General features: G+C 35.3%; 1 protein-coding gene across 12 annotated transcripts; it reads right to left on the reverse strand.

The window, feature by feature from the left end:
* Positions 1–26,051: 26,051 nt before the first annotated feature.
* Positions 26,052–59,007, reverse strand: LOC108917843 (heterogeneous nuclear ribonucleoprotein R). Of its 12 annotated transcripts, none has more exons than XM_018724618.2 (11): positions 58,665–59,007; positions 50,703–51,131; positions 47,146–47,387; positions 43,454–43,589; positions 42,847–43,202; positions 42,233–42,378; positions 41,729–41,832; positions 40,147–40,295; positions 36,286–36,342; positions 34,501–34,663; positions 26,052–27,571 (listed from the first exon to the last, which is right to left on the reverse strand). In XM_018724618.2, exons 2-11 carry the CDS (start codon positions 51,127–51,129, stop codon positions 27,408–27,410), a joined length of 1,944 nt encoding a protein of 647 aa, XP_018580134.1. In that variant the 5' UTR covers positions 51,130–51,131; positions 58,665–59,007; the 3' UTR covers positions 26,052–27,407. The 12 variants fall into 12 exon arrangements, 10 of the variants coding, with proteins under 10 accessions (XP_018580134.1, XP_018580131.1, XP_018580133.1 ...); XM_018724615.2 differs by lacking the exon at positions 43,454–43,589 and adding an exon at positions 43,700–43,835 and having other exon boundaries at positions 58,665–59,001; XM_018724617.1 differs by lacking the exons at positions 43,454–43,589; positions 58,665–59,007 and adding exons at positions 43,700–43,835; positions 58,114–58,237.
* Between the last annotated feature and the right edge of the window lie 9,906 nt (positions 59,008–68,913).

Here is a 68,913-nt window from a genome sequence, read left to right on the forward strand (position 1 = left end):
ACGTTACAAATAAAGTACTTGAGGTGTTTTATGACAACAACCAGAGGCCCGATAACGAATCCACGGTCAACAGAATAGCAGTGTACTCACGACTTCAATACTCAAGTAGAACTGCCTTCAGTACATCTCTCTGTACTTCTCTTCACTCGTCAGGTCAAAATTATTCTTAAATGAACCAATCAAATTCGTTACATCCTAGGGATTCCCTTATAAAGTAATTTTAAGGTAAATGCTATCTATCCTTTGACCGCGGCTACGTTGAGTGACCCGTAAGTCCCTCCAAACCCAAGCTTGCCATCATAAAACTCGGGAATAACATAACCCGCTTAATTCACAAATAACTATTTCTAAGTTTTATGGTCTAGGTACAATTTATAAAATGGTATTCCCTGAGTAAAGAATTCTGGAATTTTCAAAGTCTGAAAGACTTGGCCTGTGAGAAAGACATCTCCGACATATATAAAACATCTACACCAAAACAGATCCCGCCTGGTCTAGTAAAAGTTCTTTGCAAGAAGAGCAGTGTATGCTTTGTAACATGTACTCTTTGTCGATTAGTTGACGTCCTCGAACGGTGTGCGGAGGTTCTGGCCCCACAATCTTCTCTTCAACATCTTTTTTCCTGCTTTTGCTATTTTCTGTTCTAATTCTCAGGCACTCATTCTTTCTTTTGGTCACAAATTTTTCTTTCTACCGACTCTGTTAGGTATTCATCCGACATTTTAGAGGTTAAAGCAATCAGCTGTGTGAGCGATCATATAGCATAATGTATACCAATATACGTACAAGGACTACCAACATACAAATAAAAAACTCAGTTTCTGTTGCTATTCATGAAAATCGTCCATCTACCGATTTACGGCGCAACACCGCTCACGCTCCGGCCTGGAGGCGAGGTCGCCGCGGCAGAAGCGACAGCATTTTCGGCACAAAATCGCTGTTTATCCCCGCATTTAAATTTAGATTGGCGCGGGCTGATTTGCAGCCCGAGGCCCACACCCGACCAGCCACATTAGCTTGCACGAGGCACCAACAACGATACAGGGGGGGGGGCTAAACCGCGACGGCCGCTATGAATTCCGATAGGAATTTGTCTTTATTAGTTCACTTCGACCTAATTCTCCGGATCCGGTCCGATATAAATCCCTTTTTTTATGATATGTCCGGGGATATATATCACCGACCCCACCCCACACAAAAATATACTGACTGGTCTAGTTTTATTATTATTATAGTCGGGAAGGACGCACTTCTTTAAAAAAAACAACCTCGCTGTGACCCACAACAATATTTTTAATAAACCTTACACATTTGGCCAGTTTCTAACAGTTACTTACCAGCGTTTAGATAGCTATAAAGCAACTAACGATCACATAAAATATATAACGACATTAACAATTAATTATAGTTAGTATATAATGTTCAGTTTACGAGTATATAACAGTTTTATCATTACAACCAAATCAGCTACAGCGGCGACATCCCTATTCAGCGCAATGTATTCACCCCATAGCATTTTTTAATGGGCTTGCCCCCAATATGTCCAGATCTATATTTTGCACGACGGCTTGAGTGCATTTTACTGTTTATACTGAATCGCTTGTCAATAAGTTTTCAAATTCGCTTTACGATGTATCATATATTGGAGGTTGATGGAAATTTATCATTTTCAGTAAATAAATGCAAAGTGCAAAATTTTATTATCCTCTTTAAAATTACATTTTACACCAAACGGATTTCGCTGCTAATGTAATTTCTTAAGTTTGATTTCATTAATAATGTCGCAAATTCTTAAAGAAAGCTAAAATATCACATTGAACAAAGACCAACTATGCCAGGAAATATAGAGTTGGACGCGACATTTTGTTTCGGCAAGCTGAATTTATCACTATAGATGCTAAATATTATGTACAATAACATTGTCATAAAAATGGGGGGAAGATTGTTTACAGGGTGGTTAATTGTATAATTTTTACTTAATTTCACGTTTTTCGCTTATAACTTTTTCCGTTCGTTTCCACGAGAAAACAGTAAAGTACTTTTTTTCGCCTTCAAAAGACCAACAAAACTAGCCATCGAGTGTCAAAAAATATTGATTACATCAAAAGTTATAAACTGAAGGAGTTTATTTATTACTTTTGATTGAAACATTTATAAACTGCGTTATTATTACCTGAACGTTTTGGCATCGCAAATCTATCATAATTTTTTAAATTTCAAATTTGCAACCTGGAATTTTTTTTATTTTTTAGCCTTAATTACAAAATGAAATATACGACGCACAAGCGTGATATAGTTATTTATATATTGTCACATATTCGGAAAACTTATGAAAAGAGCTTTAAGTTAAAAAAAAACGATAAGATTCGTAGAAAAACAACGAAGTTACAGACTGTCAAATATATTATCTATTTTCAAGAGAAATTTCACTTATTTAACGGCAGTACTATGAATATTATCGTCATTTTTTTCGGATTCGCTGTCGTTCGCTTCCCCCTCGCTCTCGCCGCGCCACGGCTCGCCGAAAAATCAAGCGACCCACTGACTTTTGACAATATTTCTTATGCACTACTTCCATAAATAAAATATTTTTACCTGTTAAAATACTAGGGTTGCTGGTTATGACAGTATTTTTTTTTGCCGCTACCAACCTAATTTGTTTAATAATAGGCCGTCAACTTTGACAGTCTGTAACTCTGTTGTTTTTCAACGAATCTTGACGATTTTGTTTAACTTAAAGCTCTTTTCATAAGCTTTCCGAATATGTAATAATATATAACTATATCACGCTCGTGCGTCGCATATTTCATTTTGCAACTAAGGCTAAAAAATAAAAAAAATTCCAGGTTGCAAATTTGAAATGAAAAAAAAATGATAGATTTCAATGTATTATTATGAAATCTATCATGAAAAAAATCAGTGCGATTGTGGAAGGTCCTCGGGATCGTCCAGACTAATAATTAGTTAATTTGTTTATAAGGCCATAACTTGTAAACTATTCAACTTACCGATTCCAGATTTCGTGTGACTTATTAGATAGTGATAAGGAATGAGAAGATGCGATGCCAAAACGTTCTAGTAATAATAACGCAGTTTATAAATGTTTAATTCAAAAGTCATAAATAAACTTCTTCTGTTTATAACTTTAGATCTAATCAATATTTTTTGACGCTCGAGGGCTAGTTTTGTAGGTCTTTTGAAGACGAAAAAATAATATTACTGTTTTCTCGTGGAAAAGAACGGAAAAGTTGTAAGCGAAAAACATGAATTTACGTAAAAATTATACAATTAACCACCCAGTAAACAATATTCACCCGCATCTTTATGACTGTGGAAACTAATATGTTAGATATTGTACATAATATTTAGCATCTATAGTAATAAATTCAGCTTACCGAAACAAAAAGTCGTGAAATGGTCATTATGCATTCATTAATGTAATAATATACAGAGTGTATCATTTGAAATTGTTGAATAAATTCAACTTCAACGTCACAATATTGACCACACGTTTTTAAACACTCTGTATATATTTTTTTAAATTTGACATAAACTGGTTGAATTCCATTGCTTTTAAATTAACCACGCCAAATTTCATTAATAAATAAAGCAAAATGTCGGAGTTATTCCCTTTTCAAAAATGATTTAGATACTTCAATTTTTTTCGAAAATTGATAATAACTTGAAAACTGTCACATTTTGGCCCATAGTAGGTACCTTATATGAAAATAGTCTAGAATTTGCCATAGAATTAAAAAATGCATAAATATACAGAGTGTTCTATTTGAAATAACAGAGTTGATGATGACTTCCGGTATAACCAGAAGTGCGTGGAAGTTGACACTATTTTCATTTAATAGATCTTTTTGATAAACCCCTATACACAAATTTTCAGATTTCAATTCTGACTACTTTTTGAGATAATCCTACTGCAACACCCTGTAGAACATACAAACAGTTTAATTTTTATATAAAAAAAAAGTGGACTTACCATATCGTCAGAGTCGGGGGCAAGGGCGGGAGGTAAACGATAGGCCCAGACCTCCGAATTCACCTGCAAAACGTTCAATATTAGGTTTGATGCATATTTAATTAATAACCTCTATCTTATTGGCGTAAGATAGAGGTCAGGAAAATAAGCAACTTTTATTAAGCAAACGATGGTCGAGAAAATTAATTAAATCAACCATAAATGTAAGGCGACTCTGTGCATCTTGTGCACGTGCTCGGTCAGAATGCTCGCACTCGCTACATGCGTGCAGCGCTTGTCTAATTGGCTGACCTTCCGCGTGACTTCCACAATCGAGCAAATCTGATGGTAGATCAGTATGTCTTGTGTTCAAAGGGAGTTCAAAGGTTACGGGGTACCGAGAATGTCCACGTGACATATGTGGGTCGTGGACGGGAAAGGCCGTAACACGTTTTCGACAACGAAGAAAACATAATAAACCTCGTTGAGGAGAACCCGAGGCGCAGTACTCGCGACATCGGCCGAGAAGTGGATGTATCTAACAGTACGGTGTGATGACAATGATTTTCAACCCCGTGTGGAATTTTGCCAGTGATTTCGACGTCAAATAGCACCAAGATCCTGATTTTACAAAGTGCTTTTTAAGGATGAATGTTGTTTTACTAGAGACGCCATACTAAATTTTCACAACGGTTCTCAGTGTGGCGTTTTGGTGATAGATGACTGGGTACGATAGTGGTACCTGCAGGTTTATATTCGCACCACGGCGCGCGGCAACTTTGATATCAAAGGTGGTACAGCTGGCTGCCGCACCAGGGATGGATTTAAATTTGTTTAAACCTTCATGTGATTTTTTTTTTCAATTTAAAACGTTGTAAAATGTTTCCTGCCCTCTATCACTCTTTTGAAGGAACGCACTTAGTTCATAAACACCCTGTATATCGCCCCTCCTAACCCACAAAAAAATTGTGGGGAATATGGTCGCGTAGAAAGTCTAAAGTTTCATGAACTTTAGGAGAATATGTTTTTTTGTTTTTACGAATGTGTATTTTTATTATTTAACTTAACTATTACAGAATTTTCTGTTTTAAAGGAAGACAAATAAAAATTCCCGGACGCTTGTTTGCCCGGTTCGGGGCCTCCGTTTTCTGGAATTCGGCGGATGTCGCCTACAACTCGGGCACAAATATAATTTGTATTGACTCCTTCCGAGGCAATATAGGAACTTTTACAAGTCGACGTAAATTATATCGACTGAGGATGTCGCGCTTAATAAAAATATTTCCGGTGCCGCATCAAGATCTCCGCGCCCTTTCCGCCAGCGATGGACGGGACGTTTTTCCAGGTCCTCCCCGGTTCCGACACTATCTGATGGCGTTACGTTTGACTGTTTGTTATCGCTTAACAATGACCGATTTATGTAAAAATTTATTACGAGTTGATTGCCGCAGACGTCGAGATATTGGCGATATTTGCTTCTTGTAACTTTCCTTCGTCTAATGTCTCTGATCGAAGCTTCGATAAAATTTTTGTTTTAAATTTTTAAGGATAAATAATTTATAATTACACTAAAACTTCCTATAAGTAAATTTTTGAGAATGCTAAAGCCGTTAGTCCACTGTCTTATAGAGATTAGCGTTATAAAAAAAGGTATCTTAAAAACAAAGAGGCGTAGGTGATTTCTTTAAAAAAAGAGTTCACCGTAAAAATAAGCTTTATTTAACGCAAAAAGAGGGAATTCCCGAGCGGCTTTTACCTGACCATGGGATAATTTATTAATAACGCTGTTTTACACATCCTACTTTGCTAGTGATTTAAATTTTTTTAAATTATTCTTTTTCAATACGTTTCTTTGGTACAATTAGTTGCAAAAAAACGAACAAAATTAAGTAACAAATACTTGGAGCAACAATTTCAAGATCAATCGAATCGACTTTTGGCTCACATGTTGGTCAATAGATTGACTGTATTTTCCATAAATTTTATAAACAACCATCGCTTTTTGCAATAATAATGCGCAAATTTCGAAAACTGAATTTTACCGCGTTCGACCTTTATTTTACAGTTAACAAATTGTCGAAATATGACTTGTAGGTAATTTAGTTGCCTACTCCTACAACATAAAATAAGTAATTTTTCGATAGGTGGTCTAGATTTTCATGAGCTACCAACCAACGCTTCCAAATATTACTAGAAAATAATTTGGAATCCACTAATTTTACGTTCATTGTGTATATTAGCATTAATTTCTGTTTTTTACAATTGTGTTTTTTTTTTAGAAAAGAAATACTAAAATACCATTGGCGTACTTAACTCGAATGATTGACATTTTTACTGTTACTAATTGTTTGTACATAAGTTTCAACTTTAAAATCAAAATTCTTAATAAGTATTGGGTGGAATTATCAAATTTAAAGTCTGTTGTAAATAGACGTAAGAGCTTTCAAAAGAAATATTACTCAACCCCCAATGCCATTTAAATATTTTGGGGTGATGCTTACCCTTGCTTGGGGGTGAAAGTGGCGGAGTCAAAAATACCAGCAAAGAATGTCCCCCTTTAATCTAAAATCGACGGGTCTGAGCGTTTTTCTACAATCTTGACGCAGTTCCTGAAAATGGCTCCGTTTCGTTTTCATTTGGCCACCCTGTATATTCCGTCAAACTGTGAATTTATTAGTAAGTTTCTGGTTAATAAAAGTTTTTTGCATTTATGAATAAGACAAATAAAAACCCATATAAAGATACATATAGAATAGGCTGCCTATTCTAGTCAACCTGCCTCCTATTAATAATAATTCTCAAAGTTTCTGAACACCCTGTATACACTGCGTGTCGAGTGTACCTACTGATGTAATATTCTAGGTTAGTAAAAGGAATAACTACTCTCACGAGCGTCTAGCTTTTTTCCAGCATGTGGTGTAGTTAATAAACCTACGGAGTAGTGGAACAGCTGCTTGATGGTAACTGCGGAGACGGCGATGGGGCAGATCAATAGGCGCGCTGCTGCTGGCGGCGAGCACCGCCCCTCGCGATGTCCTTCTCGACGGCGGCGGCGGCGACGACGGCAAAGTCTTCGTCCCGATACGAGTCGCTACTTAGCTCTAAATCGACGTCGGCTAAGCGAACGCTTTGAGAAAGAAAGGGGGTTTATTTTGCAAGCGTCAAAAACGGTCATAAGAAGTTTAAAATTTTTTTATAACGATCCCGAAAAGCGAAAACTAACAGATCGACTTTTGGGAAATTGCGAGGGCTCACAAAAAAGTACATATTTAATGCATAAAATTGCCTGCAGAGGGCGCCCCGTTCGCGACGGCCAAAAATGATTATTACATTATTTTTCACATCCTGACAAAATCTCTCACTAGAAATTTTGAGACATGTCTGACTAAAACTTTATTTTTTCCCAATTTTTTCGGATAGCATGGATTTTCCTGAAAATTTGCATACAAGTTCATCTGACCCCCCACTTCAAAAGTTATATTGTCTAGATGTGTCCTTTTTTCTATTTGGGGGTGAAAACTACCCTTGTACGAAGAAAATGCGAAAATCGCAGATTTATGTATTTTAAAGATTCAATTCATGTTCAAATATGTTGGATAAAGTTCATTTCACGTTTTTTAATATAATATATGAAATTTAATTGCTTTTCAACCCTTAAAAATCCTTAAAAACTAACCTTAAAAATAGTTTTTAACAGTTTAAAATATTCTTTTGGTGCATTCACAATGTATTGCATTTCTTTTGTTATTCATTAGAAAGCTTACGACTCATTACAAAGTTGCAACCCTTAGAAACCATCCCTTATAATAAAATAAACTATTATTGAAAGCTTGAGATGTTTTAATGGTATGCATATGTTGAATTATAAACTTTTTATTGGTTTTCAAATGATCTATGATATATTGCAACTTTTCAGCCACCCAAAAAACCCTNGCCGCGCGCGACGCACATAATATTTCCGGTGACAGCGGCGCTAGAGGCTAAAGAAATTAGCGTTGTTAAGTTGGTAGAACGGTATTTTTGTATGATTGGAATTTTGTTTAATATTCCTCTTCTCAAGTTTGATTATTAACTGTTTCATAAAAGAATTAAGATAAAGTGTTTGTTTATTTTTTTTAAAGAAGTTTAAGATTTGTTTTTTTTCTTATAGAAGTTTTTAATTTTTAAGTCTAAATGTTTATCAAAATATGTGTAGACAAAGACTGATCAAAACAATACTTAATTAGATTACCTACATACATACATACATAATATATATAAACATAGTATTATTTGTTTTCTAATGTCTAAAGAAAGGTGATTAATTAACACCAAATATAAATGTTGATTATAGAAAGATATAATTGTTTTAAGTTTTGTAATTAAAAAGAAAAGAAATGAATACTTTTTTGTTTAATTTACGTAATATTGTTTTCACATTCTGTATTTTTCTTTCACGTTTATATTCGCAAAATATTCAAAGATATTTGCGAATGCGAATGCGAATATCATAAATCAAACGAATATTCGCGAATGCGAATGCGAATGCGGATATTCGTTACATCACTAGTATGTATATTATTAAAAAACTTACTCAAATAAATTCACAAGTGCTCCAAAATACACAAAGATGATTGTAATTTACCCGCACCGAAAATTTTAACGAAAAAATGCGATTAATTTTTGTACCATAACTTTTGTAATTTTAAAGTTACAAATTTACTAAAAAAACCATATTGTAGGGAATTTAAAGCACTTTAAGTTCTGTAATTTGCAGGCAGTTTTGAGCCCTTCGTTTTTTAGATTTGTAAGCTAAAAGGGCTCAGGAAAGGGAGTCTTAGAGCTTAGTTTTGAGCTTCTAACGGTCATAACTTAATCAAATTTTGTCCTACAAAAATAAAAAAAAAACAAATTGTTCAGTAAGAAAAAACCTACAATTTCTTATTCTATAATTTTTTTTATAACTTTGTTAGTTTTTGAAATATTTTGACAAAAGGCGATTTTTTTAAAAATTAAAAAATTTTATTTAAAAATAAATGATTTTTTTTTTAATTTAGGCTTCTAAAATCGTTCAAATTCCCAGAATCTACTGTTAATACATAAATAAAGTAAATTGCAGAAGGAATACGTTTAATTTTTTATTCCCGTCAAGTTTTTTTCTCAAAAATCAAGACAATCATTTTATTTTGAATGTAACTTCATTAGTTTTCATGCTAACGGCTTCTACCATTCAATATAAAGATCTTTTCAAGAACTTTAATAGGTATTATATAAGTTTTCCTCGAAAAACCTTTAATTTTTCCGCTACAGGACGTTGAACGTTTCGATTGTAGCTATCTTCGAAATTGACTTCAACTTCTGGGAGTCATAACTCGGGTTCTATACCACCTACAAAAATAAAAAAATCTTTTTGCTATCTAATTACCTTCATTTTTGCTTATGATAATTTTTTTGATAACAGTTGTAATTTTTGAGATATTCGCGAAAAATGTCTCAAAAACATGCATTTTGTGTGCTAAAAACGAACGTGTTTAGGCGCAAATAACTCAAAAAGTATTGACTGTACAAAAAATTCTTATAGAACATCTTTTGCTCGATCGTGAGGTTATTTTTAATAAAAAAATTCCCACCCTCCAGAAGGGGTGGCATCCACCCCTACGGTAAAAGCACACATCGCCACTATATAACTTCTGCTTCTTGGGCTATTCCCTAGCTACAATTCAAATTTCACGTCAATCCGTTCCATCCGAAAAAATTGGTAGCCAAAATGCTTCAGAGACTGGACTAAAAGGAAAAACCATTTCTTATTTTTCTGGTATTGATATCATTTTCGCTCTTTCATTTAAAAACACCCTGTATGTTTTTAAATATTTGCAAGCCCTATACCACCTGTTAAATCGGTTTCCTAACCAAGACACTGGAGTCGGCTGTAAAACGAAGGGTGCAATTTTTCAAAGACTGCATCGCCTTCTTTCCCCATAACTCACCCCCGCCCCCGTATCCCCTCTTAATTTTTATCACCCAAACTGCTCCGGCATCCAACCGCGTACAAATTACTAAAAGCTAATTATGCTTCATTACTTGAAGCAAATAGCAGACAATGGATCGGGTTCCAAGGGAGTAAATTAAGAAGCTGATGTAACGAGATAAGCAAGGGGGTGCCGCCGCCGTCTGCCCGTTTTTTCGCGGTTTTAATTTCTTCGAGGGAATATATTAGATTCATTTTTTAATTTATAATTAGTCCGACGGCTTTCGCATAATGGGAGACGAACGCCACCGAGGAGCTTAGGGGAACGCCAATTAGGCTTGAAAACAAAGAGCAAATTTTCAAACTATAAAAACGTATTTATAGTACAGGGTGTCTCAATATTATCTTTGGGATTTCACAGAATCGTCTAATGACGTCATCAATTATATTCTTTCCAGAAATATACTCATTCCTGTTAAAAAGATCTCATTTTAATAAACTTTTATTAGAGAAATTTTTCTGTCTCAAGAGTCTCAAAAGAAATACCACCTAAACAACACATTAGCGGTGGGAGGATCAAGTAGTCGTTGGAAAATAATTGAATGTTCGTTGTTTAAAGTGCATAAATGTCACAAAGTACTTGTCGTTACTCAATATGAACGTCAAATGTATAACTTTTGTGTTTACAAAATGTTTTCTCATTCAGAAAAAGTTGATATGTTGCTAATTTACGGCGAGTCACAAAAAATTCAAGAAGAGTTGTAGAGTTATATCGAGAAAGGTATCCAAAGCACCTCATTCCTGATCATAGAACCTTTACAAGATTGGAGACGACCTTGCGACGAAATGAGGATACATTTTCTGTTCGGAAAAATCAAATAATTGACCGAAGGGTAAGAAACAATGTTAATACGGCTAGACTGTTACAGTATTTCGAACAAAATCCAGGAAATTCTTTACGGCAGGCTAGCCGGGAATTGAATTTGAATAAATCAACCGTACAGCGAATTTTAAAGACCAATGGTATCATGATCACAAAATTCACAATTTCATTCACAAAATCGAGCTCGATAACGTCGTGTCAGATTTATCATATCTTTAGTAGTTTTTGAAATACCCTGATTTCCCATCGAAAATGGACCAGCCTGTACAGTCAAAAAACTGTAAATTGCAGTTGTATAAAAGTGTACCAATATAAGGGCTCAATAAAGAAAAAACACCTTGGATATTTGATATTTGAATCAATGTCATTTGTTTTGGAATAGTTGACGATCAATTAACTTAAAACACTTCTTTTAAACGCAAATATCTCGGTTAATCAAAAGGTATTAAAGCTTCCTTTTTAAATCAACGACTCATATAAAGGTTTGGAATAATGAAATTCAAAACTTACTACATCAGGACAACACCAAGGTGGGTAACCAAGAATCAGAAAATCGAAACGATTTGTACCTATTGGCGGTGCACTGTCGCTATTAATTAATCCCCTTGTTCTAAATAAAACACGCCGAGCATCTCCAGAGAGTTCTGCTTCTAGGACGGCTCCAGCCGATACGAGAAGCACACTTTGATTTTAGTTCTTAATGACTTCGAGTTGTAGCGCGCTAGTAACTTTAAGGACTTGTTTGAGGTTCGTATACTCAACGCGAACTACTGCTTTGCTCGAAATCTAAGTTACATATGTTTGCTGTTGACAATTTTATTCCATATACGTCTACCTCTCTCCGCTCGCAGGGACTAATCGTACTGAAAATGAGATTTAGCTTGCAACATTAACTCGCATATAATCCTCCGGGGCTCCAAAAACGAACATTACGTCTGTTTGTTGTCTGTCGCCGAGCAAGATATTATATATTCCGATAGTTCCCTACACCGCCAGCTACTGATGTAGTACATATTTGTATAACGCTGTAGTTGGCGTGTTTTTCAGCAGCGTTTCTAGCTCGTGGCTTTGAAATTAATCCCGTGCAGTTATAAGACGTACCAGTGGTGTAGTGACAGTAGCGGTGGTATTATTAAAAATATGTCGACACATCAAAAAATCCTTCCAAAGCTTTATAAATAGGCTTAGTACAGCCCGGATTTTAACAGGACCGTAATCAGATTACGAATGATAATATTAATATGTTTATAGAAAATATGTCGCAACATGGTACTATTACCAAAGAGCAAGGCTAAGTAGAGGATAAAATACCTATGTAAATTTAAATGACACCACTTACCCGATAAACCCTAGTTTTGAGACAGCTGTGAAGGCCACCGACCCCCGCGCCGACTCTGTTAGACTCTGCACGTGCACTAAGCATAGTTATAAACCACATAACACTAATTTTTTACTTTAATATTGTCTACAAATCATATAGTAAAAGTAGGTGTAACCACAAGAGAGCATCTCAGGGCCCAAATTTATAAAATCCAAATCGAAGTAGTCTCTGAAATATGTCTAATGGGTTGTCACCGTAAGACAGCCTGAGTATATTAAGTTTGACCCAACTATTTTAAATGCTGATATTCAATTAAGTGAGACTAACTAAGGTCTGCGATAAATAAAACAGCTTAGGTACTAATTTTAAATTTACCGCTCAATTATATTACAAGAAAAGAGCCACCATATGAGTAACATATGAGTAAATAAATAAGAGGATTTTATTGGATAGGGCGGACGAAGCATGCATTCACTGAGGCCATCTCGCGATGGTGCAGCAAAACATTGTCCTTTATAGAAATTGTTAAACAGAAATCTGCAACCACAAATCGAATATGTAGGCTTTTTCGCGAGTAAATATTGGTGAATATCTGACTTAATAGGTACTATTTTTATCTTAGTTGTCATATGGTAGTGTAGTATATTACATAGTACTGATGAGAACCAATTAGTTCGGAACAAATGTATCTAACCATAATTTTTGTCAAGTAACTGTGCAATGCGTTTTACATAAAGGCAGATAAATCATTATTTCAAATTCTTTAAAATTTGCAATTTTTATTGGTTTCTTTTAAAAAATAATAATTACAAGTCTCCTCGATGTATATTTTTTACTTAAATATTTTCGAATTCGTAACAGAATAAATTTGTATATTTGTCACACATTTAAATATCACTGCTTTAACTTTTTCATTTAACCAAGTGATAATTAAAGTGTTTCATAAGTAATGGGCCATGGAACAGCTGTTAATGTACTTATGAAATACTTTTTATTCTTAGTGTATTTTGTTACATTTAAATTTACCGCCATCATGGTGCAGCGACATCTATTAGATAGTAGAATTAGAGGTTACTCTAATTGTTGGAGTTTCCTTAATTATTTTATGGTCTGTGGTTTCCGAGTGTGTCGTTTGTTGCACCAGCTACAGATGGCGGTACTCTGCTGCTGCCGACAGAAGACAGAATAAAACCCTCTTAATTAGTTACTCATATAGTTAACTCCAAACGAACAATTATTATTTGTTTTCTCTGTGAGTGTGACTAAAGTTCAATTTTATTTTTTTTAGATAACTACAGAAACAATTGTACATATTTATTCCTATTCAGAACTGCATTGGTACTGGGTAGTATGTCACTTGTGGCGAACTTTTAACATTTGTACTGCATAATACCGTTCCGTACGGTCGTTCGCTGTGAGTTATGGATCCGGTCCGGTCCGAGTTTTTTTGCACAAACTGACCCTACCCCATATATGGGTTATCTAAATCCCCAGTGACGCTCAAAAACACAAAAATACCAACAATATTTCCTCGTCCGGGGTTTTAGAGGAACGAAAAAGAATTGATATAAATTGTAGCTACTAACAAAAAAAACTTCAAGATAAAATAGGATTTGCCTGACAAATGACTTAAGCCGAATGTTCGGAGAAGTATATTTATCATCAGGTTGTACAGTTTTATTTTAGAACGCTTTGTTTAAAAGGAGCCAGACCGTTTAGGCGTTTAGGCGATTTCACGACTTCTGCGGGTAAGTGTGGGCATATTTTACCGGAATTCGACGAACTGGGGGCATATTTTCTGAAGTGTCATCGTAAAGTACATTCATAGAATCGAGAGAATAGATTCCTTGCGTCGACCTAAGTTCAATTTTAATTTTTCATTATTGCGGAAATGAATATCAAAGAAAACACTTATCTTCAACTGTCAAAGAATAAGAATGACGTAAGTTTTCACGAAAATTACATCTGTCGACATGGAAAAAATACTTCTGAGACAGTTTCACTAAACGTAAGGGACACACAATGCTAACTAAGGCTTCCGCCAAATCACTGACCTAATATCCATTTCCATAGGATCAATCAATGAATCAATTAAATGACGTTAGACTAAATAATACCGTCTGCCCAAGATAAAGATGGGATAGCTTTAGGATCTAAGAAACGGTAAGAGATACGGGGTGGCTCAAATTAGGAAAAAGTTGTGTTTAGTTGCAGAGATATCCGGAAAAATCCGAAATCTTGCAAAATCGTTTTATTTCTTTCTGAATTTATTTGAAAACGAATTTTAAAATAAATTGCAAATTAGAAAAAAAATTGTGTTTTTTTATACCTAACAATATAGATACCAATTAAAATGTTTTAAAATTCCGGGTAGTTCCGGAGAAAAACGAAATTTTGTAAAATCGTTTTATTTTTTTTCTGGCTTTATTTGAAAACGAATTTTAAAATAAATTGCACATTTACATTACCACTTTTTTCGCTCTATCCAATGGCGTCAACATTTTTTCAATCCGTTTCGTCTTCGAAGGGCCATCATCAGGCTCATTTTTTTAAATACCTCGCTGCTATTTTTAGGACAAAATCTAAAGTCATTTTTAAATCTGAATTAGAGCATATTACTACAATTGTAATTGCTTAAAAAGTTTTTAGCTTGTTTTAGCTGTTATTTAAAATTTTTCCTGAGTACGGCTCTGAAAGCTTTCAAAATATCTGTTGGAGGAAGTCATAACAGTACAAAATATCCAACATTTTTTTTTACTACTATGTATTAGCAATACCAATTAGAAATAATACAACATTTCATAAATTCGTATTATTTTTTTATTAGGTACAACTTTTTTAAATTATTGATTAAAAAAAAATGTTGAACATTTTGTGCTGTATTGACTTTTATACTATTATGTCTTCCTCCAATAGATATTTTGAAAGCGTTCAGAGTCGTACTCAGGAAAAATTTGAAAATAAAACAAGCTAAAAATCTCTAAACGATTACAATAGTAATATCATCTAATTCAGATTAAAAATGACTTTAGATTTTGTCATAAAAATAGCAGCGACGTATTTAAAAAACTGAACCTGATGATGGCCCCTCGAAGCCGAAACGTCGGATTGCAAAAATGTTGACGCCATTGGATAGAGCGAAAAAAGTGTCAATTTAATTATGCAATTATTTTAAAATTCATTTTCAAATAAAGCCAGAAAAAAAAATAAAACGACTGCAAAATTTCGGGTTTTCGGATTTCGCGTCAACAGTAGACTTTGCAGTTAATACTTTGTATTGCTGAAATTTCAAATCATTCAGAGATAATTTATCTTTTGTACATTTTTAATTCGACTTAGATGTTTATAGCAATACTGTACAAAAATAAAGTTTTGGGTCAAACAATGAGACACAGTTTTTTTGTATTTTTCTCCGTAGAATTGAATGGTGTAATCAGTTTTTGAATTATTTTTTTAATTGAAACAAATTATCAACAATTACTGAAAAATTTATTTTTGCAAGCCATTTTTTATTTTTTTGCATTTTTGAGCATGTTTTTGAACTGTGATTACTTACAGATTTTTTTATTTCACCAAAAAATATGTCAAAACGAAAAAAATGATCACCGGCAGAACTCTGCACGATGATTTTCGTAAGCTGAATTTTTCATTTAAAAAAGTGTTTCAGACCGGAAAAATTGAATATCTCGGAAACTTCTAGATTTTTTTATTTTTTTTTTTCTGCATAAAATTATGGTTATTTAAGACACAGAAAGGTATACTTTCGCCAAGTTTCGTCAAAATTAAGTTATTTTTGCGGAAATGAGAAACAAAAAACGAAAAATCAGAAAAAACCTGTTTTTCGCATTTTTCTCGGAAATTTTGAGATTATCGTAAAAAGTGACCTCTATAAAAGTTGTAGATTTTTGCATGATCTGTAACTTTTACAGTGAATACTTTTCTGTATGACGTCAACTTTCGCCAGAAACCCAAAGATACAATTTTTCACAACTTTTCAACCCCCCAAATCAACCCTCCGCCACCCCTGCTCAGGCATTTATTTTTTTTGCGTTTATTATAAGCCCCTTTACCATTTCCACTTCTAAAAGTCCAGGTAACATTTTTTTTCTTCAAGTGTAATTTGGTTGGATTAAAATCGATCTAGTAAAAATACTGAAAAATTCTTCATGGCAATATGTACATGTAATGTACAAAAATCATATTATTTACTTACCTCTGAATTTAACTATCACCAGATTTTACATTTAGGTACTTAAAGTACCTACTATAAATTGTGCTACTACGCAACAAATTAATCTAAACATGTGGTCGGCTAACAGCACCTTTAATATCACGTGATTAGTATAATGTTGATACAAAACCAGTAAATAACTCTAATATTTCCAAATTACAGGAAAACTAGATTCTTAATCCTCGATCAATTTCACTTAAGGAAAACATACTCGGTTACAAAACTCATTTCAAGCGATAACTAAACTACTGTCATTCTAATATCACCTATAATTTAGACTAGACCGACCGCCAAGAAGAATATTGACCGTCTGCTCATTAAACCAGTGGCGGCTCGTGACATTGAGAATAGGTGAAGCATATTTATTGATTGATAAAAAAAAAGCGCCGCAAAATTTTCAAATTTTCAAGGTCAAACGGCTTTAAATGAATCTGGAAATTTTAGTTGCATTTGCAATATTACCGAAAAACTGACGTTGGCGAGAAGGATTTTCATTTAGATTTTATAAAAAATAGAAATATTAGTTCGGCTCGTGGACTTAATGATAGGTACATATACAGATGTTAAGCGGGATTGTTAAATCCCTCCTTATCCCACACGCCCGATTTTACACTCGCAATTAAACACGGCATACAAAAAAGTTTTTTTAAATAAACACATCCACACAATCACTTACACTCCGAATACCATTCAATCCGAAACTTCCGAACATACACTTTGTCTTTTGACCTCCCCCTTTTTTCCACATGAGAGAAGGTACAGGTCTTTCGCAATTTAAAAAATCTTTTTTGTCCTCAATTTTCGGTCTGGAAAATAGCATTTCCAATAAAATACATACAGGATAGTGCATAGGAAACATTTCTACAAATTATTGATATAAAACAAATATTAATAAAGAACCATTATAACCGTGCACTGGGCAACGTATCGTATAAACTCTATAAACTGTTTACACACGATAGACAGGCGATGCCCGATGAAGATGAGAATGCTGCTTCAACTTTTGCATCACTCGTTCTCGCAGGCCGTAGTTTACACACACATGCGTTGGCTGCCTCGTTGCCATGACAACCGCCGTACGGAGAGCCACGGAGAGAAGCAGAAACCTACCAATTTAAATATGAGTCACTTGCGTAGTATACGTTGTATGGTACGAGGCTGATGTTCGCGCTCAACGAAGCCAATGATTTTTTAGAAGGCGTTCACCGTGGAATTATTCTGTTTATTTCTGCGTATAAGACAAACAAACACAATACATTTTCAATATAGAATTGTACCTAAATTATAAGATTTATATAAAATTTAAAATAATTTTAAATTGCACAAACAAACGGAAATTTTAGGTGAAGCGGTGCGTCACTTGCGTCACCCGACGAGCCGCCACTGCATTAAACGGCTATCTTCAATTTAAATAATAGGTGTTACACTTAAGGGACGTATTAAATAACCTTGGACGACAAATTACCCACATCTATCAACGGTGGGATATATTTCATTAGCCCATCTGAATTAAAGTGGAGCATTAGAAGAATGATCAGAGGAAGGGTCTCCATTAGAAGCGAATGGATTCCTCATTTTCGGGAGTGGGTTCGATTTTGTACCGATTTCAGGATTTATCGTTGCCCGAGGTCGCACCTAATGATTGCAGCTTGACATTTGTGCGCGAAGTCCGCGGCGACCCAAGAAATTTCAAAGATAATACAAGCATGTATAAATCCACTAAAGTAGATAACTTATTGCACTTTGATTGAGGCCTACTTAGTAATGGTTAAAAATAATTTACCTGTGGCGTAAAAACTGCATAACAGTAGCTAGATACTTTTTTAGCGCGTAGTAATCATAGTTGACACGCAGGCGTGAGAGCTCCGATCATGTTATCTCGTTTTTGTTTGTAATTTTTTAAATACGATGAAAATTTTCTACCAAACCAATCGGTTTATTATTAGCTCTGGAAGCTCCGTACAACCAAATCGAGGAAATGTGCGAAGCACACTTAATAAAGGCGGTCCAATCGATGGGAGATTTTAATTGACGGACGGATTTAATTTTAATTGCAACTTTAATCCCGAAATTTAATTTAGTAAGTTTAATCTCGGCATTTTTGCGGCGATCCAGCCGGATTTGGACATGTCGGGAGGCCGGAATACCGAATCCAATTTGCGGGTGTATACTCGAATTAAAATTCCCATCCTTTTGTTCTTTTACAGACAACGCCAACTCGAGGTATTACCAAATGTCACGAGAAGGTTTCTAAGAAAATTTTACTTACGCGTTATCAAAAAGTTTTCAGTCTAAATTGGAACCGCGAGGTCTAAGAATTGTACAGGGCGTTACAAATTAGTAGGTCAACCCGTTAACCACATATTCTTTGGAATAAAATAGGAGCCCCATTTTCAAAATACAGGGTGTCAAAATTAAAATTTAAAAAATGATTATTATTGATAACTCCGGTGATTGTAGAGATATTTATTTGTAATTTAACACATGTTTTGATCTTAAATCGGTTCACTTTTTGTGTAATTTTGGTTAAAAATATCAAAGCGGGAACGGAGGGGAGGGCGGTTACAGTACCTATGGACCCCCCAGTTTTTTAAGTACGCCTATGCTTTCCGAACATTTTTTTTAAATAAAGCGGCGTTTTATTCTAATTTATTCACTCTTGTAAGATTTTGATTTGGGGTCTTGTTTTCGAGATATTGTTACTTTTTTGGATACACGACATCGATATAGTCGAAGTTAGACTTTATTTTTTGAGGCTACTTAAAAGATTTGAATTTATATCTTTGTTACAATATTCAATTTTTTACATATTTCTGTGAAATGGAGGAAAATTTTAAAACTTTGATCTTTACCATTTTTCCTAAACAGGAAGGTAAAAATGATGACGAAGAACATATTTTTGAAAAAAAAAACAAATATACAATAAAACATACACATCCACAAGGGAAGAAATATAATTCAAAGGAATTTGTAACATTTTTCAATTGACTCCGGATGATAGTATCTTGATTATATAGTGAAATACGCATTGAGAGAAATGTAATAATATACAGTGTGGATGAAAAATATGGAAAATATTCTGCAACAAGGAAGTTTCATGAAATTCATTGGATGGAATAATTATTAATGATAGGCATTTGAAAATACGCTAATTGTTTTTTTTTAATCGGGAGACATCGATTTAAAAAAAATCATCAAAATCGGCCCTCTAGAAGTGAAAAATTTTTAAGAACGTCGCGGTTTTGAGCCCGCCGATTCAATTTCGAGCAGGCCGAAGTGGTCGCGCTCTCTGCCTTCCCCCACCACAACCACCCGTACGATTTTCTTGAATTTCTCGCTAACATAAATAACTTTAAACGCGTTTTAAAGTAGATTGCCAATGAAGAAAAGTATTGCAAACTTAGACCTGGTAAGTACTCAGAATACCAAAGATATTTTTCGAAAAATTAGGCCGGATGTCCCAATACATTTAGTGTAAATGACGGTTAACTTTCATCGGCTATAACTACGTAAGTAATTGACCAATCGATATGTTTTTTCTAAAGAAGCGTCTACCCAATAACTTTTAAAACCTGCTTTAAAAAATTTGATTTCATTAAATATTCACAAAGTTATTCTAATTGTTTATAAGTACAAAAATTCGACCAATGTTTAAATAAGCGCCAGAGCTCTCCTAATTGACGGATTCGAATTTTTCAAAAAGCGTTTGAAAGCTTGAGAGCCCTTCTATATGTGATTAAATTTTCAAGTATCTAAGGGCCTTGGTTTTTGCTGTACAAAATTTTGAAAATTTGCAATATTTTTTTCAAAATCTGGATTTCAAAATTATTATGTAAAATCTATGGAACCGATTTTGATGAAATTTGGTATGATGATTCTACATAACATGAAGTTTTCTTGAGCGAAGTATGAAGGTCCTATACCCAATTTAAAGACCTCAAAAAATTCCCTAAAAAGCAATGTTTTTAACCCCATTTTTGTCGATTTTTTTTATTTTTACAATACTAATCATGATTCGATTTGTAACAAGTCATATTTTGTAAAAAATTTAATTACAAACATCTTTTTTTCCTCTTCCATTTTCGCCTAAAATCAACTCTTGAAAAGATACATAATTAAATAGGAAGAAAAATTACATTTTTCGAATTTTTTTAACATATTGTGCCACCAAAAATTAAGCCCACGTTTTTTTTTGTGCGCATAGAAAAATTTTCATTTCTAGTGATATTTGAAAGCCAAAGAGCCAAAAATCTCCGTGGATATACAATTCACCAAAATATGGACTTTTTAAACAGATACCGCCTGCGTCTGTCTCGGACTATATAACAAGCCACAAAAAACATGAGAAACACATTAATTTTCGAAAACTTGTAATATACAGATTTTTATTCCGTTCGTTCCTTTGGTTTTTTGGGGTGACCGATCGGGCGAAGCTGTTTCCCCCGCGACGATGTTCCGATCTCATGTTTTCCAATAAAAGTTGAATATAGTCCGTCTGGCAGTGCGAGCACAAATTGACTTAGAGCACAGCTTGAAAACAATGACATTAACTTTTATTGGAAAAGAACACATAATTCCTTTCATTCCCCGATGACATGCCCTTTCACTCGGTCGTTACGCCCACTGTTAACAGCAAACGCTGTGTACAAAACAAAAAACACGGGCATCCGAACGTTCCACGACGAAATTTAATGGACTGCCAGAGTATCACTCGTGGTGTTCGCAGAAGAAAGGGAATGACCGGCGGGGAAAAACGGAAAATTGATTAGGGTGGCGAAAAAACCACCTCCGAGCGACACATGCTGAGATGATCCTAAATCTTTCGACATATATGTCCCTTTTATTAGATAAGGGGTAAAAAGAAGGGTTTCGGTGGTTTAAAACCACGCCCCTCATATGTTGTGTTAACAAAAAGCGAGCCGGGACCTCTCGGGTGAAAAAAATAAAATTTTATCCTACACGCAAGAAGCGAGGCCAGGAGTAGGACTTTGCGTAAAAAGAGACTTAGTTCAACGTTAATTTTTACGTGTACTGGAACGGTAGGTTGCTTGAGACGGTTGTAAACCACGCCCCTTATAAATAAATCTGATAAGATCTCTGTACGGCAAAGAAAATTTATGTAAACATTAAGATCGATATGCGGGTAATACGGCAAAGACCCACACAGCCGGGCAGTTAAAAAATAGCGAGAATTCATTAGGGCTTTGCGAGGTGCGTGCGGATCTGCGGGGATCTCGGTTGGGAAAATCAGAAGTGGGATAAATAAGCACAGAGAGACGGGCCGGAGCCGTCCCCGGGCGAAGGATCTTTAAGAGGACGTACCCTTGGAGAGCAGATAGAGCGAGAACCTTGCGAGGCCTTGCGGCAGCCATCTTATCCCCTGGACACTGGAATCCGCTCGACGATCGGCCACTGGTCTGGAACTGTTTTGGTCTAGTCACTAAGAAAGGTGCACACATCACTCTAGCGAGGGCACACGGTCGCAGTTGGCGTCAGGAGATTCGACGGGCTTTCGTCCGCCCCGCCCCTATACGAAACATCGCTTAGCGGCCGCCACCAGCTCTTGCCGAACATGCAGCCGACCTTACGCGCGCCGCCGGAATGGGAGCGGCCGTCGTTGCCAGGTCAGGGTGGCGTCGGCGCACCGCCACCGGGCCAAGGGAGTGCGCAGTCCTGCGCCCCCCGAGCGCCGCGATTTCGAATGTGGCGGGGCCGTTTTGGAGGGAACGCCGCCGCCACCGTTTTAACCACGAAGAGTAGTTTGAACAAAGGTAACGACAACTGACGATATTTTGGAATTTGAATACATAACCACCCATGTCTAGAAATGTTAGAGTGTGAACTATTATTACCGCTGTGAGAAGTTAAGCTGGATTGCTATGCGCAGAAATCCGATCTAACTTAGCCTAATATCGTGATTAGTAAGTGAACGAGATAACCTAGAAATAATAATAATCATAAATCTGCATAATAAAAATAAGCCGTTGATAATGGATATGGATTCACCCGAAGAAAATATAATAATTAATCTGAAATTGAACAGACGTCAAAAGTCAAAATTTAAAATGGAGTAGATGTGTGTTTTGTTTAACCTAAAGTTAGTTCAAATCACGGTCACTTCTAGTTTGGTCAATTTGACCAAACTCAACTAACCAAGTGGTAAAACAAATAGAGCTAATAACAACAGATATAACCTAAACGCGTGCGTAATTTCTTCATCTAATGATAATGTATGTAGAAAATCATGTGCCATAAGCATATGTCAGAAAGAACCAAATTTTATATCACTATTACCTACATAAAAAGTTTAGTTTAACTTTTATTCTTACATGTTTTTCTATATCTCGAAAAAATAACAGAACATATGAGCTGAGCTGACATTATAATAAACAGAAAATATAGTACTAACGTTAGTACTATATTTTCTATGATAATAAAGCACCCGGTACATACACATAGGCACAAAATATATGATATACGAGACACATAGGTATGTAAGAAGGAAAAACGATGTACCTATTTTTTTTTTTTTTTTGTAGTTAGAGACAAACAGATACTATTTTTCAAGCCTTCGCGAAATAGTCCTAATAAAACATACTTTACATAATTTCAAAAACTTACCATCCACATCCACCAGCTAGAATTGTGGTTTGTCTTCAACTTTGCCAAGAAACTAAAAGTTCTACACATGGAAAATCGGGCGAAAATATTAATCATCGTTTTAGTAACTAGGTACCCAAAAGCTGTATATGCATGAATAGTAAATATTTTAAATTCAGTTTTAATTTTACAAAAGTCCTCACTAAATAACGCAACGACACAACTACGGACACTAGCTATAGCTAACCTCTACCCACTGGGGCGTCTATCGTTAGTCATTTTTTCGGTGTCGTCAAAGCCTTCCGTATTTTTCCAACTTGGAAGTTTTTGTGAAATAATACGCTAATTAAATATTTCACTTAGGGATTAATTAATAGAATTTTGTATAAGGAAGTTATAGCAAAAGAAATGTCTCTTTTTAAACAGCAGAGAGCAGAGGTCTTCAATAAATTTTGAAATTCTTTAAACGTTTCAGAGCCACAACCAAAACACAAAACACTAAAACAGTCAGTTGAAATGTGGAAGTGTCTGTGGTGCCACTGATTCACAAACAAAAATATAATTATTATAGTTGTGAATTTACTGAAATTAATTGTTAAAGATAATAACGTACAAAAATATATGCAGTTTTTAAGGAATTTATTTTTTAATTATATGAATGCAATATGTGAAAATGTAAAAGTAGTATATTTAGAGAACGGCAAAAAATGGAAAACAAAATTAAGTGTTCTATGGTAGGATCATATTCGATGCAAAGTAATAAATCATTGGCCGTCAAGAGATCCAGTGCAGTACGGTTTTAAGGGGTTTAGAAATTGAATAATTTATGCATTATGAAAAGATGAAGGGAATCAGTTCACGTTTGGCACCCCTGTTCTTTAAAAAAAACATTTATTCTCATAAACTACTTATTTTAAATGTAATTTATTATAAATCCAATTTGTTTTTTAAATTCCACATATGTACTACATTTTACCTCTGTACGTGTCACTGTTGTACTTGTTTTTTCGAGGCGGTCTCTGATTTACGACCAAGCTTGACAGGTTAGTATTTGACGTATAACCAACCACTTCCTACACTCGATGCATCTGGGCGACTACAGCTACTAGCAGAACACAGTACGTTTGAAGGGGTATCTCAAAGTTTACATTCAATTTGATTTTAAATTTAAACTAGTTCATCTTACGCATCCTAAAAATCATGACACGATTTTCCTTTGATAAAAGACCGGCAATTTTTTGCTCCACTTTTCATTTGAATACGATTCTACTACGAATAGTTATTGATATTTCGGTTTTTTCGAAAAGACCATCGTATCCAATTTAGACCAAGACCTCAGAAAAAATATTCCTGTAACGTTTTCACAAAATTTGTTTTATATTTAGTTAAAAATAAGAAAAAAAGCAATATTTTACAGAAATCATTGTTGGGGTTTAATATTATGGCATCTTGGAAAATATTTACTTTTCCAAATACGTAAATTATCAGTTTTTGCATTTATTGTTCTGTAATCGAGAAATTTTATTACACAGGATGGTCCTTAATTACTTGCCAGATAATAAAAAAGGTTAAATCATCAATTGTAAGAAAAAAAGGTTTCTATGAAGCAGTGACGACTCAGAAAATGACAGTGGTTATATTTTTACGAGGCCCATATCATTTTTCAGAAAATTTCCATATCGAAAAAGACTGAACAAAATTTGTGATAAAAAATTAAGGTGGCCGACTCAAGATCTAAAAAAGTATGCAAGTTTTTGCAACATTTTTTTTCATAATCAACTACAAATACGTATTTCCTAATTTTTTCACAAAATTTTTTTTAAAGAATGTTAATATCAAAAACATCTAATTGTATCTGCCGGTTGGTTATTAAAAAAAATATTTTGCAAAGATATGTGCAACATTTTCCGGTATCTTAAGATCGGCCACCCTTATTTTAATTCTTCATTTAACAAATTTCATATTAAATTTTTTATATCACTAAAGTTGTATTGTGGACCTAAAAATCATACCCTAAGAAACGATAAGGATCTCAAATTTAGTACACTATCGTAATCCCTAGCCCTAGAGAACCACATTTCTAACCCATCAAATAATTTTTTACATCATAAATATTATAATAACGGCTTTGTTGAGGAAAAAGTTCTAACTATTCATTTTTTTAAGTTTTGAAGGCAAATTTTTAAATTTTCATTAAAAAACCGAACTTTTATATTTAACGGAGAAGGCTCTAAAAGTAAGAATTTCTCTATAATTCGTGTTTGCAAATTCTGAAATGGCAGACATGCATTTTGTTTACGGATTTGACGACAGTAATGCAGCCGAAATACGTTGAATTTAACAGCGAAGATATCCCCGAGTTTCATCTTCTGCAAAAACTATTTCAAACCTCCGTTAGCTGCTCCAAGAGTAACTTTTGTGAAACGTACCGATGATATTAGAAGACCTAAAAAAAGTATTTTTTCATATAAAAAGTGCAAGCGTTATTGCCAGATATTTTCCTCAGCGTTTAAATTTTTGTCAGTGGGTACTTCACAGCTGACGATACTTTCTAAATAGCACTCATTTTAATTTTTTAACAAGTTTCCTTTAAAACGTGAAAAAATCAGTGGTGTATCATTTAACACCTAGTAACTGGGATGTCTAGATCATAGGAACTTTTTTCTTAAAATTAACGATAACTCGCCTCCTTTATTTGAATATACTCGATAACCACCCTGTACATGGATTTTATCTTTTATGTGGAAATTAAATTCAAACCATACATAACGCCTTAAAAGTGCAAAGTTAAAAATGAGAAAAAAAATGTAATTACTATTTTAGAAAGGAGCCTCTACTTACCTCATAATGTTTCTGTTCAAGCCCTATTTTACAGAAACGTACGATTCCCGAGGGAATTTTTTCTCCGACAGTCGGATGTGTACATCAGAAGTGGGATTTTGGCTGCGACGAGAGGAGGTGCGAGAAAATAAAGTTTTCAAGCCCAATTTTACAGAAACGTACGATTCCAGAGGTAATTTTCTCTCCGATAGTCGGATGTGTGCATCAGAAGTGGGATTTTGGGTGCGACGAGAGGAGGTGCGAGAAAATAAAGAACGATTTTGTAAAATCGTAATACACATACAACTGTTTATTGAGACATATAAATCATCAGTCCTCTCATTATTAATCGATAGATGATATACATAACAATAAGTGCGAAGCCCGATGGCCTCGGATCGATTTACCAATAAAATACAATACAGTATGAATTGCAAAAAACGCATCTCATATTGTTTGACAGTAGTATGGTTGTGTTGTAGTAAAATTGCAGATGTGTGTTACTATTAGGCGTATAGTTCTAGACAGTACATTGGATGAATATTAGCTACCTCACACTAAAAAGATTACTTAAAAAAAAACAACTTTGTTACAGTGTACGGAGAGGGGACAAAATGCCAGGGAAGCGAAAGCAAATAACGGACGTATAAAACCAAAACAGTTACAGGATAATACAAACAAAAATCAATCGGTTACCATTAAATCATCTAAAATTGCAAATCAATGAATGTTTTAGCTGTAATCTCTCGTGTTCTGCTCGGAGACTGAAACATTGCGTCTGCGTTTTTATATCGGATCAAAACTTTTTCTTTTGCTCGTTCGTGACGTACTCGCGGGTGCCGGAAAACAGAAGTATGTATGCTTGAACTTCCTAAATTACTGCTAAAATACAATCATCACAATGCAAAAATGCATTACCAAGAATAAAATATATAATTATATTATACATATAATAAAATTCACTCTGTTCATGAGCAACTGTCTCGGCTGTACTGCATGAACCGAGTGTTGAGTCCCTCCATGCCCGGCGCGGCTGTCGTACGTCCGCCGCTGGGAGGTTCGACCGCCGCGCTCCACAGTGCCAAACCCATGCTTATCAGTGTGTGTACAACAGTTCCTCCTTTCCAGACTATTACAAGTGAAATAAACAACGGCAAAAAATAAATGATGCAGTGATGTGACACCTGGGATATCGGGTTGCTTGATATTAAGTAATAAAAACATAATATTAATAGGGGCGCGGGCCGAGGGCGGCTCGGCTCCCGCCTTCAAAAAAAAAAAGACTATCAACGAACAGGCGGCGTCCCGAGATGTGTTGTCGCCAGAACTTGGAGACGCTGAGCCCAAATAACATCATTAAAACATAACTTAATCAATTTAATTGGCAAATTTATAAAACAAACGTACAGTTAAAAAATTTTGAATAATCCAACTTAACAAGTTACAAATAGACAAAAAAAAAAAACGAATGCAGAATAGGTAATACGTGTATTGGGGACACCATCGGCTGTTGGGTTCCACTATGTTGAGGGCGCCAGGCGCACAACTAGCAGGCACATGAGGGTGCGCCCACCCTTTGCCCTGACGCAGGGCCACTCACACTCAGTCCCACCGTGGGCTTCACAGTTCGTTCACTTAGCTCCAGGACTGGTACGAATCCTGGTACCATGCCTGCTGCTCTCCGTTTATATCTGCCCCCAGCGGCTGCTGTGGAAGGGGCTGGCTCCCCCAGTTGCTTTGAAACCTGCGCTTAGAATCCCCCTGGTTCTGGTGACCCCCGTCAAACTTCCGTTTACCTGCTAAAAAACCACAACGTCAGAAAAACGCCGTGCATCACCTTCGATTCAGTCGCTACGCTAATTCTACACAAGCATACATGTCTACCCTACTCGAAAGTGTAAGAGATCTTCTATGAAGCAAGATTTGGAAAGTACAGTAAAATTTTGAAAGTATTGATAACGGGAAAAAGATTTAACGCCCAGTTCCTTACAGTTCCGCCAGTTAAGTATAATAAAAACATTTATTTGAAAATCGACTCCTTACAAGTTTTTTCAAAAGGGTTGCTTGAAATACTAATATACAGGGTGTTGCGCTTAAATATGATACAAGCTTGTAGCTTCTTTGTTTTTTGACCGATTTCAAATTTTTTTTTTTTAGGATGTAGGTTAAAAAAACACTATCTAACTGTAATGCTGATGTTTTTATTAATGCAATTCACCGCCAACTAGGTAACGTTTTTTTTTCCTTGAGAAGTTGATATGATATGATATTTAGTCACATTACTTTATAACCTTTTTTTATTTATAAAGGGTGATCCCAAATAAAGTGCACAAAATGTAGGAGATGATAGCTGTCTTTGGCACAATAGTATTGGCGCTAAGATCGTTAAAAAAAATAAGTGAATGAATTAAGAACATATTTACAATATTCCAATAAGGCTTAAATACTGAAGAAACTGGGTTTTAAGTCTATTATATTTTAATCTAGATCCGATCTCTAATTTAATTTTGTTATTATACAGCAGGAGTGCGACAAACTTTTAGTGTTGATTTTCATTAGAAAAAAAATAAAAAATAAGAAAAACATTTTCGTTAAATAACTTCTAAAAGGTATACAACGCTTCAAAAGTTGAAACAGTTCTTGATCAATTATTAGAACAGCCTTAGGAAATTAGCATTTGACCTCGACGAAGCTTAACTTTTGCCCTGACGTTCTTTGAGGGCAAGTCACAACATGGCTACCCAAGATATTGAAGGTCAGTTTTTTTGCAAATATCTCGCGTTCTATACATGTGAAAATTGTAGATAATTTAATTATCTACAAGATTGGTCTCTTGCATTTTTTCCCTAAACCTCGCCCTTTTCGAGATATTCAAGGTCAAAGTTTCAAAAACAAGGACTTTCCCGAAAATCTGGCGCCCAATAAATTAGACAGCGATTAAGTTGAAACTTTGACCTTGAATATCTCGAAATGGGCGAGATTTTGGGAAAAAATGCAAGAGACCAATCATGGAGATAATTAAATTATCTACAACATTCACCTTAGGGATATCCGTTGCAATATATTTGCAAAAAACTTTGATCTTCAATATCTTGGGTAGCCATGTTGCGATTTTTGTGATTTCTGCAGATTTGGGTTTGGGACACCTCAAAAACGTGTGCAAAAATTCAGTTTGGAGGAAATTTTGTCGTGGTTTTTCCCATTTTTTCGTCAAATTTCCTTGGGCTATGAAAGGATTTAAAATCTACTAAGTGGATATACAATCTATACTAATCATCAACAGCAAATCATAGGAAAATGTCAATTATTTTGCTCCAATTAAAATATAATTTTGAAAAGGTTCAATCTACCCATCTAAATTTGAAATCTAATCGATCAGAAACTGTGCTTCAATTATTGAACGATTGTAAAACTCTTATAAACGGTTTTTAGGACAAAAATATTGCTTTTTTTTAACGAACCCTGAAAATTTGTCGCGTCTTGACTACCGCACATTCTATGTCTTAGACTTAACAATACTTAGGTACTCTCACTTTGTTACAAAATTTAAGATTTGTGTAGGATATTTCTCAGATATTCCCCAAAACTAAGTTTTGAAAAAAATTTTTTAACGAAACTAACAAATCATTAACAAAATATCCTACACATTTCTCAATAAAGCATTTTACATTGATACATTGGGAAATGGAAAGGAGGAAAGCAAATAAAATACATAGTTCGCGATTTTGCAACTTCTCTGTGGACCTCAACAAATTTAACAAATATTTTTTGTATTAATATGTAAGTGTGTCAATTAATCTTTAAGTAAACCTCATTTTTATATGGAGAAATATATCGCCTGGAGTTATTTATTTGTGACATAGTTTTCATATTTTTCTTTATTTTTTGCGTAAGGTTTTACCTATCCAAAAAACCTCACAGTGAAAAAAGCAGACAAATACAAAAATATATTAACAAAAAACACATCACTTTGTATCGCCACTTTAAAAAGTTGTTGACGTTTCGAAAATCTGCCTGTTTTCGTCTATTGAACTTTTTTTGACATTTCGTTTTAGTTTTTAATTTTTAAACTGTCAAATCGACTAAAACGAAAAATCCAAAAAAGTTCTCAAGACGAAAAGAGAGATTTTCGAAACGTTAACAACTTTTAAAGTGAGCGGTACAGAGATATGTTTTTGTATAGTCGTTAAGATTTCAGTTTGAACCGCATAAAAATATTTAACTCAAACTCTACGGAATCCATAGGCGTTCAGAAAAATTTTGCCCTGTCTCGTCTAGATATACTATATTCCGAGCTATATTCCTATTTAGCTGTTCAACTGTTGCGTATAAAAACAACCGTTTTAGTCGAGTAAATGTGACATATGTATTTATCTTAAAACAAAATATTCTACTTTTCCAAAAATTGTTGAGCGCCAATCAAAAATTTCGCACTTTCGAGTTTCGCGGCCCCTCTAAGCAAAAGCTAGCGGTCCCGGCCTAATCCGCAGCTGTGCAATTCGAACCGAAAACGGCACCGGGGACTATACGTCACGAATTTAAATCCACTTCATCATAATTTAATTATCGAGCGAGGTACGCGCTGCAAGGAGAAGAAGCGGGTCCGCATAATAACCAAAGACCAAGGGGCCGGTGCCAGTTTCCATGTGATCCGAATAATCCGTGCGATTTTTTGCACGGAACCAGGTCACGGGATTCAGGTCTCACGAGCGGTTGCAAAAACGCACACAAAGGACGAAAACGGCGCATCCGTCATACTTTCATTATTTGTTTTCCTCGCCGGTCCCACGATACATAATACGAATCGGGATGGCGAGCGAAGGGGTCAAAGACTATAAAGTGCTACAGGACATAAGAGGGGGAATCTGGTTAAAGGAATACGCTACACAGGTTAGACTAGTTCCGCGCGGTGCGAAAAAATTCGGCGACGTCGGATGACGTCGCCGCGCAATGACGTCTCTGCGTGCGTATTCCGTCGACCACGTGGTGGAGGGCCAGCGGGCAGCGTTGCCAGTGCAGGCGATTCATCCGAATTGGGGATCACAAACGGTACGTTTGCGAAAGGTCCATTAAATGAAACAGCAGTTGGCGTTAATTTTAAACAAGCTTCGCGGTGGACTCTTCTTTTTAGGCGATACGGGAAAGAAAAAACTGCAAAATGACAGAGACGAAAGAAATTTAAGCATACGCCTTAAAGCTCGTGTCAAACTGTCAAATCTCTGTCAAAATTTGATCAAAACAATTTGATATTAAAATGTACTTCCATTATCATCAAATTATTTGACGATTTGGTCAAATTACTAGAATATGAAGTAGTTCGCCTCAATATGTTAAATAAAATGGATGACCTTGAACGTAAAAATACAGTGTGTCCCCGGATGGGGTACCGCACTCTTGCAAACCTTTTTATTCTGATTTTTCGAGAAAAAGGTAATTCTTGATAAAAAAATTTCCTTTTTATTTGCAAAATGTGATTACTGTTCTGACTAAACCCAGTATTTAAGCATTTCTTGAGTTCTCGAACAACTTTGTTAAGTACAGTTTTTAAGGAAAACAAAAATTAAAGGCACTTGGCTTAGGAAAATTTCACGTTTTGAAATTTTTTGTACGCCCTCTACGTTCTATTACATATTTGCCCATGGCTTCCCAAGATAAGCAAAATTTTGTATCAAGATTAACTTTTTCACGAAAAATCAACAATAAAAAGAGTTTACAAGGATGCGGGGACCCCACTGCATATAAAAAAATATTTGTTTTAACGGATTTCGACACTTTAAACTACAAAGAAAAGTTTGCGTTTCGGGAACGAAAAAATGGATGAGAAACACTGGCAACGCCGCCGTCGGATGGGAAAGAGAAACGGTATTGGACCTACATAATGCATTTGCAACGATAACGCCTTTCGCATACACGCAAACTTCGGGCTTTAAAACATCTGAATGGGAAAAGAGGACAGTGTGTGTGAGCGGGAAACGTTCTGCTGAAACTTCGCAGTAACTCTTACGCTACTGCAAGCAGAACTGAAATTTAACAATCAGTAATGGGTGAGACGTGCGAGGTCGGGGGGGGATTTGCAGATTTTAAAATGCAACACTTCAGGGCAACATATGGAAAAAGTTAAAAGATTCTGTTGAAGCGACATTTTGTCGCTTATTTACCGATCGTCGAAAAAAAAACCTGCAATTTAGTATTTTCCCCACTAAAAAGAAAGGCAAAAAGATTTACTCAAAATAACCTGTTTTTAAGCTCAAAACTGACTACAATTTTTTGTTTTTAATTGTTCATTTTGAATATACTTTTTCTTTACTCTAAATGGTATGAAGCACAAATCAGTCTAAAGACTTAAAATGCAGTCAATATAAGCTCGTTGAAACAAAAAAAAATAATAAGATGAAAATAGACATTTTAAATATTCGCTGAGGAATTGTTAACATTTTCAAAATTTTCGCTAATAAATGTGTGCCATCTACTCTCCTTAACCCATTTTTGATGAAAAAAATATTGTCCAAAGTTCGTTATCGTTACAAACCACAAATAAGAAATTTTGAAAAATATTCCTTTTTTCCATATGTTTACTAAAGTAAGTGAGGCTCGTAAGAATTAAATTAAAAACAATAGTTAAAATCTGCAAACGTTAAAATACTGGGTATGCGTATAACTATTGGCAAGTTCCAATAGTAAAATTTTTGAAGCAAAGTTCGTCATTGCAAAATCAGACGACACAATTTTAATTAAAGAAAATTTATGACTAGTCGAATCGGAAATAAAGAATAAGTATGTTATGACGTCACTTCTCCTAACAAATTAACGCGAGATGTGATCTTACTCCAACTTTGATACACTCTTAATCACAATTGAAACATTAAAAAATAAAATTGTGAAATGTAAGAACAATTACTTCGCTATTCGTTTACCCAGTACCTCTACATGGAATACCTAAGTGATCCAATAGTTATTTTCAGCAAAAAATCAAATAAAACACAAATCGGATCACCAAGTTTGCACAACGAAAGAACATGTAAAATCTATACGGCGTGCCCGTTTTTTCGAACCGCACAATGTGGATCCCGGCAATTTTAAGAGACTGTTCAAATTAAGGCAAAGTTGCTTTGCGGAATTTGACGAACAGAGATTTGCCCAATCTTTGTTTTGAAGTTGTTTCTGACTTTTTAATTAGCGCATTTTATCGATTACTGTTATCTATTTTTTACAACCAACCAGAACATATTCAATTTCTGGATAATTTTTTTACCAGAAATTAGCGTTTATCGGCCAAAATCGGAAAATAAGCGTCAGGAGTCGGCAAAACCTTTGAAAACATCAAAAATCGAAGGTGAAATTCAAGAAGAAAGTTTGAAAGGCGACAACGGCGACATTTTGATGATTCATGAATTGGTGCCAAGAAAAAATGTATGTGAAGTAGTCATTTTGCATTGTTTTGCACCAACTGGCCTTATCGACCTTGTACAACTTGCACCCAGTGTTGAAATGCATGTCAGCCCCCCCAAAAAAAATGTAGGTAAAAGGAAGTCTGTAAGCCGAAGATTCTTACAAGACAATGAAACATTTCTTAATAATGCCGCTGACAGCCGATATCTCACGCTTATGATTGAATGAAAAAAAGAGGAAAAATAAAAAAATTTGCATCACCGGAAAGTGGTAGATTTCAGGGCGACAGTCTTGGAAGCATGGAGAAAAAACAAAACAACACTTTCCCGTCTTGTAACGTAATTAATATTTTACAAATAGCATTTTCAAACAAACCACACATCTATTGCTTCAAATGCAGGGCCGGATTAATCTATGGCGAGATCCGGGGCTATAAACTCTATGGAGGCCCTTTAAAAAAAAAAAAAAATTCAAAACCTAAACACGTTTTGGTTTGATTCTAAAAAAAAAAGATCACACAATCAGCGACTTGCAGATATAAAATTTCAAAACCTGAACACCTTTTTGGTTTGATTCTAAAAAAAACCTAAACAGTTTTCGGGTTGCCAGATCTTGCCGAGGCCCCCGATCTCGTGTGCCAATAAGAGGAAAAACTTTTTTATTTTACATTTTACGGAAAAAAGGTACACTTGATAAAAAGTTTTGCTTGAAATGGAAGTAAATATTTGTAAATAATCAAAGTAGGCCAATTTTCCACAAATTGGAATTGTCGTATCTTTTAATTTGGAACAACTTTTCTTAGTGACACTTTTCAGAAATATTAGAAATAAAGGTAGTTTACTCTCGTGACATTTTTCAGGTTTTTAAATATTTTGGACACCCCGTACATGAAATGTTAAGTTTCACCATGGGCCACCTCATTTTAAATTCAAGCAAATCTTTATCAAGTGTGCCTTATTTCCGTAAAATGCAAAATATTCTGGTTTCAAAGCACTCCTTTGTAAAAATTTATAATTTGAATCACTAATGACAGTAATCAGAAGAAATCGATGAATAAAAAAATGCGAAAATTCAATATGGCTTCCACAGGGAAAATAAAAGCTGAACGTCGTTACCCCGTCTTGATAGACGCCGCAGTTACATTGTAATTATTTATAACTTCACACCAAAAAAATTGCTCATCCGCAAACTATTCGTCAATTTCCGCCACCTTGACCGAATATTACACCAATTTCGTGTCTCTTAAAATAACCGAGTTGATATTGCTACGATGCGGTTCGAATAACGGGCACCCGAAATATATATTAAAACAAAAAAAACAACCAAAAAAAAATCTTACCTGGTAAACTTCCCTTGGCGCGGCCCACTCCACGAGCGGCTTGGCGTGCTGCCCCACGGGCCCCTGCTGCTCCTCCCCGGCCCGCCCGGTTGGCTGCCGCCCCACGGGCTGGGGGGCCACCGGCCCGGCCACGTGCCACCACCCCACGCCCACGGCCAGCCTGCTTGGGATGGAAAAAAATAACGTTAGGCTCGTCCGGAAGCTCCGGTAATAATATTGCGGCGCGGGGGGGTAGTAGCGGCGACGCCTCTCGACTCGCCGCCGCCCCCCCGCGTCGCAATATTTTTCGGCACATCCAAGAAATCCGTGGTAATTGTAAAAAAAAATCGTAAATAAAAAAAATAAAACGGAACACAGTACCCAGTTACATTCATTATAACATTCAACGTTGGATCCTTTCTACCATAACCATCTAGTGCAAATGTGCATGTCAAAGTGCTGGCAAATACCTTGAGGTTCCGTACGGGCAAATAAAAAATAAAAAAATTTAAAAATATCGAAAATAAAAATTAAAAAAATAAACTAAAGACATAAATTGGATTCCCGTAACAAAGTAAATTTAGCATTTTCCTTTGCTCAAAATTAGGAAAAATCGATTATGCATTTAATAATTGTTATTCTAATAAAAATATTATAAAAACAACCGATACAAAATTAAAAAAAAATAAAAAATATTTCCTAGATTAGAAAATTGCGAATAAATAAAAATAAAAAAAAATCAGTGTTAATAACTCGCAAAACATAACAAAAAAACTGCATCCTCGAGAAACATAACAACTTAACAAGGTATTTCCGCAGGACTTGAGTGTAAATTCGGTTGAAAAAATTCAATGTGTGCTCCGCACAAAATACGACCGGTTAGTCTTGTTAAGCATGCAATAAATTTTGTTATGTCAGACTGTAAAATTAAATAAAAAAAATAGGAGTTAGTAATATAGTTTCCAATTGCCGAAAATATCAATAACGGTTTCCTTGCGGCCATTCCCTAAGAAGCATGGCCTACCATTTCGCTTATTGATTTCTTAGGCAAGAGAAATCCTTCTTCCCAAAAATGTATCAATAAATGTACTTACATCGGTACCTAGCGATTTACAAAACACGTATTGTACTTTCTTGGCGATTTGTCTGGCATATACTTAATATTTGTGCACTTTCGGAACCCGCTAAAATAACGACATAATGCTTATTCACATGTTACCAACTTGACTTGTGCGCTAGTTTTTAAGTATTAACAAAGTGACCTTAATGAAGGAGTCCGAATTTTTGTCAACCGAAAATACACATCTCAGGAAACATATACATTTAAAAAAACACTCGGAGGGGGACGGCAGACGTGGAATGGAAGAAAGGACGGTAACGTGGATATTTTTATAAACACAAAATACAAACATTCAGAAATGTGACGGCCTACAAATATTATACTGCGCTTGCTTGGTTAATTATGAAAATTCAGTCAAAGAAAACCGTAACCGGGTTCCTCTGCGGGCTTTATAATAGTTGTAGGGCTTACTTACACGTATTGTTCATAGTACTTCGCAATTCAACCACACAAAGTTGGGCAAACAAAATTAGTGTATTAGTAAGCCTTGTTAGACAGCTAAAAACCATCAGGAATGGTGAATGGAAGTAACAGTATAACGCCGTCAAATCTGACTGACGATCACACCAGAGAAGTACCATGAACAACGAGTTACCTGGGAGTACCGGGATCGGAGGCGGGGACGTGATTGATTTTTTTTTAATCTCTGGAAATTATCACCGATTCTGGTAGAAAGGACAACAAACCTGTGTTCCACTGCTAACATCGTAGTAAACGCCTGAACCGACTCCTTCATCCAGTTCCTAAGTGTCAACTTATATCAGTACCATTGCATGTACAAAAACGGCAACACTTAGTACTGGTAGCTTTTTCCAGGAACTTTTTTTCCATTTTGTCGTGTGCATCGTAACCTCGAAATTCAGTGCTGCCAAATAGTTCGGCAGAACTGAATCCTCTTGATTTAATTAAAAAAAAATGAGAGGAACAAAAACGCGCGTCGTCTCACTTATAAAAAAGTTTAAGGAAAAAACTCGCTCCGCAGAGATTGTTTTTAATCAATGAATAAACGTTGCTGAATTCAGGGTAAATTAAAAACAGTCTCAAAATGTTTATATAAAAATATACTGTGTGTTGCACTACTTTAATGTCAAATTTTAAAAGCTGCAGTGCATCACACACTACTGGCCAACCAAAACGGCTCCGAGATTACCAACGAACTAACAGTAGCATCCGAAACATAAAAAATATATTTAATGTTCCTTATTTCCTCGCGACATTCCTAGGAAAATTCCATGGAAAATAAAAATAAATAATTTTTACACAGGACGGTCGATTTTTATCGATCAAACTTTAGAAACAGGTAAATTAACTAAAAATTATGTTCCAAATATATATATTTTTCCAAAACGCATATTGTTTCGCGGATGAAAAAAAATTAAATGTTTAAATGTATTTTCAATGTTTCAGTTTTTATCAGTGTCGTAGGAAACAATAACGGCGAGTTTTTATTAAAAAATGATACGCCACTGACAATATAAAAAGTGCTCTCGCGCTTTTTTCGTAAAACTACAGCATTTCCAAATAATTATTAAAAACATTTCATGGTTAAATATTGCATTTAACAGAAAATTACACCGAAATAGAGCGACTTGAACAAAATTTTTGCTTATGAGAGTTGGGAAACGCGATATTTCCATTTGAAAAAATTATGGCCTAGATTAAATAGAACACCCTGTATAATATAAAGCAATTTTTAAAATGTGTATTATTTGAGATATTTCATATTTTCGTCCCTATCAGAACGACGAAAAAGTGCGACTGCCCCTGATTGCTGTTAAATGCAGTTGTTTATTAAAAAAAATCTTTTTAAAAATACATTTTACTGGAAAAGGATAAATTTCCAAAAAAAAACAAGAATTTTTTTGTGAAACGGATTTTTGTAAATAATAATTTTTTTAAAAGAATCCGCCTTTCTTACGACACTGGAAAAACTGAAAACCTTGTCAATTTATAAAATGCGATTTTCTGCTGTAATGTTGAGCATTTAGAAAATTTTCGAGAAAAAAAAATATAAAAGAAAAAATGACATATTTTAAAAGTAAACTTTTTCAAATATTGTATAAAGTTTGCCACAAAATTATGGCCTAGATTAAATAGAACACCCTGTATAATATAAAGCAATTTTTGAAATGTGTAAAAATTTTTTGAAGTAACTTATTCGCGATATTTCATATTTTCGTCCCTATCAGAACGACGAAAAAGTGCGACTGCCTCTGATTGCTGTTAAATGCAGTTGTTTATTAAAAAAATCTTTTTAAAAATACGTTTTACTGGAAAAGGACCAATTTCCCAAAAAAAAAAGGATTTTTGTAAATAATTATTTTTTTAAAGGAACCCGCCTTTTTTACGACACTGAAAACGTTGTCAATTTATAAAATGCGATTTTCTGCTGTAATGTTGAGCATTTAGAAAATTTTCGAGAAAAAAAAATTATAAAAAAAATTACATATTTCAAAAGTAAACTTTTTTCAAATATTGTATAGTTTGCCTTCTGCAATTCAGTCCTATTTGTGAAATAAAATTTGTCATAATTCAAAACCGTAGAAAATTGATGACTCGGAAATTAAAAAAAAATCTTATGTGGCGAAAATTTCAATGTCTTAGGCCTACTTTGATTATTTGCTTTTTCGCTATTAAAGTGCGATTTTTGTAGGAGATATCACAAAATGTTATTAAGAAATGTCCTTAACATTTTGTCGTATCTGATACAAATTATAGAAAAATTCTGAAAACAAGCAAAAAATCGAAGTAGGCCTAAAGACATTAAAATTTTGCAAGAACTCTGTTTTTTATTCTAAGAAACTTTTAACTTTTAATATTTTGCGGTATTCTAAACCAAAAAGGCACTTTACTGACCAAATGACTGACTTTACCAAATTTCCAAGGCTTACTGAATTTTACAGATTTTAAATCATGGCACAATGGGATTCAGAAAAACTTAGACATGCATCCCAAAAGGCCATTTTCGTCGTTTAACCTATCCGGGAACACGTACAGTCCCTACGATATTTGTTGAGATAGAGTACCAAGAAGACCCCTGCGTCACTTTCTCGGAGTTAACCGCATTCGATACCCGAGATAGAAAGACATTGGCGCCGTGGCGTCTTTCTACCTCGGATGTCGAACGCAGTTAATTCCAAGAAAGTGACACAGGGGTCTTCTTGCAGTTCTATCTCGACAAATATGGTGCGGACTGTAAATATTAAACTCGCATTATTACTTTTTTCATAATCTACCTGTTCCTAAAGTTGAATCAATAACAACCGATCCACCTTACACGAAATTGCACTGAACGATCTATCGACGTAAAAGTAACGCCTAAAACATTGACAGCCACCATTATTTTGAATTCTTTTTCAGTTGTGGAAAGCATAGTTTAGTTTAGTTTGCAGGCTTTCGTGACAATTGACAACGGTTGAACGGCTTCCAGGCTGGTTGCCACGTCATCCGTCATCGGTTTAGATTTCTTGACATTTCGAGAGATATATTCTTGAGAATTTCTTCTGAAGAAAACGATAAGTCTCTCGAAAAGTCAAAAAATCTGAACCGACGAAGTGGAAAGCAGCCCGGAAATTGTCCAACGAATGCACATATGAATAGCCTTCCTCGCAAACAGAAACGGCTAAAAAGTAAAAACCAACATTTGTGTAATTCTATATAATCAACATACAAAACTAAAGCCTCTCAACGGGAGCGCGAGAAAATAAGGAACTATTATACATGTGGGAGGGAAACGGAGAAGTCTTCGCTGCGTCGTGTTGGTTGGCCTTCTCAGCTACACATCCTCCTTAAATCTATCGATGCGGAAGCTCTAGAAAAGGGTTATCCAAAAATATAAAAATGGTGTAACAAAGCTCGGCTAAACGACACAGCACGTGGTCGCCTAGAGCGGCCAAAGCCAAGCACAAAGCAAAAGCAAAGCTTCTAAAAAAAGCACTATTTAAGCAAAAGCAAAAGACAAAAGGCACTGTCGACAGGACAACACTGCGGTAGTACAAAATCACGAAACATAGACAGACACATAGTAAGCTGGCAGACTTCTAGACACTTGCGGTTAAGCAAATTAAAAAAAGGGGTGAACAAAATTAAAAAGTATGTTTTATTAAGAGGTTAGTGTCGGCGTGGCGGCGTCGTCCCTCGCCCCACTTTTGGATAACCCTGCAACTAAGAGCACATCATATCTGAGCCAGCCACAGCCGGCGGCTGGCGTCCAGTCAGATCCATTTAGACTCGAGTCCGTCGCACTTTTCCCGGCGTCGCTGAATTTTGAAGTTGGCTCAGATATGATGGTATTTTTGAATGTGGCAAGTGTACGATTAGTTCGCTGGTTTGGCTTTTTTTTATTTTTTTATTTAATTCGAGACCATGCAAGCATTTGGGCCGGGCAGTTAAAGGGGGGAGTGTGTTAAGTGCTGCTCGTTAGTGGCGGTATGCCGACACTGTGCCACAATCAAACTACCGCATAGAATTAGAAAAAAAAATCTTAATTAAATATGTAATAATAAACAAAAAAAGTTCGGTAATGAAAATTTGATATTGTCCCATACCGGTGCTGGCTGCCGACCCCTTCCTCTCCCTTGCGTCGGGGTCGGCTGATAATCGTAATAGTAATCTTCATACCGGTAAAAGTCATCATAATAGGGATCGCTGTAGCCGCCTCTATAGTCCCCGTAACCGTAATAGTCGTAATCATAATCTATAAAAGACAATAATTCCCAATTTAGCCAACTAGATCCAATCGGATTGCCTGGAGAGGTATTACTACTAATAGCATGCCGGGAAAAGAGTCAAGTAACGATTCTCGCCAGAATCTATTCAGCTTTTTACCACATACACTAGATATTTGTTATGAAGTCAACTTGACGTATATGTACAGTACACAAAATGGGGGGCTGACTATGTGCCACCTTACATACTCTACAACTATATCGTTACTCAGCTAACAGTGAGTCCAGTGAAGATGAAAACTATTCAAGGTACTTAATTTCCCGCGCGCATTAGCAACTATATGGATGAATAGCCACAAAACAACCCGTCCCGCTCTAACGGAAATACTATCGCGGAGCTTGCTCGATACTTTCCCCTCAATTTTAACAAAAACAATGAAATTTTGATCACTTCGCGGCCTTCCGACACTACGGACGTCGAATACCGGCCTGTGCGACGGAGGAATTAAGGTTAAGAGCTTAGGGGAGGGGTTAGGGGAACCGCGAAGCATCCATATGTTTGCCAATAGACGCGCGTACTCGTCATCATATTAAAAAAAAATACAGTCCCTACACCACAGCTTGTACTTACCCGATGCTCCTGGCTGCAAGCGCAACAATTTTTTTTTTTTTTTTAAAACAACACAAGTGAGGAAAGACAGAGAGATACACATGCATGTTAGAGTCGGAGGCGCGTGCAATGCTTTACGATGCCCTTGCCTTGCTGCGGTGCCCCCCGGCCTTCCTCGTGCATCCACCCAGACACACAGACACACGTACAGACAGGCGCGCCGCCATTCACCGATACGTGCATCCAAACAGTATTTTTAATTTACTATCAAAACATTGTTAACGTCAACACTACTTGATCTAAAAAAACTGTGTTATCTAAAATACAGGCACTACATTTACGTATCATGTATTCTTTCAGACCTGAAATAAACTTGGTTTGAGACAATAAACATAGGTTTTTTTTTTATACACAGTTGGCAGAGTTCCTCGTCAACTTGCAGTCGGACCTTAAACGGTTGGAAACAATGTACAACAAAGATGACAGGCGAAAAACATACAAAGGATTATTTGTTAGTGAAGTGCTAGAAAGTTCATGTTTTGGTTATTATGTAATCAAACAAACTTGTTGGTTAAAATGAGCTTTGGAAAATTACAAGGATGAAGCGGAAACAATCATAAATAATGCAGCGCCGAGATGGCGGGGCCGCATCATTTACTCTTTCTCTTTTGTACAAAAGTGGCATGTGGACATTCGACTTTGTTCTGTCTGGTTTTTTTTTTAGCATACTCTTACACAAGTAGTGGAATAGTTACTTGACTAACAAGCAGACTAAGGACCAATGTAAATTTATCTGATTATTATTATTATTATTGTAAATAAATAGTTCGATGTGAAGAGGTATTCGCTTACCGTAGTCGCCCCGACCCATCGGGCCCCCTCGCATGCTTCCGGATCCCGTTCGTGGACCTCCTGGTCCGGGTGGTCCTCTCAGGGGCATCGGTCCGGGCATCATTCTGTTGGAATCGCAAAACTGTTACTCCAAGGCTAAGTTGTCGCGGAACGTTAACATATTCGCTCTACGCGACCTTTTTGCGCATCGAATGACGTTAAATCTAATAAGTGCATTTACAAGACGCGGGATTTCAAAACGTGGATTTAAGAATCCCAACGCTAATACAGTGGGCTAAAGCCCCGTCCAGCAATATTATTAATTAAAAATTTTATATTTCATGATAAATGTAATTATTCAAACAACAAACGATCTTGGTGGCAAAGAGCCTATACAAGATTTCCTCAGGAGAAAATTTTGGGTTTAAAACTGATTCGAATTAGTTTATATTGCACCATCAAAATAGACTATAAAACTTTCCGCGAATCGAAAATACATTTAGAATAACATAGAAAAATACTCACCCTCCTCGTATTTGCATCATCTGCATCATGCGTCTTTCCCGAGCTCTCAGTATCTCCTCCTTCTTCTTCTTATCGGACGGCGGTTTGGCTAGTGAAACTTCAATGTTTGATCCCCCCATTTCTTTAGAATCCAGCTCTTCCATGGCCTAAAGATTAAACGTTCTTTAACCGTGCGCGATACAGAGGATACAGTCGACTATAGAACGTTCATTTATAACGTCTTCTTTTAGCTCTGACTTCACGATCATTGTTTAGAACGAGACACTGATAGAAAAATACAATGCGATTGACTATTGCTTGAACGTGAATCGAAATCATATTAGAGAAGAAGCTATTGTTTGGTCTGAAGAGGAAATGCGGTGAAGCCAATATGCACATTGGGACCTAGAGAGTCCAATATCGCGATCCCGGGATCTTGGAATCTCGAACTTTTGATAGGATTCCAAATGTGGGGAATTCCGTATCCCTCCTACTAATAGCGAAATAGCGGGATTGAATCTTGATCCCGAACCACACTGGACTCCCTAGACCTGCCAAGGGTAGAAGACGAATGGGAATGGTGCGTTCTAGATGTCGACTCTCTCCTTCCCTTCGGCGGCATGGCAAGGTACTACCTTTACTGCGTGATCCCTATCCTCGAAGTGAATGAACGCGTAGTCTTTGATTTTCTTAACCCTCTCCACTTTGCCGTAAAGCTCGAAGACCTCCTTGAGCTTCTCCTCGGTGATCTCTTGCGTCAGGTTCCTGACGTACAGGACCTTAACTTTGGACATGGTCTGCTCGTCGGGCTCTTCCTGGGGATCGGCCCAGTCTACTATGATGTCGCAGCCCCAGACCTTGATACGGCCGGTGCCGAGTCGCCTCTTGGCCAACGAGGCGGCCTTGTGGGACTCGTATTCGAGAAAACAGAAACCCCGATTTTTCTTCTTGTCGTCCGGGGATGAGTAAATGATGACCTCCATGAGCCCAGCTGCGCAACAAACTCTGGTTAATACGGATCGGCCGATGGGAAAATTTATGGAGTTGCTTATGTATGGACGAGCACCAAAGTCCATTGCACTAAAAGTACTGACAATACTAAGAAGCATGAGAGAAACACAGAGTGAATGCGTGTACACAGCATTGGACCTTGCTACCCTTCCTTGCTTGTAGCGGCCCTGCCCTACCCATTGCTCAGGCGCAGACTATCGCATTCCAGGGGTTTAAGGGTTCTCAACTTACGTGCATGTTTGGAAAACTCTTCCAAAAGATCGTCTCGATCCCGGTTCTTTGGAATATAGCCCACAAATAACCGGTGATTGTTATAAGATATGGTTACGCCAATCTTTTTGCCTTTCCGTATCTCATAATCATTCAGCTGCAAGAACAGTGGAAGGGTAGCCAATTATGCCTTGGGCAAAGGGGGGGGAGGGGCGGGAAAGGACTGAGCCCGGCAGCCGGCCGCCACTAGCTACTGATGCACATTACCTGTTAATTTACCAAACTCTTCCAGTATCTCCTCTTTGCCTTTTGACTTTGGTATGTTTCCCACGAAAAGCCGAAGATTCGGAACGCTAATGTTAATTTTCAAGGTCTTGCCTGGTTTGATTTCATGATTGTCCAACTGTGGGTTAAGAAACAATGCCAGAATTTCATGATTTAGTAGAGTCAAATCTTAAATTTAGCAACAGTGGGACTAAACGATATAATTTAGTAGTACCAAAATAGACAATTTTGTAACAACACAGATCATATATAAGTCTACATAACGAGCATGTCGCAGCGGGGGAAGAACACTGGACCATCGGCGGCGGCGGCTTTGGCAACACAAACACTACTCCAAATAAGGAAAAATAAAAAAATAATGCAAAAATCCAAAACCTCCTCGATGGCGTTCCCCTTTAACGGCGTGACGTAAACGCATCTACGATTCTCAAAATACAAAAATTCAATACATCTGCTCCTTCTAAAAAAAAAATAAAATAAAGAAATAAAAGCATACTCCTTAAAGGTCATTTTTCAGAATTGAAATTGCTCGTTTAGGTGAAAGACACCGTTAACATTAATCGGATTTCAGGTTTTCAAATATCTAATTAATAAAATTATTTTTTACAGAAAAAACTTCCTGTATTATTAAAAAGTCCATTCACCAATTAAAAACGAACGTAACTAGACAATTTGCATTTACTTTCTCTTTAAAAAATGAATGAAACAAAAAAAAAACGAAGGTTAACGTATTGCCATTTACAGTCGAAATCAATGGAAACTTATAAATTGCTCTGAATATTAATAATTTATAATTAAGGCGTTGATAAAAATCAAATCAAATTAACGTGGAATGTAGATGCGTTTCGTCGCGCCGCGAATATATTTTCAAATGGCTCAAACCAAAACTGCCCGTCGTTCCGTCTGTGCTGGCGGTTTTTGCGTTCGGCTTTGTTGTTTTTTTTTTCTCTTTTGGCTCGCAGATTCGTACAACACTGCTACACCCAAACCAACCAATCCACACTACACCAGTTCGCCTAAACTAAATGGAATTTAGAGTCACTTTTCCCGGTCTCAATTTTGCCCATTTGTGCAAAGAGGAGACCTGTAAAGGAAAAACTTTAAAATCCAGCCAAACACACACCAGTTTACTTCTTTTTCTCTAGAGAGCCAATTGGGCGACACCTGAGCCAATCAACAAACAGCGCATTGCCTTTTGCCAGCCAGGTGTCTGAATACGGTTCGTCGCAATTTTGGTACAAGAAAACTCTGGGCTCTGATTTGAAGGAAAGCTACAGGGAAGATTGTACGTGTATGCTCCGTGGTCAGAGCCGCTGCAACAAAAGTTAAAACACTAAATTGCGGGCTATGACAACAGTCGCCACACATCACTATAATAGAACTTGCCAATTAGACACAAAATGGCCCGGCCACCTCGATGCCGATAACATCCAGATGCTCGGACGAGGTTACACCAGACCACTCTCGGCTCTGCAAAACAACAAAAGACAATAAACTACTCAACAGAGAAAGCACTAACGATTCTAAGTCACTGCTACCCCCAATAACAGCCAGCTAGCTCATGTCACCATTTTAGTGCTTTTAGTCTTTGAAGATCGGCCGTCTCTTGATACGAAAATTTAAAAAACTGCTTTATTCCTGCAGTTTCTCTCGGGCGCTATATTGAAAAAATAAAAATCACAGCTCTGTCAGGTACGCGAAATACTCCCAAGGCCATAGCCAACGTTAAAAATATCCGAATTGATTTTATCAAACTGAGTGGTTCGTAAACAAACCGATATAGGGCAGGTGCTAGTAGGGGACCCTAAAATATAGCGTTTTATTATATTTATATAATGTCATTCATTTTAAGGGAAGATACGGAAAAATGAGTGAAACGCGATTTAAAAAATTTTGAAATGTATATTTACGCCGGAAACAAATATTTTCAAATCATTATTTAAACACCTTTTTGAACCGCTCCTAACCGTTGGACCACAAAGATTTATCAAGAGTGAACCTTGATCTATTCGGTCACTAACCTAGCTTTTACCGCGTTTTTAATCCGTAGTCAACGACAAAGAAAAAACAGATCCTTTCACCTACACATAGAAACGAATAAGATATAATAATCGTATTCGGATCTTATAGGTTATTACAATTTCGTATTTTTAATACGGTTAACGCTTTCACTATGTTTTACAATTGAACATGAGTTTTTAGTATTATGATGATAATTAATTATTCTGTTTGTAGTACGCATATCTAATGACTTATTGCATTTCAAAGAATAGTATGGTACCTACCTATTTAAAATGCCAGTATGGCTAAAAAAACATTAATCCGTAAATTGCACTTCGTCAGTAAAGTTCGACTCGCTGCACTTTGACTTTGAAACCAATTGCACGACGACTGGGAAAATCAGCTGTTTCGCTTCAACGTTCGACCGCTCTGTGGAGCGCTGGCGCGTTCCCAGACAGTATGACTGAATCATCATGTGCTTCTTTTGGCCGATCGCGTTAAAGTTGACACACATTGTTTTCCAAATAACTTTAACTTTAAATGAACTTGATATGCTAGTGCTTGCGGTAGATGTCACTCTTTGAAATAATTGCATTTACAGAAGCCAACTTTAACGCTAAACAAAACAATTTGATAATTCCACCTATACACACCTGCCCTACGCCGGTTCAATTATGCATCATACCGATTTATTTTACGTATAATAAACGCAGCATCCGAATAAACATTTTTTTTTTAACTACGGTTGGAATAGAAAAATACAGAGTCTTTAGAAACGGAACTGCCATACTTCAAGGTCAACTTTCTTGGATGGAACCGAAAAATTATTCAAGGAATAAAGGAGTGTTTGGGGCAGCCAAATGTGAATGAATGGAAACTTACGTACGTTCATTTCGCCAAGGAAAATAATTTTAAACGCGAACGAAATGAGAATCAGGGCACTTATTAAAGCGGCCAGGCGATTTTAAGACATGATCCGTGACATGAGACAGCTCCAGAACTAGATAGAACAAAAAAAAACCATTAATGCTCTCTCGATTCTACAAAACAATGGTCTGCTGAAACCCAAGTAAAAAATTTTCAGGTGATTAAAGAGGTAAAGTAAAGGATACAAATTTACATCGTCCCTGTTCCGGACAAACATCGAGGGACAAAGAGAATGTCATTTTAAATATAGGTAAAAAAAAAACGTTTTCTGTGATTCGACTAACCAATCACCGATCTGACAAAACTGAACATATAGATGTATAAAATGGTAAGATATCGGACAAAATACTAGCCAAGTCCTACTACTTTGAAATGCCCGCCTTCACCTATTTTATAGATCATACACAGTCTCGGACTCGAGAGAGAGCAGCACGTACAACACACCTCTATGTGTCCGTTGTCAAGACAAATAACTACGGCAAACTACGACTTCTACTTACCTTCTGGACGGCTAGCTGGGCGGCGTCGCGTGAGGTAAATGTTACAAACGCATACCCTCTGTTCGTGCCCGTCATCGGGTCCATCATGAGCCTGAGGTCCCAGATGTTGCCGCACGCCTCGAACAGCGGTATCAGCTCGTCCTCGTACATGTCCTTCGGGATTTTGCCGCAGAATACCTCGCATCCGGACCCCGGGGACGGGCCCTCCCAGCCCGGCGGCGGCCCGCCGTACTTCCTTTGACCTTCACGGCAGAGAGCGAGTGCGTTTTATACGGGGTGTTCGGTTGCTAGTCGGCCAAACGCCGCCAGCGGGCTCTACGGCGAAAATCGTGGGAGGCATGTCGCCGAGTGTTGAAGACGGAAAATTTAAAACAATTTTTTTTTTGACATATCTTGGAAGCCAGTTAGCCATTTTCCTTTATAATTTGATTTGGATACTACTTTAGAGTCATCAGAAACAAATGAATCCTTAAATTGCAGAAATGGTGTAGCCAAGTCATCCTGGCTGAATTTTTAGCCGTTATCTATAGTTACTTCTTTAGCATATAAAATATTAGTTTAAAGAGCATAAGTATGACTTAAATTGACAAGAATTTTAGAATTAATTTGAACTAAAGCAATGCACTTTATTCTAAATTGGGTATGCAACTTGTTCTGTGGGCCCTTTATAAAAAAATTAATGTTACGCCGCTGTGTAAAGCGGAGACAACAGCCTATTTCGTGATTTTTAAACACAAAGGTCACTTGGATTTCAATTTTCTAATGCATCGGGATGTTTACATAAAAAAATGTGTAGTGTTTTGTCACTGAATACTATTCTACAATGTAATTTAACACGAACTGTACAATTTTTAATGGAATCGTACACCATTGTTATCGACTCTTGACCCGCTGGAATGCCTATATTACATAAAACTTGTTTGTGTTTTTGTCCCTCTGTTGTTAAATAAAAGGACAGTGGTATGAGATTTTAGTTAAGCTTCCTATGAACAGATGGTGCAAATAAGGCATAGTCTAGCACGTCGCAATTGTTCGTCAAATTCGCTCACTTTTAGAGTTTTTAATTGCCAGCTTGCAAAAAATGAAAAAAATACCAGTCATTATTTTATTTTATGGCAATATTTGAAAATACTAGTAATTGATCGGCAGCTGACTTTTTGGTAGATTCCGATGTAATTAAACCATCTTTTTCGCTAAATTTGTAGATATAACAAATATTTTTCATGTCTTAGACCAACCTACTCTTATTTTCAGTGTCCAATGAGGTATAGAGCCATGAAAGTACTCCTGTCAACCGATATCAGTAGATTTTTACCTTTCAAATAGAAGTAAATTGGTTTCCATCGTAAATAATAAAATAAAGCTGCAAATTTAGCAAAAAGATGCTGTTTAATTAAATAAATGCCTCAAGATTCTGTCATATTGCAATATCGCGTACCTGAAAATTAATAAAAAAAATGCCAAATGAGGTTTAGAGATATGCCCGTAAATACTTTTTTCAACACTCTGTTCCGACAAAACCTTATTTAAACTACCGCTCTTAATTCCCATCGTAGAACCTATTGGTGACGTCTGGCCGGTTAGTAACTGAACACCCTGTATAGAATCGCGGTAATACCCCCGAGACAACGGCGGAATATTTACGGTGTAAGGACGGTCACAGTCCACTGCCACAGTTCGTTTCAGAATATTGATATTGAATATTTCCGTTATTACATATTTATAAAAAATAATAAATAAAAACATGGATGTTTTTTCGTTTTTTTATATATTTTCAAAAGAAAAAATAAAAACTTTTGAACATGGCACTAAAAACCTAACCTATTTTATTATTCTTTGAATTTACCGCTTTTTTTATTAGAATAATTCCGAAATAATTAAATGGCAATCCACAATAAACTGAAACGAAATATGTTCTACATGCAATTCTACGTCTATATGAACCTGGTGCTTGCGACAAAACAATAAAAAACCTATATATCCCAAGATAAAAATTAATATGTAATTACCTAAAAACCTTGGATGATGTCGGTTCAATTTTTAGTTTTCTTTAAAACTATTACAATCTATTAATACTCGGATATATTATTAATTCCATTTTCAAAGAGGCAACTTGAATCCTCAAATGGCAGAAATGGTGCAGCTAAGTCATCTTAGTTGGATTGCTCATTGATCTTTGTCCAACGTGATGTCACGGCTGGCAGAAACAAGAATAGAAAACGTTTTCTTCGCGACGTTGTCTAATAATTTTAATATCAAGTATGTGCTCTTTGTTACCGCTATTTGGATAATGACTTTACTGTTATTACACACAGTTATTAGTTTGAGATATTTGATTTTAAAGAACATATACGACCATTATCTTTAGAGCTAATTCCATTTAATAAAGTAAAAGTAATACACGTTATTTTAAATTAAAATAAGCAAAATGTATCATCAAGGTATAAATCCAGATCAAATAGTGCATGTAAAAATACAATCTTAGTTATCCGTTTGTTTTATCATATACCTACTTTAACGGTGATTTATTATTTACTTGAAATCTTTTCTAATCTCGGGTAAATATGAGACACAGATATTATCTACAAACGAAATGCACTTTTATCGTATTGTTTCTCTGACGAAATGCCCCGACTTGCAGGTTTGCCACGACTATTTTATATACCCACATAATATTTTCGAAATCTTCACATTATGAATATACATGGCTTAAGTTAATTGACTTTTATTATTTTAACAACTTGAACTCGAATTTTTCAGAGATACGCCAGAGCTAGAGCATAGTCAGTTAAAATGCAGCACCCGTGCTATTTCTAGTCTGTCCCATTGCCCTGTTGCATTGAGAGCACACACACTGCAGGATTTTTTACAAGTTGCCTCAATTGTTCGTGTATACTGACATTTCGTAGAAATTATGACAAACAGATCAAATATTTGTTGAGGTTTATGTTGATGTTTAGATATTATTTTTGAATTTATAAGTTACAAACCTTAAAGTAATGCGGGATTATGTTTCTCATTATAGTACCTACTAACGTATTAGCGCACAAACTTCTCGAAAATGAAAAAAAAAACGTAAAACTTAGATAGAATTACTTTCTGTGGACTATATTTTAAAACTGGATAGATATACTCTTGAAATGTGGATAACTAATACAAAGCCAACTCTTACAATTTACGATCGTAGTCATGAAAGTAGATCGAGTGCGCTGTGTTTTTGATCATCTCGTTTAACTGTTATTTTTTCGTTTCGTGTTTGATTTTGTGACACGCGTCTCTTGAAGTGCGCACACCAGAATACAGCGTTGCCAAGTTGTGTACATTTTTATAAGTTCAGCCTTTAACGTGAATAATATTTAAATAAAAAAACTAGCAAGTTTAGAAACTATGTATATCAAGTTTTAACAAAAATAATAAATAACCAAAGCCATTCTTCTGCTGACTGCGTACACTTTTTTTTTTAAACATTGTTAGGCCTTTCGATTTAGGCAACCGTAGCTACCAGGTTCAACGTAGACGCAAAATAAACATTTTTCCGAAAAAAATTACGTAAATACCTGTCGTTACGTCGAGAGTGTACCCCGTCCTGTCCAGTATCTGTTTGATCTTCTCCTCGTCGGGGCCCTTGACGGGGGCGGGCGCGGGCGCGGCGGTGCCCGCGCTCGAGCCGGCCCTGCTCTTCTGCCGGTACGTTTTCATGACGCCGCACAGGTACGCCGACTTGTTTGAGACGTGCTCCAGGTTCGAGTCGAGGAACTGGCCGAGGACGTTGAGCGCCCCGTCGACGGGGAACTCCTTAAGGGCGTCCAGGGCCCTCTCGTCAAGGTCCACATGCGCTAATTTACCAGTCTTGTAGATCTCATCTAATTTAGCCGCAACTTTCTCATCGAGGCCATATTCTATTAGTTTCTGATAGTCTTCGGTTCTCTCGACGTCCTCTATCCTCATTGGTTCTTCCGATACCTCACCATTACCTTCTGCCATAGCTGGAAAATACAAGGAACCAATTAAATTGCTTACATTCTCCTTCACCTAACCTGTCAACTGTCATATTGTTAAATTCGAAGTTTCGCTGTTGCCTTGCCCGGATAAGTTTTACGGAATAGTCCAGTTACTCGGGGTTTTTATCTCCGAATTCTTTATAACTGAACCGATTTAAGTGAAATTTTGACTGAATGTGGGGAATGCCTCAAGGAACAAAACTTATATAGTGCCGAAGTGTGCTTTTGCCCTGGGGGTGGTTCCCACCCCTTCTTGGGGGGGGAAAATTTTAACCCCAAAAAAAACCCAAGAAACCAAAAAAGAAGCAAATTTAAAGAAAAAAGGGTAAAAAAAAGTTTTTGGAAAAACCAAAAACTTCCCAAGAAATCCGCAATGAAAAAGGAGAATTTTTAACGAAAAAAGGCCTGGTTTGGGAAAAATTTTTGCAAAAAAACCCGAAAACAATGGAATTAAACAAAAAAGTGGAAAGAAAAAAAAGAAAAGGAAAAAAAAAACAAATCTAATGGCATTATTTTGTTTTTCTCTAATTGCAATATAAACCGAGTTATGGATTTTTAAACATTATTATATGTTAGCTAAAAACTAAATTGGAACCAGTTAACGTTAAATAACGCCAAAACCATAAATATTAGGAAAAAACTATTTGAACCTTGTTTGAAGTACTTTGAAAAACCTTTAAAATGAGCTATTTTAAAACTCTTTAGAATCAAAATTAACGGAAATATGATCGAAATAACATGAGTCTCATTTTTTTTTAAGAAAAAATTAATAAACAAATCAGTGCCTTTGGCGACAGAATTAAAATTAAATGCAATCGATTTACAGATTTCTTCATTTATGTTCTAAGAATATGTTCTGGGTCTTTGGCTTACTTACAAAGCATGATTTCGAAAAAAACTTAATATTTGAAAATGTAAATTTTTCCAATTTTTTTTTAAAAATTCGATTTTTACGTTGTAACTTAAAAATTAAAGGGTGTACGGAAAAATACAAGAGTAAAAAAAAGTGTTTTACTTTTGCAGAAGATTTTGCTTTATTTTTTATTCATCTAAAAATTAATCGAGATATTGCCATTTTAAATTATCATATGAACGAGAGAACCACCCTTTTCGAGCCCTTTAAACCCTTCAAACTTAAAAATGAAGGGCTTAAAAAATATCTACTCAACAGTTCACGTAGCCCTTACAATTCCCTGCAAAATGAGCCTTTGTGCGATTAAAAATCTTAAAAAGTAAGAAAGTTATCGTCAAAAAAATAAACACCTGTATAGGTGATAATTTTAGGAAAATTTAGGTCAAACAAGAATTTTGAAGCATTTAGATCTTTTTTGTATATGCGTATTTAATATGTCGAATAAACCAGTACTACATTATAATACACACTATACTACACACACGTACACAATAATAATAATAATAATAAGAGAATAGCAGTCGAATAATCATTTACATATAATTGTAATGTTTTTTTGTATTTATTATTATTAAAAAGGAAAATAAAAATTTATAAATGTAAGGGGTAATTTTTAAGGGTTGAAAAATTGCAATCAATTCAAAATTATTTAAAAGAAGGGAATAAATGTTTATTTAATACGAATGCACATTTAAAATGTTTCTACTCTTTCAATTATATTTTTTCATTTTATTTTCGAAAGAAGGGGAATTTTTCAAGGGTTGAAAAGTTGCAATCGATAAAAAAGATTTTTTAATCAAATCAATTTTAATTTGATAAAAATGCATGATTAAAACGTTTCAAATTGAAAAAAAATATATTATATTATTTTCATCCAAAGGGGTGGTTTTTAAAGGTTTTTCTAGGATGAAAATTTGGGATACATTAATTTTCATGTTAGATAGCACATCAAATTACTCATACTGTATAAATAAAAAGGATTTGACTACATAAATGCTTAAATTTGTATTTTCTATTTTTTCCAATAAGGGGTGGTTTTCACCCCTTAAGAACAAAAAGCAGACTTAGCGCATATATAAGTTTTGAAGTGGAGAGTAAGATGAGCCTAATTTTAAATTTTGAGAAAAATCGATGCAGTTATAAAAAATTCGGAGGTATTACTATATGTTCAGCTACAGTAACGGCTAAAACTAAAATATATTTTTACAAAACTAAAAAAGCTCAAAATCGGAAGAAAACTATACTTGTAGGTTAGGTTTGTTTACATGACGTTTGACATTGGGCTATTTTTTTAAAGGATGTAAAACAGGTGTCCTGTTTTTTTATTTGACAACCAAATTTGGTGCACAACTATTTTAGGAGATGTAGAATAACATTAAGGATGTATTTTATAAGAAAAAATCCCTAATGTTTTTCTGAAAAGTGAACCCATATAAAAAATCATAGAAAGCCAAGCGTTTGTGGCAATGGGCAACTAACAGTTGCCAAATGACCTTTCATGGCCCTACCTATAAAAAAAATAGCCCAACTGTAATTAATATTTAATAAAAAAAATATATTTGCAGTTCATTTGTTTTTCGCTTTTGTTAATGTTAATAAATCGATATACCTTGTATATATCTGGAGACTAGCGTGTCATTTTTGCTTCACAGACAAAAGCGAATTTTTATAGTTTGCCACAACTAATAAACCGGTAACCGTCTTTGTCCTGCATAAAAACAAGGACTTTTGATTGGACGACGAAATATAGCGGCAAATTTGAACTACAACTACGAAACATAAACATTAAAAATTAGAAGTAGTTACGGATTTGCGGACGATCCGAACATCGCCATTAATGTTATTTTTAATCCATTTTCACAAAAATAGCAACAATTTCTCAAAAACTAATATAATTAGGTACCACTAGCCATTATCCTATTTAGAATACTTGGGGATGAATACACTGCCCTCAAAATAAAAATGGACCTGTTCCGTCGATTTTTTAAAGAATCGCAATACATTCAACTTGTCCGTGACCAGGATTAAATTCAGAATAGTCATTTAGTTCTGAGGTCCACAAAGATAAAATAAATACGGTTTGAGCACACTAAATTACTCATACCGATGTGTATGGTGTAAGAACAAGATACGCATCTAGTTGTTGAAAGCAAAGATACAAATTTTAACGCTTATTCTGACAGCTAACATGACAGTACAAGCAAAAATATAAATGTAAATTTAAATGTTCGATTGTTGATACAACAATTAGTGGTTCCTAAACGATTTATAAAAAAGAATAAAGTGGCGCTAATTTTAATACGGCAGACTAAATAGAAGTTGTTTCCTCTACGTCAACAAATTGTAAAACTGTCACTATTTTAATTGGCATTAGCGTGTAACTATTTCTAGATGCGATTTTTCTTATGTGGGCGATATTAAGGAACGCCGAGTTGAAATTGTGTATGCAATATGGATGCGTAGAATATAGAGAAATAGAGTTGTTACTGTCTCGTGTTATTTTATCAAATTACTATAAAATTTGTAAGGATTTACTATCGTACCCTCACCTCACATTTATACGCTTTTTATTTTTAGCCCCACAGCATAAAATAAAGCTAATAGGAAGGTCTAAGATCTACGTCACCAAAATTTGAAAAAAATAAGCGAAAATGAACACATCTCAATAGCACTGTCCTTTCAAAACATGAATCATAATAAAACCGGATCATACAGTAAGATAAAATCTTGCAAGAACGTTATTATAACTTAACCTCTTGACAGTGGAAATTCCAAATTGTACCCGGTATTTGCCTTTCAAGAACTTCCACTTTTGCATTTTAAACAGACAATTGTTTAATTACTTCTTTAAAATAACGAAAACAGTGACAAATTTTTTTAGACACATGTGAACATCATTAATAAATTCTAGATTTTAGAATGCCGCCAAATAGATGAGAAATTACAGACCCGCGAGTTCGACGAGAATGAATCTCTTACCAATTGAATTTTTTTGCTTTGTTACTAAGAATTGTTATTATCCTACAACCTCTTCGGAAAATACCAAAATAACCTTCTCGGAAATATTTAATATTAATTTAATACTTTTGTAGGTACTTGATTTAACAACTTGTATTTTCAAGAATGTATAATATCAAAAAAATGGCAATAAATTTGAAATACATATTTATAAAGGTAATAAAAAGCAACCAAATTCAATATCGAATGGGTCCTAAAAAATAAATTTTCTATCGTTCAGTTCGAAAACTGTCTCGGTGAACGATATTAGGAACAGCAGATGGCGCTTTCTACTTAATTCGAGCTACAAACAATAGATGGCGCTTTAATTCTAGGGAAGCACAACCGATGTAATAAGTACTAAATTTTGGCGACTGAAAAAGCTGGAAACTCTCTACACGAGCATGCTTTTAGGGTATTACATATTTTTTGTCACTTGAATGAGTAAAATCAAATAAATGAACGTTTACAGAGTTTTCATGTTGCAATTTATGGAATACTCTTTTAGTGTGACGTCACATATTTAGGCAACCCACAGCAAATCGTCATAGTTGAAACTGTATAGACCGAATCTGACCCGTATGTATTATTTACATAGACAGGTACTATAAAAATGAACAACTTCAAATTAATTTATTTTTACAAGGAATTGGAAGTAGTTAAGAACAACCAACACGTGTTTGGTAAAATAGATACACTAATCTGCTTAAAACTTACAAAAGACGATATAAAACAATATTTCTAAATTTAAATAAAGTAAAAATTTAACATTAGCCGTGCTATTCTTAATGCGCATGCTCGGAAAGAATAGCCTCATACGCAGGTGAGGTCTTGTTGACATGTTATAGCTGTCATCATTAGCGTATTTTCTCTTGTTATTTTGTTTAATCTTGGCATTTTCTAGTTCTACTAAGTATTTTTATTGTTTTTCTTGGTGTTGTACTGTGTCAATGTGTTAATCGAGTGTTTTTTCTTCAAGTGGTTTATTACAGACGTACTCTTAACCATAACCAAACTTTTCTTAAAGATATCCTGTGACGAGGCTACTTCGCTTACACGAAACTATCTTTAATGCGCATGCTCAGTAACAGTTACAATTACTATAAAAGTTAATATTGCTGTATAAATTTAAATACATATATAAATTCTACAATTCTATTAGTTTGCCACTTTGACGTTTGAAACTTCGTAAATATTTCTAATATTGCCACAATATCGCAATATTTAAGGTCATGACAAAAAAGGCATTTTTTGGCACTCATGTCTAAAGTACATAAGGTCGAAAATCGATCAAGTAAGAACATTGAGAAATTGTTCATGGCAATGTGTACTATGCAGTTGCCAATTATTTGGCGTATATGACGTCACTACTAAAACGATCTATTGCAAGTATGTACATATACGTTTTTTCTTAGTAAGGTGTATCCGGTGATTAAACTCGATAAAACCAAAAACCGCTAGGAAATTTAGTTTATCTGAAGGATTTACACAAATAGAACAGGCATTCCGCTTATTCTGGGGCGTGGTATCGGAATATCCACACTACTGTAAATAAAAATGAAAGTAAACATTCTTGCAACTCTTTTAACTTAAATATCTGCCACAAAATCAAAGCCTAAAGGTCCAATAAACTACTAAACAGCTACGAAGTGCATTTTCCGTTCTTAGCAGAGTATTTGCATACAAATGCATAGCGTGCCGAGTATTCCTATTTACAGACCCACCAGCGAAACCACTGCATTATCTATTTTTAACACCAAATATTTAAGTTGACAGTCTCCCTATAACCGTTATTTTATGACTAAGGCAACTGCGACAGTATTGTTAGAAAATATCTTAGTCACACAGCCAGCAATAAGTTATAAATCCTACCTACGTGTGATGGCTGGATAATTTACGAAATAAATAAAATTTTCTCTCGAACAACCTCGCCGCGCGCTACATTTTACTCTGCAGTCGGCGGCTGTACCCAAGACCCAGTTTCTCTTAAAAAAAAAAAAATAAACTGCAGCGTACCGACCGCGGTTGCATCTCGTCGACAACAAACAACCCAACAGCGCCCCAAACCGCAACGAAAAAGACAATCGAAAGGTAACGGGCTTGGGGACGCCGCGAATCGCAAGGCGGACGGCGAAATGGCGAGGTACAGTTACCGTCCTGCACTTTTTCAAGGTAAATGGCATTTAAATTTGGCCAAGGAATGCGCCGCGAAGCCCCTGCATGCATGCACTCCAACTGCGCCGCGGTGCAGCTGCATCGAGCGCCCGACTAGGTGGGACGGCACAACATGGCGCGGTTGCTTGCAAAATTACTCATACCTCCTACATGTCCGATTATTCCGTTCGAAATCGGAGAAAAAATACCTCGTTGCCCCTCGAAATTTTTCAAATACGACGCTGGAAAATGTACCTGCGGATGGTTCGCGCTGTACCAAGAATAGGCATAGATTAACCGATAAAGAGATACGTAATTTCGAAAGAAACACTCCTCTTATCACCCTAACCTACGCGAACGACTTTTGAAAAGACCCTCTTATTGTTGCGACATGCAAAAGTAAAAACAGGCAATAAACCAAACGTATACATGAAATAATGCAGTTTTACTAATCAACAATGTCAAATCACCCGGGAAAGACGCGAATTTTTACTCACAATTGACAATGTTCCTTTATACAATTATTTACGATGAAAAAAACGGAAATACGTTGAGCGCCTTTGTTGCAAAGCGGGCGGTTTCGATTTTCCCGCTTTTTTCCCGTCCGGCGCATGCGCGCCGCCGAAACAACTTGATAACCGGCGTTTTAGCCGATGAATATCGCACACAAAGCTACCATTCCCGAACACAGTGACGATTTTTAAGAAAGCGAGTGTCCGCATAAGACAAAACCACCCGCGGTCGTTCTACAAGCGAGCACCGGTGCCGGGCGCAAAGCAAACCGCAACATAAAACAAAAGTAGTTTGACAACAAAACAGCCGACACTCGAATTATAACGAAAGTGCGCATATTGCATCTAACTAAGCCTACAAGTATAATGAAATAAATTCTGCATACCTTACCGGCGACAAATTAACTATTTATGTACACAAAATTTACACACAACACCTAAAAATAATAACAAATTTATAAAATTTAAAATGGCGGCCGCCAACTCCAATGGCCAACGTCAACGTGACGAGAAGGACTCGGGGTCCACTAGGCGACGCGCACGGTTTTAGCCTCGAACCAATGCGCATTTCCTAAGGCCGCGACCACACCGCACGAACATGGCGCACTCGGTGCCTATCTTTTAAATATTTTAATCGCCGCAAGTACGGCATTTTTTCAACGTAATATGCTTGTTTCGCGTACCTTTAACGTCGTTAATAAAGTAAATTTTAAGTAAGATACTCGTATACCGACATTTGCGGGTAGTACTAAGGCTTGTATTACGGTGGTATTCTCAAGTGGAGCAGTGAGACAAAAGCTTTAGGTAGCCGGGAAAAATTTAAAGCTTGTTACCGGTACTTTTGCGGATGTCTGCTGTCCGCTGGTGTTCGTTTACCTTTGCCGCATCTCGGGATGCGAGATGAAATATATTTTTTCTATCGTTTAAAATTTAGGTACTCACCCCTTTCTTTTAAATGTTACAATCTACACTTTAAATTACACTTTAACAAACACAACAAACATCATTTGAATGATAAAAAATAACACTATGTTTTATAAACTATCGCAGTAGACAATTAAAATAATTTAACGTTTAAAAGTGAATAATAAAAAAAACTTAAAACACAAACTTAATTTAGTCCCAGGAAAATAGGCTGTTATCCTTCAACAAAAAAAAATTAACGAATTTTGTGTGATTTTGGTGTAGCACCGACTCCCGCGGCTTGTAATGCAATGTGCACTGTGCAGATTCCGTTGTTTTGCAACCCGTCTGGCTGGCGCGTTTAGCTTGCATTCAGGTTGTTCGCAGTGTCGGAACGCATGCGCCCCAAACGGCAAACTAGTCTGGCATCTCAGACATTCTCCAAGATTATAACGACTCCGAATACTTCGATACACTTCATTTGCCGCGGCACAATGAAAATACCCCGTTTATTTGGCCAATATTCCCAAGTATAAGGCTCCCTCCCTGTCCCTGTCCCGCACAAGACCGCCGCCTCTATGGTCTTCTTTAAATCCGCCTAGATGGGACAATTTACACGCCGAACGCCGATGATGTAATTTCGGCGTGCATCGCCAAAAGACAAAAAGCCCGTTGCCCTATTAAGTTATCGATTATTTAGAAATTCGGCACCTTTTTAATGAGACACACTACAAACAGGTTCAAATTCAACAACCAACAACTGCGCTAATTAATAATTGTAATATAACTTTCATAAAGTTAAATAAAATAAACCTACAGAATTATAATACACCGTCCCCTCTTCTGCACAAGTCTTCAAGTTATTACGATTATACTACAGGTTGTAACCATCTATTTTTTTAAAATCTACCTACACATTTTTAAAGGAAAAAGTGACTTCTAAATTTCACAAAAATGGATGTACTGTAAAAGGTCTAATAGGCCAATTAAATGGGTCTTTAGATCGCAATTTTGATCAACCTGCTTGATTTTTTTATAGTCATGTTTCACCAATTCTGTAAACTGTAAAAAAAGGTTGAACGCGGAAAAATCAGTTTTCGAAAATTGCGCATTATTATTGCAAAAAGCGATGGATGTTGACGAAATTTATGGAAAAGAGGGTCAATACAATGACCAACATTGGTTGCCCCAGGTATTTGTTAAATAATTTCGTTCGTTTTTTTTGCAACTAATTGTTTAATTATTAAACTAAACTAAAAAATATTATTTTAGTAATTAATATCGTTCTAACTGATCCAAAGAAACGTATCGAAAAAAAAAATTTCAAAAAGTTGAAATTACGACAAATTACGTTGCCCTTTACATCTACATTGCAAAACAGCGTTATAAGCAAATTGTCCCAAGGTCAGACAAAAGCCGCTCGCGAATTCGCTCTTTTTGCATTAAATAGAGCTTATTTTAATAGGTAAAAGTTTTCAGGTTTTATGATCTAATTCGACTGAAGTATAAGAGCTACAAAAAAATTTAGAGAGATGAGAATCTACCAGAAAAATGTATGAATTTCACAAGTTTTTTTTCATTATAGATACTCTAAAAAATATAAGCTTTCTTTTCAGAGAAATAAATATTATTTTTTATTTAGTAGTAGTAATTGTAAAGTTATGTAATTGTTTAATTGTCAATTTTAATGATTTAACAAGAGTAAAACATTTTTTTTTCTATATCGTTTAAAATTTTTTCTATACTATTTCAAATAATGAAAAGTTTTTTCGAAATTTTTTTTTACGTTTGATTTTCAGGCAGGTACAAATTTATTTACCTTTTGAATTTGATTTAGCTCCTACGTCATTGCCAAAAAAAATTACGCTCGCTGTTGTCGCACTCATGGTATATACCGAAGTCCTGGTCTTCTGGGTATGCTTATGACAAAGATAAATCATTACGTTCGCTATTGTCGCACACATTAGTGTTGTCTCTGTCAACGCGCATGCGTCACATCTATGTTTCAAAATCAAAGGCTCATTTTAAATTTAAAAACAACTCAAAAATGGCTCGTTATTTCGAATGAAATGAAATCTTTTTTGTTTGAAATATTGACCAGAGTTAAATGTATCTACTTATTCAAAATCTTTAATCGAAATGGGTTTCTTATTGACGGTATTTCCCAGTATCTCGCTACTTGTTGGTACATTTATGTACCAACTCAACAAATTTTTGTTAACCGTAAATAGTAAAGTCATTATTAGTCAATAGTAAAATTTCATAAATCTGCGAAATATTGAAATAAATGTAATACTGTTTTAATTTCAACATCCTGTATCTAGAAAATGAAATGTTCTTAAGAACTTTTTGACAAAGTACATCATTAAAGTCCTGTATAGGGAAGTGGGATCTTTGTTTAATGATCTAGACTAGTTAGATACAATCCAAAATCCTCCAAATAAAATGTAGTTTTGGAAATAGACGAAATCCTTGCCAAATCATTTAAAATTTGGGAAAACCGACAAGTAGTTGAAAAATAAAACAAAATGACCTTCGGAGCCAAATAGAAAATTTGGGTATATTTTTAAGTCGAGACTATTTATTTATCCGTTTCTGTCTAAGGATATAATGAAGACTTAACTGGAGAACTATGAATGCAATGTTGAATAAAAACTCCAAAATTAAAATCAAAGAATAACGCAGTTCAGATTTAAGATATCCTGAATTTACTACTACTATATACAGGGTGTAACGGATGCTGATGGCCAAACTTCAGGGGGTTATTATACAAGTAATTTTCAACAAAAAAGTATTATAAGATTTTTTTGGAATGTTGATAGTTGCTTTTTTATTTAACATTTTTTTATTTCAAAAAATGTTGTGCCTTTTTTCATAAAAACAAAAATATCTCTGTTATTCTTACAGCCACATCAAATTTAGACATACCATAGGAAAGAGCATTAAATTTACTACAAGACGAGCATATATGAGTGTTTAAAAAATCTTCTATACCAGGTGCTGTAAAAAGTTAAATGTAATAATTGTGAAATGAGCAAAATTAGTGGTATCTCCTTATTGGTGGTAACGCCAAAAATTTGTTAATGAGGACGTGTTTTTTCTTCATCAAAAACTACTGCATTTAGTAAGCTCTTCAACGATATATCAACTTTTGAGTTTGCTATTTTTTTTTTGCAAAAATATCAAGGGCAAAAGTAATAAAACCGTAAAAATCGAAAATACACAAGCTTTATAATACATTATTTTTATTTTAGTCTAACTAATAGAGATCCGCAATTTTACAAGCATATAATTTGGACTGACGAGTCAACATTTACCAGAGATGGCATATTTAATTATCACAATGACCATACGTGGGCACCTGTGAATCCTCATGCTGTCAGGCCCTCCAATAATCAATACAGATTCAAAGTTAATGTATGGATGGGTATAATTGGAAATTACGTTCTTAGACCAATTATACTAGAAAATACATTAAATGCAGAGACATTTCTTGATCTTCTTCAGAACGAACTGCATAATATATTAGAAGAGGTTCCTTTAAATTTTCGGATTAATTCCTGGCTTCAAATGGATGGTTGCCCTGCACTTAACAACAGGGAGATTCGGGCATGGCTAAACAAGCATTATGTAGATAGATGGATAGGACGCTTTGGTACAGTTAGGTGGCCTCCTCGAAGTCCTGATCTAACTCCATTAGACTTCTTTTGATGGGGTAGATTAAAATCTTTGGTATATGAAGTACCAATTGAAACTCGAAAACAGCTCGAACAAAGGATTTTTGCTTGTTGGGAGCTACTTCGACAGCAAAATGAAGAAGTACATCGAAAATTATTAAGTCATTCTAAATATGTTACTAAGTTATAATTTTTTCAACAATTTTGTTACTTTAATTTAAAAAAACAGTCTTAAAATAAAAATAAAGTACTATAAAGTTTATGTATTTTCGATTTTTACGGTGTTATTACCTTTGCCCTTGATATTGTTGCAAAAAGAAATAGCAAACTCAAGTTGATATATCTTTGAAGAGCTTACTAAATGCAGTAGTTTTTGATTAAGAAAAAACACGTCCTCATTAACAAATTTTTGGTGTTACCACCAATAAGGAGATACCACTAATTTTGCTCATTTCACAATTATTACATTTAACTTTTTACAGCACCTGGTATAGAAGATTTCTTAAACACTCATATATGCTCGTCTTGTAGTAAATTTAACGCTCTTTCCGATGGTATGTCTAAATTTGATGTGGTTGTAAGAATAACAGTTACTTTTGTTTTTATGAAAAAAGGCACATTTTTTGAAATCAAAAAATGTTAAATAAAAGAGCAACTATCAACTTTCCAAAAAAATCTTATATTACTTTTTTGTTGAAAATTACTTGTAAAATAACCCCCTGAAGTTTGGCCATCAGCATCCATTACACCCTGTATAATTTACTATATCTATGGTTCCTTTAAATTTTATTAAACCTGTTCTAGATTTACCAATTATTGACCCAATAACCTGTTCGAGAAACTGTCCAGCATCGTTGTATTTGGAGTATTAATTTTTAAAATAAAAATCACTAAACGCAATCAATAAAATAGAACTAGATGTATTGTCTCCAAGTTCTAGGATTTATTGAAGTTAGAAAATTCATTAGAATGTATGTATTAAACCATACCCAATTTATTCAAAATATGCTAAATACAAAACAAGTTTTAAGCTGTTCATTCATCTTAAACTCATTGTCAGGAAGATCACAGTTAAAATTGACATAATCAAAAAAATGTTCCCGAGTCTATCGGAATCGATACATATTTCCTCAATTGCTATGCTAGATTAGGTACATCAAATGTTCTTTTAACTGCCTTAAATAAAATAAATCATTTGGACAGTTTTAGAACACCAAGATCACGGTCACTGGAAAATTATTTTTCAAATGGAACAAAGCCAAAAATGCAGCTTCTGAATGTCGGAAATAACAGACGTTTTGCCACTACTTTTAGAAAAACCTTCATAAATATCAACTGCATTCCTTCTTGATTATTTCAGTCCCATCACACTGAATTATCAAAACTATTTTCGACTATATTTTGCGATTCGCGAAATTAATAACCAACTAACAAACGCTGTACATCTATCTAAATGTGTATACATCCATTATGCAAATAAAAATAGTCTCGAAAGATGACCAGATACAGAGGCCGCCGCAATTTGTTGCGGGTCATCGTTTCCCACGATCCCCAGCCCGTAATGATTGTCTGGTGGAATGAAAAGGTGTTGATTTAAATTTCGCAAGTAGAAAATGGTCTCAAATTGCAAATGTTCCGTTCATATGGTAGTCGAGCGGGTATGGGCGAGCATTCCCGCCACTAGGTACCATACATACATCGTGGAAACAGGTTATTCAAGATCCATGCCCTGGTGCCGCATAAAAACGCAATTCCAAAGGGGGCGGAGGCGGTTAAAAATCTTACGAACGGGTTTTCTTCCACGGCATGGCCCCAGGACCGTACGGGAGCCCCATTTCCAGCCGCGCTTTCTTCACGTGGTCTTACGAAACTTTTACAACACTTTGAAAACAAAACAAACAGATGCTTCGTTTTGAAGATACAGTGTTAAACTTTTGTAAAAAAATTGGTATTTCGTAAATATCTTAAGTACCCTTTACCTAATCTTGTTGTAATTGGGCAGTGTTATTTGTAGTGTAAAGGGGCTAATTTAACCTTAACTTGATTAGATTTATTAAGTCCAGTGGCGTGCCAAGCGGTACCTTAACGAATATTTTTGACAAAAAAAATGTACGCCACTGACTCTTTTGTAATTTTTATAAGTTTTTTGAATTAAGCAACTAAAAATACAACTTCTTTGTCGTATGTTTTTCGTATCTTGATTAATTTTTGTAGAAAAAAAATAAAATCCACTTAATTGCATATCCCTGGAAAGAACCCATGGGGAAAAGTTTCTTTTGGAAATTATCATTTTTTTACAATTTTTTATTAATAACATGTAACATCTAAATAACATAAAGTACAAATAACACTGCCAAATTACAACAAAATTGGGTAAAGGGTATTTAAGATATTTATACGAAATACCAATTTTTTTACAAAAGATTAACATTCTGTATCTTCAAAACGAAGCATCTGCGGACCAATGTTTATGTGAACTTTTTGTCTTAAAATCACTCAAAAAAATCGTCCGTTGAATTTATTGTACATACTTAATTAACACCCTGTATTATATGAAACAAACTGAAAAATACCGTCAGCAAGGAAGAAAAACTGATTAAATGTACGATGATTTCTGGAAAATGGTGCTATTAATATTCATATACTATTTACCATAACTAATTATTTCAAACTTTATCCAAAAAAAGAACACACACGCATGTGCATAATTATTCCATCACAGTTGAATCAGGTCATTTCACCCTCAAAAATTTTTAAATGGACTGTACATTAGGGTGGCCCAAGAATAAAGAATATATTTTTTTTCGTATCTCTGGTGAAAATATGTTAGTTTATCATGTTTTAAGAGCCCCTTCAAAAAATCGTTGTTTTCAACTCAGAAAATGATAAAATAACGAGAAAAAAACAATAAAAAAAATTCAATTTTTGACGATTTTGGAAATTTTTAAAAATCTTGAGCAACCTAAAAAAAATTTTTAGAGGTCGCTCAAGATTCTTAAAAATTTCCAAAATCGTCAAAAATTGTTTTTTTTTAATTTTCTTTCTCGTTATTTTCTCATTTTCTAGGTTGAAAAAAATCTCGATTCTGAAAATTTCAAATCGATATTTTAATTTCTAAAGGTCACTCATAATTATTTTCATAACTTAAAGTAATGTACCTGTTTTCGAGTGACCTCTAAAAATAAATATCAACGAACTAATAATTATTTTCATTGAATTTATTGAACAAAAGAATAGAAATAAATCACAATTAAATTTTAAAAAGTTAAAAAATAATAAATATTTGATACTCACAGTGCGGTAGCAAATTTTGCCTCGAGAAATTTTTTAAGTGTCGTGATTTATTTCTATTCTTTTGTTCATCAAATTCAATAAAAAAAATTATTAGTTCGTTGATATTTATTTTTAGAGGTCGCTCGAAAACATTTTAGGTACACTATTTTTCAAGTTTTTAGAAATTAAAATATCGATTCGAAATTTTCAGGATCGAGATTTTTTTTCAACCCATAAAATGATAAAATAAATTTAAAAAAAAAATTAAATTTTTCACGATTTTGAAAATTTTTAAAAATCTTGAGCGACCCCTAAAAAAAATTTTTTTTGAGCTGCTTTTTTGAAGGGCTCTTAAAACATGAAAAACTAACATATTTTCTCGAGACACAAAAAAAAATATTCGTTTTTTATGGGCTACCCTACTGTACATAGTAAAAATGTAAATATTAAGAAAAACCTCAATGAAGAATTTTGCAAAAACTGGTTATTTAACCTTTTACCCAACAACCTTATGGAAAAAGCGACACTACAATCAAGTATCCAGTTATTTGTTTACGATTCAATTAATCAGGAAATCCAGTCACAAAAAAAACATTTTCCGCTTCTGTGCCGTTTTTCGAACACGGCGAAAAAGTCCCGAGTACGGCCCTGCCCCGCGACACACACAAGCAACCAATTTTGCGTTGTGCTGCAGAGGGAGAACGGACGTCGCTTGGAGCGAGACAGAGAGGCAGCGCATGGGTTCGCCAGCTGGACTTGCGAAATCCCCTCCACGCCGCTCCCCTGCTGGCCACCGTGCACTTGCCAAATGCGATCGCGAGGTGCGTGGACTGCGAACTGCGAGGGACAAAAGACGGCTGAGCCCAGCGGCGTCCGCGAAGGAAGGCGCTAGAAAACCGACAGGGTCGTTTCCGTAAGCTGAATCCTGGATGAAAATTAATAAAAATAGATAGCGCAATTACTTTTTTTCGTGCATCAGTTTGTAATTTGTTTTGTTACTATACAGGGTGTCCCAAAAAACAGCAATCCCAGATTCCAGAGAAAAAAAAATTGTTGAAGTCGGCTTAAGCTAAAAATGCTTCGTTTAATGGTGACAGGATGTTGAAGTTTTACTTTTAGAAATCTCAATCGAATTTTCATTCCTTGCTTCATTGGCGTACGAGGTGATTTTCCACATAAAAAATGCTTTTTAGCAATTCCGCTAAAGAAATTCAATTAATTGCTTCGCAAATTTCGTTAAGTTTAGGCAAATTAAAAATATAAATAAACTTTTTAATAGAAGAGTGATATATTAGAAAAATTGGGTCAAGACTAGGACATGTCGCATTGCAAGTTTTTCTCGAGGATTTCAACTGTAATAGGTATAAATTTGCTGAAAATCCACAAAAATCCCTGAAAAATTCATTGTTGCAAGTCATTTTTAATTTTTTTTGCATTTTGAGCATGTTTTTGAACTGTGATTACAGATTTTTTTATTTCACCAAAAAGTATATGTCAAAACGAAAAAAATGATACCGGCACAACTCTGTACGATGATTTTCCTAAGTAGAATTTTTCTTTGAAAAAAGTGTTTCAGACCGGATTAATATCTCGGAAACTTTTGGAACGGAACTCGTAACTTTGATTTTTTTATCTCAAAAAAATTTGAGGTTATTTAAGACACACAAAGGTATACTTTTACCAAGTTTCGTCAAAATTAAGTTATTTTTGCGGAAATGAGAAATAAAAATCGAAAAATCAGGAAAAAACTGGTTTTCGCATTTTTCTCGGAAATTTTGGGGTTATCGTAAAAAGTGACCTCTACAAAAGTTGTAGATTTTTGCATGATCTACAACTTTTGCATTGGATACTTTTTTCAATTTTCGCCAGAAACCCAAAGATACAATTTTTCACAACTTTTCAACCCCTCAAATTAACCCTCCGCCACCCCTGCTCACGCATTTATTTTTTTTTAGGTTTATTATAAGCCCTTTTACCATTTCCACTTATAAAAGTCCAGGTAATAATTTTTTTTTCTCCAAATGTAATTTGGTACCATTGAATCTGAACGTTTGATATAAAAAATACAAAAAACCTATTAATCGAATGCAATGTGCCCACGGCACGGATGACAGGATTATAACTGTAAGGTCGGCCTGCCATCAAAGGACTAAGAAACGGAAATCGTCTGTCATAAAATCCTCAACACGACGCAAGATATTCAAATTAGTTAGTTGCACATGCACTAAAAACTAGTTTCGAACTGTATTGTGCTCCACGTACTTCAGTGTACGTGTGACGGATTCAAATGTCACCATTTCTTAAATACGAAGCTCACACAGTTCTCCATTGGCGGGGGGCCGTTCCCCTCGGATACAAATAATCTCCCATTTCAAACCTCGATTCCAGGCTAGTTGAAAATATAATTAAATAGGTACTAAAAATCCAGAAAATGCCCATTAAACTTTGTTGGTACAAAAATAGGTACAACGCTGTAATTCAGATATAAAAAGCGTGGCAGATTGTGACGGGTAGTTTTGTTTATTACCGTTAGATATTTTCTTGGCAAGTGGAGTTTGTTTGTTTTGGAACTTGCCAATGTTTTTTATTTATTTATATCCCCTGATGAACACGTTAATGTTGATGAGTTGGAAGGTATGTAAATAATGACGAAAAGTCGCATTTGTCGTTTGTCACAACTGTGTTTACTTTTCGAATTTCGAAGCATTTACAAGTTTAAGGTTCGAAGGTTTTAAGGAGGTTCGATATCAAAAGAAAAATGGTAAGAATGTTTTCAAAGCAATTGAAATCTGTTAATAAATATGCAAACTGACTTGTGTAAAAACATCAGATCGATTGACAACGTAGTTTTTTTGAAAAATGATTTTAAAAATTATGCTTTTTTACACAGGCTCTTATGGGAGTTGGGAAAAAACTTTAATCAAACGTGAATATTGCTCTTAAAAATGGTTAGGATCGGGAAAATAAAATTGTAAATAAAGAATTAAATATTACTAAACATTTTAAAACAATAAAAATATGCACTTACAATGTAATTATTGAGATAATGGAATGAATAGATAATGTTTTGACAAATTTGAACAAACATCTGATCCAATGAAAGGAAATATGGCAACACTGTACGCTGTATTTAATGCTTCGACTGATGCGTTATATTTGAATAGCTCAATTATAGACTATAAAATTATTCCAGTCGAAAATATATGTAGTAATAATTAATATTAAATAAATTTTTCGTGATCTAAAGCAATATACTAGCAATTTGAAACAAAAATTGAAAGGATCTCTTTGCAAAACGAACAGTATAGATGTTATGTCATAATCTTCAATTTGACAAG

Source organism: Anoplophora glabripennis, unplaced genomic scaffold (genome assembly GCF_000390285.2).
Source record: "Anoplophora glabripennis isolate ALB-LARVAE unplaced genomic scaffold, Agla_2.0 scaffold17, whole genome shotgun sequence".
Taxonomy (NCBI): domain Eukaryota; kingdom Metazoa; phylum Arthropoda; class Insecta; order Coleoptera; family Cerambycidae; genus Anoplophora; species Anoplophora glabripennis.

Excerpts from the sequence above, each read along its gene's own strand:
- LOC108917843 (XM_018724618.2), bottom strand. The coding sequence starts at position 51,129 with ATGGCAGAAGGTAATGGTGAGGTATCGGAAGAACCAATGAGGATAGAG. Across the intron at positions 43,590-47,145 it reads CCCAGCTAGCCGTCCAGAAG|CTGAATGATTATGAGATACG; the intron begins GTAAGTAGAAGT and ends CTGTTCTTGCAG. Across the intron at positions 41,833-42,232 it reads ATGATGCAAATACGAGGAGG|AATGATGCCCGGACCGATGC; the intron begins GTGAGTATTTTT and ends CGATTCCAACAG.